This window comes from Uloborus diversus, chromosome 8 (genome assembly GCF_026930045.1).
Source record: "Uloborus diversus isolate 005 chromosome 8, Udiv.v.3.1, whole genome shotgun sequence".
In the NCBI taxonomy this organism is placed as follows: domain Eukaryota; kingdom Metazoa; phylum Arthropoda; class Arachnida; order Araneae; family Uloboridae; genus Uloborus; species Uloborus diversus.
In genome coordinates this window covers 41,372,168-41,444,256 of record NC_072738.1, presented here as the reverse complement: position 1 = coordinate 41,444,256, position 72,089 = coordinate 41,372,168, and the positions used below count along the sequence as shown (strand labels likewise).

The 72,089-nt window shown below is 34.3% G+C and overlaps 1 protein-coding gene across 2 annotated transcripts; it reads left to right on the top strand.

Annotated features, from left to right (window-relative positions):
• Positions 1 to 16,112: 16,112 nt before the first annotated feature.
• On the top strand, positions 16,113 to 67,421 carry LOC129227560 (fatty-acid amide hydrolase 2-like). 2 transcript variants are annotated; one of them, XM_054862138.1, is made up of 9 exons: positions 16,113 to 16,185; positions 18,027 to 18,215; positions 47,765 to 47,970; positions 53,118 to 53,337; positions 55,550 to 55,759; positions 57,953 to 58,072; positions 63,079 to 63,236; positions 66,351 to 66,449; positions 66,569 to 67,421. In XM_054862138.1, the coding sequence occupies exons 3-9, from the start codon at positions 47,791 to 47,793 to the stop codon at positions 67,148 to 67,150; spliced, it is 1,569 nt and encodes a 522-aa protein (XP_054718113.1). In that variant the 5' UTR covers positions 16,113 to 16,185; positions 18,027 to 18,215; positions 47,765 to 47,790; the 3' UTR covers positions 67,151 to 67,421. The 2 variants fall into 2 exon arrangements, with proteins under 2 accessions (XP_054718113.1, XP_054718114.1); XM_054862139.1 differs by lacking the exons at positions 16,113 to 16,185; positions 18,027 to 18,215 and adding an exon at positions 32,402 to 32,467.
• The last annotated feature ends 4,668 nt before the right edge of the window (positions 67,422 to 72,089 follow it).

Genomic DNA, 72,089 nt, shown 5'->3' with positions numbered 1-72,089 from the left:
GTGTGTATGTGTGTGCGTGTGTGTGTATGTGTGTCACGTCTGTGTGTGACCAGTTTTTTGTGGCCGCTCCACAGCAAAAACTACCTCATGAAATCGAACGAAACTTGGTACACATATGTGCCCCTATGTGAACTTGTGCCCATTGGTTTTTGGCGCGAATTCCTCCAAGGGGGGTGGAGCAATGGGACATTTTTTGAGTTACGCGTGATTGCTATTCCTCAGGAAGTAACTGGCGGAATCAAACAAAATTTGGTCCATATGTTGCCATTAACAGGAACAGGTGCTGATTCAATTTTGGTGTCAATAACTCAAACGTGGGTTGAGCTATAGAACGTTTTTTGTCGTCAATTGTGACTGCTGTATCTCAAGAAATAATGAACGGAATCAAACAAAAATGTTTTGACAAGTAGCCCTTAGTGGGTATAAGAGCTGGTTTTATTTTGGTGTCAACAGCTAAAAAGGGGGTAGCGCAATCGCTCGTTCTTTTTTTCCATTGTGAGTGCCCTATCTCAAGAAGTAATGCTATGTTCTGGTTGAAATTTAGAATATATGTGAATCCATACGTAAACAGGCTTTGGTTCAATTTTGACTCCAATCGCTCCAAGAGGTGTTGATTTTTTTTTTTTTTTTTTTGCGAATAAAAATAGTTTTATTAATGCAACAATAAGAAAGATAAATCGTAATAGATTGTCGTCTGCGTATTTCTCGTGATTTTAATTGTATGGAAATAATCGGAAATATTATCTCAATGGTTTAAAATTTTTAACTGTTGCCATGTTATGTTTGTTAACAAATAAAATATTTGTAATTAATTAAAGCAAGGCTTTTAAAATAACTTTCAATTTTTGCTCTTTGCTTTGCTTTTGCAATAATTCAGACATTGGGATGGTGGTCAAGTTTTTGCATGTGTAATTTCGTTTTTGTTGAGAATATTGCTTCCTCGTCAAGCATGGGGAGGGATCAGAAAAAAAAAGAAAAATATAGAAGAAAGTTTCGTGATGGCCACAACATACTAGTTTTTATTTTTGTTGCGGCATCAACACATTTTTTTTTTACTTTGATAAGACATTGGAATTTTTTTGAATTTCATACTAAAAATACTAGAACTTTGAATTAAAAGACCAACAGATACTACATGGGTGGAGCCCCTTTTGCTGTTATAGTCCTGTTGCTGTTATATTGCTATTACTTCCCGGAAAAACTTAGTAGTATGTTTTTTCAGGAAAAAACATAACTATTTAGATGAATTTACATAACAGATTGTCATCTTTCTATAAAATTTTCTGATAACTAATTCCGATCATTTAAGCTTGAAAACAAAAATAAAAATACATAACTCTATACATTGTAAGTAATTTTTATGATAAGTGTACTGGTGGATATGTGGGCTTAAAATCCTTTTTATCTTTATCACCGCATCCTAATCACCATGTCTTATAAATTTGTGGATATGCTTCGTATTACCTATCATAGAAAATCATCAGTCATAAAAATCACGACGGTGCAAATTTCTAGGCCATTTCCATTCCATTTCATTCGTAGAAACAAGAAGCCCAGCGAGTGGGGTCCTATCGCAATTCGGGATTGCGAAAAACATAATTTGAATTCTTGACGTCAAAAGATTTAAACACATGCTGAACGTTACAATCCGGCCTTCGCTTCAAGTAAGGCCAGTATATAAGGGGAGCTGACTTATTTGACATTTTGGTTCCAAAACGACCTGGCTACAAAATTAGTCTTTGTACAAAAGCCTCGCTGCAGAAAACTGGTTTCCAAGTTTTGTATGTGTTGCCCAATTAATGTTTGATTACTTTATTCTGTAAATTAAAATATTTTATTAATATAAATTTAAAACAAATAAGGTGTAAAAGATTCACCTTAAGTGACACTTTACTCAACTTATCAATTGTTTTACGACATAGCAACCAGCGAATATTATATCGAATTTATAAATACTGAAAATAAGGTTATATCAAAAGTCGACTTGGAACCAAAATGTCAGATAAGTTGGCCTGTCCCTTTCAAGGAGTTCTAGCTTCAAGTGGCGCGACAATGCTAAATAATCCGTGAGATTGTGTGGTCTACACTCTATATTCACCCTATCCTGTCCTGAAATAAACAGACTGATTTCAAATATTTAAACAAATTCTTGCAGAAAATTCATGTTGTGGGGCGTAATTTTTTTTTCCCCAGAGTTAAAAAAATTTTGTTCATATTTTCTTTAAATATGTACGCTGTAGTTAGTGAGCCCTTAAGTCAGAAAAAGAGGGATTGAAATTAATTGATTTTTCGGCCGACATGTGATTGCAGCCGGTGTAGACGTTTTGAAAGTATTGTTGTTTAATTTTGTTTATTAAAAACATTTCTCGAAAAATTATGATGGTATTTTCTGTCATTCTTCGAGTGTTTGAGTTCATTCTTTCTATCATTCTTGAGTTCATGATCGGCAGCGCCATCTATTGGAGAATTCGTGAACTAAAAATTTTAATTCTAGGAGACAAAACTTACGGCACACCATATGAATTTTCTTCAAGAATTATTTTTTTTTTATCAAAAAATGCTTTCCTGTTATAAATTTTTGAAAACAGTCTGTTTATTTCAGGCCTCCCTGGATGCGCTAAAAATAAGCTAAGCGACTTTTATTAGAGAGTGGAATTACTGCCATTTTTGCGGAGCGTTTGATGGGCTGGTTATCGCAACAGTCCATCTCCTGCAGCATTTCAAAGAGCATATATTTAATCAGCGCAGAACGGCGCGTATTGAATATCAGTGTTACAAAACTAGCACTTTCTGCGTTGTTTTTGCTACTTGTAGATGAGTAAGACGTCAAAATTCAAATAAATGCTGAATGCTATAACTGTTTATGACTTCTTGTCACTTAGTTTGCCCTTCGATCCAAAGTGGTGCCCGTGCAACGGCATCGCAATATATGAGAGATTGTGTGGTCTACAACTACACTCTGAACTACACGCTAAGAAATGTTTTTTTTATAAGGGAGCGAATTGGTGTCTGTTTTCCGCCGACTACAGAGCGTTGATGAGCTGGACGGTTATCGCCAGTGGTGGCGACTGAGAGGAGAGGGGGGGGGGTGTCTCACTTTTTATTGTTTATTTCTTTCTCTCTCTTTTTTTTCATTGTAGGTACCAAAAGAGGAGAAAAAAAAAAAACAGAAATATCAAAATTTTCAGAACATAATTATTTGTTTTACTTTGCATATCTGTTTATGAAACATTATTTAGCACAAGCAGTCATAACTTTTAGTTTATGTTTTCATTGTTTAGATATTAGTAAATCAATTTACTTAAACAAGCCACACTTATTCAATGAAATTATTACCAAGTGTTTATGACATCCGAAAATACTTTGAGGTAATTAATAAAAGTCTAATTCATGTCTTTGAGTTTCTTCGGGGAATGTTATTGTGTACAAAATTCATCAAAATCTTAATAAAAATGTGAGTTAAGTTGCTATATTTACATCAATTACCACTCATCTGCTCTCAAATCCAGCCCTAGCAAAATTTTGTACTTCCCTCCCCCCTCTTGTTTTTTGCTACCGCTGAAAGTCCTATGGCATTTTAATTGTCGTTTTTTTGCCCCCCCCCCCCACTTTTCAGTTCATTCGCCTCTTCTGGTTATTACAATAGTTGGTTGGTGGCTGTGGTGTTTCAGCAACATTTCGCTGAGTCTACGTTTGAACACCAGAATTACGGGATTAGTTCGACCCTCTGAGAACAAATCTGCATAGTTCCCTTAAAATGTGTCCTGAAATAGGCTGACTGTTTTCAAAAATTTGTAAAAGGAAAACGGTTTTTGATTTAAAAAAAAAAAAAAAAAATCCTTTCAGAAAATTCATGTGATGGATCGTAAATCCCCCCCCCCCCCCATTCAGTTCCAAATTTTAGTTCAAAATGTTTTCGACAGATAGCGTTTCAGAGCGTAAGCCATAAGTCAGAAACGAAGAATTGAAACTCACCTATTTTTTCTCCGATTGCGAGATGTAATTGTTGCCAAAGATAGACATTTTGAAAATATTGTTATGTAGTTTTGTTCATTAGAAACATTTTTCAAAAAAGTATATTGTAATTTTCTATCTTTCTCTGATTTAGGCTACTATCTGCAGCGCCATCTTTCGGAATATTTTTGAACTTAAACTTGCAATTTTAGGATGAAAAAATTTACAAACCACCATATATGAATTTTCTGCCGCAATTACATTTTTTGTAAATCATTAACCGTTTTCCTGTAATAAAATTTTAAAAACAGTCAGTCTATTTCAGGATACCGTGTACATATTTCTAAAATTAGTTGAAAATAAGCATATTTATAATAAATGCAGTTTATTTAACGGAGATAGAGATCTAAATTAAAAACAATGAGGTATTTCTAAAACGTTTAAAGTCACAAACTAACCAGTGCTATTTCAGTTCCATTCCAGAAATTAGCTGCTAATGCTTCCTCCCTTTTATGTACAAAAACATTATGAATGCCTCATATTCATAATGTTTTTGTTCATTCATTATTGCGAAACATGTTTCAAGAGTCATTTTTTTTTAGCTTGAGGGTCAAAATGACACCTGCCCACCCTTCTAGGTGTCACAGGTGTTTTCTTTGGTTCAAGTTTGAAAACAAAAATCTTTTTTCTTGAAAACGTTATATTGTAGCACCAGCAAAGTAACTTAGAAAAAGTCAAAGAAGGATTATAGTCCAGTCAATAGATACATTTTACCTTGCAAAAAATGGGGTCAAAGATTTTTTTTAAAAAATTTGTACATATTGGTGCCGACATGGAAAAAGCAAGTTATCCAACACGAAAGACCCCGGGAGAACTTTTGGAAGTCGAAAAACCACAAAAATTTATGACTTTTTTTATTTTTTCAAAAATATCTCCGAAATGGTTCAACTTAGAAAAAAGTATTAAATGTAAAGTTTAAAGAACATAAAATTTCCTATAACTTTTGTATTTACAAGTTTTTTCTAGCACAAATAGCAAGCTCGCTATAGCTCTTTGAAAATAAGCAGTTTTCCTCCACTCCGAAAAAAAAAAAGCGTTCACACTGAAAGCAAAGCGTCATAATTATTAAAACGAGAAAAGAAACTTTAGTTTCAGAGAGTTTATCGACAGTTAGAGTAGTTTGAGTTTCTTTCTCCCTCCCCCCCCCCTCCCGCTGGACACAGAGTAGCAATTCTGGCTGACAGATTAGTTCCAACTAGACTCCAAAAGCAGACGATGTATTTTGAAACTGTAATACATACATATTCATTTAAAGCACATACGACGATGCAATAATAATAAAAAACTTTCCCCACTGCTCACAAACTACACTGGTGTGCAAAAATTAAGGACGAGACGGTTTTTTTCAATATAACGTTGTACAAAAGCTTTCTAAATCAACACATTTAATACCGTAAGATCCCCAATACGTAAGGACATGTGTAATGTTGGCAACACTTACTAAAAGAGAAATCAGAGGGATAAAAAGAAGCTTTATTGAAAAAGTAGCATGGAGCGCAATGCGACTGAAGGCCGAAACATTCCTATGATGGATGTCCAGCAAGAAACATCCGGTCTTTAGTAGGGGATATGATCTCCCCCGACTGCTAGGCAGGTTTCACAGCGTCTGCCCATGCTGAGAATGAGGGTGTCAATGAGTTGTTGAGGCGTTGCTGCCCATTCGTCTTGCAGCGCCAATCGAAGCTCCCAAATCGTTACTGGTGGTAAGGTACGAGCTGCCAAGCGTCTGCCTAGAAAATCCCATACATGCTCGATGGGATTGAGATCCGGAGATTGTGCCGGCCGATCCATACGTTCAATATCCTCACTCTCTAAGAGCTGTTCGGCAGCTACTGTGCGATGACATGGTGCATTGTCGTCCATGAAAAGGAACTGCGGACCCATAGCTCCTCTAAAAAGACGCACATATGGAAGAAGAATCTCGTTACAATAACGGGTCCCGTTGACTGAACCTACGTCGAAGATGTGAAGGTCTGTACGACTTCTAAGCATGATGCCTCCCCAAACGAGAACACCGCGACCTCCATACCTGACCCTTTCAATGATGTTCGAGGGATGATTGCGGCTTCCCCGCTCTCTCCAGATGAGTATGCGATGAGAATCGCTACTCAGACTGAATCTGCTCTCATCTGTAAAGAGTACTCGTCCCCATTCATGGTCTCTCCAATTCCGGTGTTCCCGGCACCACAGAGAATGCCTTCTCCGATGGGCAGGCGTTAGAGGTACACTGTAAAAAATTTCAGAAACGTTACTGGTTATTTCCGTGGAACGTCTCTCGATTTCACACGTTTTCACCTATTTCCCCGTAAAAACAAGTATCTTCACAAAAAAGTTTCCTGGATCGCTACAAGTTGCACTCGTGCCGACTTTTCACTGTTGTGGAAAAGATTTTTAGCAACCAGTTTAAAGATTGAATGAGCGTGTTTATTAAGTGAATTGGGCTTAGGTTGCTTACGGCCTGTTCGGACTGACTAAGCTCTCAGTGAGAGCGAAAGAGTCAATGGATAGTTGCAGCTTCGCAAGGCAGGAATTGCAGGCAAGAGATATGCTTGGTTCCCTCTTCTGTATCTGTGGTCGTTCTGATTTTTACGGAGCCTTCTTGGGAAATCAAGAAGATTCTAATCAATTACACTAAATCTATTTAATTTTTCTAGAAGGTTCTGGTGACATGACTGGCTTTAACAGGGGAGATTTCGCACTTCTTCAGAAATTTCAAGGTTAATTTCAGAAAGGTTACTGACTTTTAGCGGAAAACGTTCCTGATTTTTCCAAGATATGTTACTGGAAGAAATTGGGCACATCAACTGCCTATTATTTTCCAGGAACGTTTCTGAATCGTTTTTATAGTGTACACACCGTATAGGGCGTCGTGCAAACAGACCACCACCGTGCAGTCTTCTGGCCATGGTAAAACGCGATATCGGTCGTCCAGTCGCCTGTGTCGTGTGTCTAGCGATTTCACCCGCTGTCTGTCGCCTGTTTCTCCTGGCCTGTAAGACAATATACCGGTCATCTGCGGGTGTGATTCCTCGTGGACGACCACTACTGAACCCCCGGATAGCTGTTCCTGTAGTTTGAAATTGTCTCCAAAGTCGTGAAACGATGCTGTGAGCAATTCCGAACTCTGCAGCCACACTTGTCACACTGCGGCCTTCCTCCAACTTCCCAATAATTCGACCTCGGGTAAAAGCATCCAGATGTCGTCTAACAGATTGATTATTCGCCATTTCTCGCTGAGGCAGCAACTCGGTGTGATTTTAACTGCTATACGGCGTGCAATCTCTTTGCCAGAAATACTGATCTTACACCGACAACATGCTTTATACTACTCAGACACTTCCTCATTACGTCTGCTTGCATATCTGCGCATGTGCTACCGTACATCACCTTATTTAATCTCCTGATTGGTCTGCTCTGCCTCTTCGTTCAGCTGATATGCTAATTTTTCGACTTCGTCCTTAATTTCTGCACACCAGTGTAACAATTCTGCTCTGACAGAGGTAGTCTTCATCAGACTCCAATAACAAGATGATATATTGCAGTTTGTAAATGGATTACACAATAGATACATTCATTTGAGGCATATAATTCGTACATTCTAGTCTAATTATTGCAAACAAAGATGCGATTTTTAAATATTAATATGAAGGAATGAATATTAGGCAGCTAATAAGCAAACAATCAACACAATTATGCATCCTATCCTCTGATACAATAATAATAATAAACTCTCCCCAACCGCTCACGAACTAATATTTCTGGTCTAACAGAGTAGGTTGTCTTCATCAGACTCCAATAACATATTATTTATATTGCAATTTGTAATTGAATTACATAATCGTCTTATTTATTTAAAGCACATTAATTCGTACCATCTATTCTATTGCAAGCGAAAATGCGATATTTGAATATAAATGTGAATGAATAAAAATTAGGGTGATAATATGCAAACAATAGACATAATAATGCATAAATGAAGGTACAATAGTAAATACGTAATGGACACTTTGAAAAAAATATGCAGAAACTGACTTTTTGAGGCATGAAAAACCCAAAAGAATTACCTTTCAAAATGAAAATCCAACTGTAGAAGCTTAATATATACATCTAAATTACAGGGAGATTCATTCGACCTTAAAGCAAATAGAGAAATGACAACAATATACGCTGTTTATCTTCTTCGAAGCCGATTTGAAGGCCCAGGTTCTCCCGGTTCAGAATCTGTAGGAGGTAGAAAGAAGCTGTGGTCCTTTAATTGTTCATCTCCTTGTTGCGGTAATTCCAAAAGCTCCTGGAACAAATCATTATGGACATGCTTTCTTCAGCAGTATCATCCAAAGATGAAATATCTGCAACATTTTCACAATTTGTGCCACTGCAGTGTTTGCACGTGCTGGAGCATTTTAAACCTGCCTTGCGACAAGAACAGGCTCCAGTACAATTTTTCTTGCATGTAAGGTACAATCTTCAAAATATTCTGAGTAACTGAATCTCTTTTCGTGTCAACAGGCATTAGACCTTGTGTTCTACGTTCCCTACTCCGTTTCTCTGGATCAATTATGTTTCCCAACCAACTTTGAATTTGGTGGTAGCACCGATATGAGTGATAACGTCCAGCATCCCATCCCCACGCACGTTGGAGATAGCCCTGCGAGATTTATTTTAGCCCTGTATACTAGTTTTATAAAAAGATTAAATCGCAAAGTATCCAAAAATATGTTCAAATACTTTACGTCACCTGTGTATAATATTTTCAAAATGTTTTCTCCAGCTGCAGCTACGGCATCATGATGACTGATTGGGTCCATAAATACTTCAATAGCTTCCTTAATTTTAGGAGTTTTTTTTTTTTGACTATTTTATACAACTTAATTTTGCCTTGGTCAAAGATTGCCGAAGTCGTATCACACCCACTGAACTCATAGATGAAAAGAATATTGCTGGGGTCTAACTTAAAATATTTAATAGGTGAAAAAAAAAAAAAAAAAAACAAAACAAAACAAATCAGAAGCATTCCCTCTTCCAGGTTTAAAAAAAAAACAAGTTGCTGAAAGGCTGTCCTAAAGCTGTCAAAAGCTGTCATCAGCACCAACAGATGTATATCCTCTTACCCACTATAACAACCTTTTCACTTTCCTTCGCCTTTGAAAGAGCAGTAAGTCGGCATCTTCTTGAGTCTGCCTAACTTCACTGCCACACTCTTCGAAATATGTCTCAAGAAGTTGAATAAGACGATTCTTGTTGTTATAATTTGTCAGAAATCTTTCTTGAGGAATTTAGTTAACATGTTATTTTCAACCATTACTTCAAGGGAAGAGATTGTTTGCTCATTGATAGCATTTGTGACAGGCAGTATGAATTGTCACTTCTTTTATGTCCTTCAAAAAACGCTGATGTTCTTCATTTTGACGTTTTGCGCTGCATCTTTGAAGATTTTCTATTCTCTTCCCCTTCACAATCTTTATTTCGCATTCATTCAAACTGTCTTCGCAAATAATAATAATAATAACAATAATAATAAACACCTTGGTCATGCGTAATCATTTCTAGAAAAAAAAATTGTAATACAGAACACACATTGATAAAATATACTCTCGTTCGAACTCGGAAGTGACCAACACGAGTAGCTATTGAGTCGATTCATCTTTGGAGAGAAAAAAAAGGGGGGGGGGGGGTCAAGGGGGGTGTTTTGTTTAAGTTGAAGGGAACGGAGGCATTTACCCTCAGCTGCGAAAAACAAATCATTTCCAAGGTCAGACTGCCGGCGTTTCTCTTTTTTTCCTCCGTTATCCGATGCGCTTTCACGCACTTTGCTGAGGGGTTCAGAAAAAGTGGGACTTTTAAGAAGTTGTAACTCGCTTGCTTTTCATGCTACAAAAATGTTGCACTGACAAAAGTTGAAGGAAATTTAATCCTCTTTAACATTTACCCTGGAAGTTTTTTTTGTAATTTTAACCATTTTTGAGATATTTTGAAAATACTACAAAAAGTCACAAATTTTTGGGGGGGTTTCGGCCCCCAAAACTTCTCTCGAGGTCTTTCGTGTTGGATAACTTGGTTTTTTCATATTGACACTAGTCTACACAAATTTAAAAAATAAAATCTTTGATCACATTTTTTGTAAGGCAAGCCCGTTTTTTTCTACCTATTGACTGGACTATTAAGCTTGTTTGAAAGAAAATAAAGCGGAGCAGTAAACGATAAGTGTGCTTCAGTTTGAAACACCTTCCATTACTTTGATGTTAATCAGCGTCAAATGACGCTTCAACTCGAATTTTGTACGAAAAAAATTTCACTAAATATTAATCGAGAAATTTGCGTTAGAAAACTTGTACTTTCTCCGTTGTTTTCGCTACTGGTAGTCAAGTTAAATGTTCTAAGTTAATGTAGACGTTAGCAAGGAGTGGTATATTTTGACCAGTAAACTGCCGTGAAAAGGTAAAAGGCAATATCTGCTTTGTTTTAGTCTTTTTTTTTTTTTAATTTTCTTTTGTATTTTTGCAAGTCATCATACTTTAGCTTAATTGTATATACTTGATAAAGCACGAAAGTAAAACGTCAAATTCCATCACTATCGTGGGCAGGTAAAGTACAGCAACTGCATATTTTTCATTTTACATTTTTTTGCATTTTTGTCATCTATTGTAGGTTATCTTTATTGTACAAGCTTGCTTATACGGTTTGCGCTGAAAAACAAAAGGCGAAAAAAAAAACCGTGTAATTCCAACATTTTCCTATTGTTAGTATTGAATCCACCACACATTTAGTCAAATGTCTCGAAAACTCATTTCTGCAGATATACTGATATTTACCTACAGGGTGTCCAGCAAAGGACTCCCTGGTTTAAAAATTAAATATCTCGGAAACAAAGAACGATATTGAAGTAAAATAGACGGTGTGTTTATTGTGAAACTCATAAAAATCATATACAGGAACTCGGAAATTAGTTTAAAAACTGCCAACAGGTGGCGCTGCACAATGTAATTGCAATCGAAGTGTATATAAATAGTGCTGCGAAGAAGTTAGTTGTTTCAGCAGTATTTTAGCCCCTCAGATATGCTTACAAATGCGCTAGAAACTATCGTCCAACCTCTTCGCAGCACTTTTTATGGAGACTTCTATTTCAGTAACAGCGTGCAGCGCCACCTATTGGCACTTTCATAAACTAGTTTCCAATTTTCCCGTATATGATTTTTATGGGTTTCACAAAAAGTATACCGCTTGTTTTATTTCAATATCGTCATTTGTTTTCGAGATATTTAATTTATAAACCAGGCAGTCCTTTGCTGGACACCCTGTACGCACGGCAGATAACTGCCCTGTAGTTAGTGCAATAATATATCTTCAAATATCCCAAAAATTCATTTCTGCACTGGAGACACCACGGGTACCTACCACGGTACCCCCATTAGCTTAAAAAAAAGATAGGAAAAAAAAGCGGGGGGGAGGAAAGAATGAACACAAAGAGGTTAATTAAAATAGTGGTTGTCCTAGGCCAAACACTTTTGCAGGCCTTTTTGTATTCAAACCTTTGGAATCACAATTTTTTGCAGAAAACAGTTGTGACACAACTTTAAGGGTGCGGTGGTGCTCAACACACTTGCTCAAAGTATTTGTTCGGGTGTAGGGCAACCAACACTTTAAATCAACAGAAGAAAAAAAGGGAATTAAACAACGGAGAAAATCTCCGCAGCACCGTTACACTTTAAGCTGGCTACTAAAATGAGACTGAAGTGGCTGTGGCTGATTTAAAAGGCAGCCTCTCCTTTCTTTGCTTCTTCATCACACACACGAAAATCTTGCATTCATTCTTCTCATATGCGACTTTTATTTAAGTTTAGGTATTTAAATAATTGTCTACTTCATTCTCATGAAACGGTGTGGTAGTAGCAGTGTTTTTTTTTTTTTTTTTTTTCAGGCATCTCTCTGGTCGTGTCTTACCCACCCGGAATATGCCAACTACTTTGTTCCTGCAGAAAATGCAATTTTCACTACCATGCACAGAAGAAAAAAAAACTAATTTCAAAAATTGATGGAGGAACCAACAAAAACAATTATTATGGCAATGTTTTTCTCAACACCTTATTAAAAGGCATGTTTCTTTCTTTTTTTTTGCTTAATGTACGTTATTGTTGATATTCATGGTTTGTGAGTACATTCACAAAGAATAGGGAAATGTAAGACTTAAATTTCGAAAACTTTCCGAGGGAAAGTTCCAAGTTCCATCCCTTCACTCACGTCATCGAAATTTACTTACAGTCGCAATTTTAAGCCTTCAATTTCGGAAATCTTCTGGGGAGATGCACTGAATACCATATTTTTCTGTATACCGAATACTCGGTCAAAATTCAAACAGAATATTCGGCCGCATACCGATTATTATTATTTTTTTTACTGTAATATTTCAGTTTCAGAGCGTTTAGAATGGAAAATGTTAATCTACTTTAAGAAATGTAAAAGCATTTTCATTTAACATCGTAAATTTATCTACAGAAAATATAATTGTTAATTTTAATAAATAAAATTAAAAAAATAGTTTGAATTTTTAGATTATGAATCCAAATTATGTTTTTTGCATTTACGAATTGAGATATGATCCTACCGTTACGTCGCAACACGTCGTTAACGTGTATTGCGACGGTTACGACCCTACTCTTTGAGTTTCTTGTTTCTACTCTACTAATGATTTTTATCGAAACAATGATTTGAGAATTCAAGCCGTATAAATTCAAATGAATGCCAGAGGCTGCATGTTATGTGCTGGATAATGTATTCGCGTCAAAATATTTGTTTAAAGTCGAGAAGGTCGTTTATAAATAACTCGATTCCGAGTCACAAAGACGCCACCACGCAGGGGAAGAGATATGCTCGCGGAGTCCCGTGAACCAGAGGACATGGACGCCACCACCGAGGAGGAGGGACAAGCTCGTGGAGGCCTGTGCACCAGAGGAGTTTGCATTAAAATCATAGCAAAATAAAATCAAAGGGCATCATTACTACTTCAAAGTGAAAACAATAAGCAATCGTAGTTGCTCAAAAATAAAATACGATCATTTCAAAAGAAAAAAAATAATAAAATAGATGGCTAATTTTGTTCATACTTGTCTGCAATTCTGCATAAATTTAGAATTAATTTCTTTTTATGGTGCATGGTAACGACGCGGTGTGACGGCAACGGTAGGGTCATATCGCAATTTTTGATTGCAAAAAACATGATTTGGATTCAAGATCGTAAAATTCAACTTTTTTTTTTTTAACTTCATTTATTTTAAATTAATAATCATACTTTATGAAGATAAATTTACTATGTTAAATGGAAATGCATTTACATTTCACAAAGTAGATTAACATTTTCTACTTTACATTTATGAAACTCAAATATTACAGCTAAAAAAAAATTTAACCAAATATTCGGAATGAGGCAGAATATTCAGTTCGAATTTTGACCGAATATTCGGTATTGGGCAAAATATGATATTAAGTGCATCTCTAATTTTACTATGATTTGATAAAATGATAATCAGGGTAACTTATTTTGTCATAAATAAGGAATCTTGCGTACACGCAAATACAACTCCAAACTGCTTAAAATATACTGACAAATTAATCCTGCGTTGCAACAAAACAACAAAATATCCATTTCAATGAAAGACGTTTTCAGTCCCGATTTTATTTACATGACACTGCTTGAGTTCCATTACAATGAAACTCTCGTTACTACGAACAAAACTTACGATCCCTTAAAGTTCGTTACAACGGGATTTCACTGCAGTATGACAATCTATTCCGTATCTCATTTTTCCCTCGAACTTCTGTTCACCCGACAAGAAAATAAACAAAACGCCAGTGGCTCCCCGATGGGAAGTCACTGTGATCCTCTCCCAAAATTTGGCAAATTTTGTCTGACGATTCGGCAAAAACTTGGATTTATATTCGGCAAAATTATCTACATTGGACGAAAGTGGTACCTTTCGGCGAAATTATCATAAGTAGGCATAATTTTGAGTTCCATTCGGCAAAATTATCATCACTCGGCGAAAATTAGAGTTCTATTTGGCAAAATTATTATAACTCGGCAAAATTTGGAGTTCCATTCGGCAAAATTTACAGTTCCATTCCGCAAAATTTGGAGTTTTATTCGGAAAAATTATCATCACGCGGAGAAATTTGGAGTTCCATTCGGCAAAATTATCACAAGTCGGCAAAATTTGGAGTTCCATCGGCAAAATTATTATTACTTGGCGAAATTTGGAGTTCCGTTTGGCAAATTGAGAATTTCCGTCTTCCCAAAAATTTAAGTTCGGGGCACCCCTGCATAAAACCGGGTCCGAGAAGTATCAATCATTCAGTATATATGGTGCAGAGATTCTCAAACATTTTCTACTCGCGGCCCCTTTGAAGATTTCGAATTTTTTCACGGCACACTTCACACCCTATTATGTAAGCAACTAATATGTCGTTATTTTTAGGTTTTTCCCTCCACGCCCGTGCACAGTTCGTGCACATATGTGCAACATATGCAAAACAGGTTCACATTCTCCTCCCAAATACTCCGGTGTTATTTGCTATATTATAAGGACACCGGAGTGTTAATAAAGGGAACCATGGTCTTATCGTACTACAATCTACTTTTCTAGGTTAACAAATCTCGAGAAAAATGACGGAAAACAACGACACTTTTCTTTTTGAATTCATGTACTTTCTACTACATAATTTAGGTTTCAAGAACAGTATGCAACTTTTTTTAAATTCTAAGTTAAACTTGAGGGAGCTATACAGAAACAAAATCTACCGTAAAATACGTAAGATCAGTTGGCTTTGACATTTCTCATCTGCAACAAATTTTGCTACACTGTTACAATGCTGCCTGGTAATTAAAAACGATGAAATAGGATCTTGTGAATTTTTGCTATACTGTATCAAAAAATGGGAGATTTAATTACTAGTCAACGGGGCATTATTTGGCGACCTCACCTTACACAATTATTGATACCACGGAAACTTTGCGGCACCCCTCACCTCTTCCTACGGCACCCCAGGATGCCGAGGCACCCAGTTTGAGAACCCCTGCAGTAGTGCAAAAAATAAATAAATAAACTAGCTGCGTCGCCCAGCTTTGCACGGTGCATTTCATAAGTTACGTAAGTTAGTAGTAAATTCAACACTAAAGAGCGCCGAAGGCACTGTCCGCAGTGTTATTTAATCGGTTTAATTTGGAGTACAAACACAAATATGTATTAAACAATATAATATATACAAATTAATTTTACACAAGTAATAAATATTTCACACGATATCTCGAAAATAATCGTTATGTATAGTGACGCGTGTTCAAATATCAGGTTTGAAAAAAAAAAAAAAAATGGTAAAATTTTGCGGCAGATTGCGGGAAAATAACCAAAAAGTAAACATTTTAAATCCCCCGATTGCAGGAAAAGCCTCAAAACAAAAACCAAAATTTTATTTGTTTATATTCGAGAAAGTAATGACAACAGATCTTTAATTTAACGATTTTCCTGGATTTGCTTCACGCTACAACTAGTAATTTTAATAAAAGCATTGTTGCGGAAAGTTGAGATGAAGCACTGAATAATGATTTGAATGGAGGAAAGCCTTCGAAAAATGGGGATTTTATTTTGAAACTTAGGAGTCATAATTAATTGTTTTTAATTGATATCTTCGCTAATTATCACCGGAGGATTATGTTAAATAGCCAAACATGAATACGGGAAGATTACGAATCCATCGATACCTGGCTCGATGGTCAGTTCATTGGCGTTCGGGAGAAGTTACTTGGACATACATACATAGATACATACGCTCAGTTTTTAATTCTATAAGATAAATAAAAACTACGCGCTAAAAGCACAGTCTCGATTACATTGTTCGAAGTTGCGCTGAACCAGGAAAGTCGCGTGGAATTAATTAACCATCCGTTGTCTTCGACCTTCGCTTGGAGGTAAACATAAACAAACGTCACTGCATTCATCTGGGTAAGTGCTCTCAGTGGAAAGTTCTTTTTTGTCGCGGTTTCCGTTTCAGAAAAACCAGTTTCAGCGAGGCTGAAAGGGAAATAACTTGATACATGGCAGCGGTCACACAGTCGTGTTTTACAATAGAGGACGAATTGAATTGCCGAATGGAACGAAACAATTTCGTTTTCGCCGCACGGTGAGTGTTTTCCAATTTGGACATAGTGTTTCCTAGTATATTTCACTACTTTAAATGTATATTTTAGAAGAAATGTATTTTATGTTTGCTATATTTTCTTATTCTTTTTTTTTCAACTCGGTAATATTGAGCAGTGGTACCTAACCTTTTTCAACCCGCGGTTGATTAAGGTTAGGAAAACCTTACCGCGAGATTCATAACAAAATGAATCTCGCGGGACAGAACACATATAAAATTAAGGTACGGACCTCGTTCATCTTTTGAAGGGAGGGGGGGGGGATCCATCTGCTATTTCATTTTTTAGCAAGATAAAAACGATGCTAATACCTTAAAGGTCACTAGGGTTATAACTAACGGTTGTGTATGTGCATACAGGGTGAGTCTGAAAAATTAGCCAAGTTTAGAGGTAATAGAGTATAAGGGTGAGCAATATTTTTCTACCCCGAGCCGCACCTCATATTGAAAGAATGGTGGGCCAGAACACATATAAAATTTCAAAATATTTAATTTTTCCAAATAGCATAAAAAAATATGGAACAGGAAAAAAATAAATAAAAACCAAGAATTGTTGTTACCAATTACTGTATACCAATTTATTTTATCATGTCAAACAGTTGTTTTGCAATATTTTTTTTTAATCAGGTCAAAACTTTATGCTTATCCTATATAATAATGGTTCATTTTCAGTGGTGGGAAAAACGCCTACAGATTTTCAAAAATATATAAAAAAAGTTACGTAGAAATATTTGAGCATGTAAGATATTGATAGTTTAGATGCTCCAACGTACCTCTAATGCTAAAGGTATGTTCATCTGCCAAATTACGTGGTGGTGGTGGTGTGGGGGGGGGGAGGGGGAGCCATCCGGAAGGGAAGGGGGGGGGAATCGTCCGTGTCGGTTATTAATAGGGGGTGTTAAGTAAACCCTAAAAACGCATCCATTCAAAACACTGACGTTTCGGAAGTAACGCAAGCTCGTATACAATTTTCGAAAATGCAAAAAAAAAAAAAAAAAAAATTGTCTTATTGAAATACTGGAGAGTGTAAGATTTTTATACAGAAGGTACAATTTGATATTCCAGTCATCGTAGCCTAAAATCTGATGATTATTTAGAGAAGTATTATTAATGAGACTGCTAGGGGGAAAAAAAACATCTCGCCGATCATACCTATGACCAGGCAATTTTTTTTCGCTGTCCAAGTTAAATATTGCAACTAAAAATAGCTTTGGGAGAATTTTGAAATTTTCACCAGAATGAGTGACATACTCGGAAATATTTTGCGTCTAGACCAGTGTAATTTTTTTTTTTTTTTTAGTGATTGCTTCATGCACTGTCGTATAAACTTTAAAAAAAAAAAAAAACTAAAAATTATGAGTTATTTTCGTGTGTCATATTTAATATGAATAAAATATTTGAAAAGTTGGCTGAATGCAAAATCCCAACTTTTTTGAAACACTAAGTAATTAATTAAAAATAAATTAAGTATATTGTGTAATAAATGAGTCATTATTATTTCTAAATATATGACAAACCAAATGGTTTACCAAATATTTTGAAATTATGGTGTCAATAAATAATACAATATACTGATTCCGGAAAAAGTTGAAAATGAATGATAAAAGAAAGTCCTTATTATTGTTAGTTCGTCACATATTTAGAAGTTACAATACTAAAGCATAGTATAATGTGCTCCATTTAAAAAAAAATCAATGCGATCAAATACACTAACAAGTAAAACAGTTTTAAATTATCTAATAGTGCATCAAATTACGTGCGTTTTCCTATTTCTTTATGCACAAAGGTAAGCTTATTTATTCATACATTCAATTTATTCATTTCAGAATTCATTGTTATCTGCGAAATCAGTTTTTATCGTTCACTGAATTTTCCTGCGGTCGCGAGATATGAAGTGACCTTTGGAAAGTCAAACATATTTTATCTAACACCCTGAATGATGCTACACCCAAGAAGATCTTGTCAAATCTGAGCCTCAGGAGCAGATTTTGTTGACTTCGAACTAGTACGGACAGGTAAGTTATGGTTTTAGATAGATGTATTTGTGTAGTTCGGAGTTAAGGTCACACACAACCTAATGGGGTCGTTTCAAAAATTTAAAAGTGTTTTTTTTCTGAAAGAGCATGCTTAAAAACATAGGATCTGACCATTTTTTGATAAATTTGTTTACGTTTAATATTTTAAAAAAATTACTTAAATCGGAGCGTTTTCTTTGTTTACGGCTTCTGCCGATGACATCACAAATAATGAAATGCCATTCAGTGTTGCCATTCACATGCTAAAGAAATGTAAGCATCAGCAGCGATGATATCGCTACGAAGCACTGGATCAAGTTTGGTCCAAAATGGCGGATGCGCCGGCTATAGGGGCCTTTAAGTATAAGCTAGTTTGGAACATGAGGAAGGTGTGCTCTTTATAGCATGTTTTATTTTATTTATCGTTATTTTTTTCATAACTTGGTTCTACGTATTACCACCAAGTCCTTTGTGTCTTCTTTGTAGGAGCGGGATTTTAATAGTTTCAATTACAACGAGCTATTTACTTAAATTCTATCGTCCACGCGACGGAGAGGGAGATTTTGATTCTGTTCTAATCGTCACTCGTTGTCTTTTGTAATTTGATTCTTCCTGGTAGACTGTTTAAATTTTCGCAAACCAAATAAGATTACTAAGCAATTTTCGAGGGTTGGTGAGAGCCAACGAGTAGGAGCTGGAGCCTCCTAGCTGTTTATAACACTGCATTTGTACAAATATTTTCATGAGTTTGGCCCTATCTCTGATTGAAAACCTAGGACCGGTCGTCCGGTGCAAGCAGAGGATAGCTCCACTTTTTGAAAACTTTCACGAATCACATTCAGAAAAAAGTTCTAATAACGTTTTACTAAAATGTAATATTTATCAGTAATTAGTAATTGTTACGTATTAGAGCAGTCCTGTTCTTGATAAAGGCACTTTATAAATAAGGTTCAGATTTTCGGCTATAATTTAAATTAATCTTCGGCTCCAACAAGAAAGCAATGCGCGTCTTTTTTTTTTTTTTTTTTTGTGACTAAAAAAAAAAAAAAATTCATATTCAGTACGTGATACAACAAAAACAGTCTCTTGAATAAAAAAATTCATCCTAGCATGTATTTCAATGCAAAACACAAAACCGTCAAGAGATGGAGCTGTCTGTCCCTTTCTTGCACCGAGGTCTTCAGTTGCTCGTTGGTTAGGATAAACATGCAAAAATAAATAAATAAATAAATCTATACTAATATTATAAAGAGAGAGGGCGGATTTTTGTATGTTTATATGTTCGAGGTAATCTCCGGAACCGCTGCACCTATTTGAAAAATTCCTTCACTATATGAAAGGTACTTTCTCACGGAGTAGCATAGGCTATAATTAGAAAAAATCCGATAAATAGTTCTTTTTTTATTCTAATTTAGGCCCAAATTTCACATAAATTACGGGTATGGGAGTGAAAAATTACTTGCACATATTAATATTATATATCGTTGAAAAGGGTAGAATTTTCTGCGTTCTAAACAATTTGTTTCAATTCTCTAACTTAATTATGGCGGGAGTAATTTGTGTTTTTAGTTCGAACTTTTTTAGGCTTAGCTGAAATTCAGGCGCTACTTTCTTCATTAAATCTATCAATTAAAAGTGAAGGAATTGTCCCCGAGTTTCCTTTTTGACACCATTGGAAAAGCGACATTTTATACTCCAGATCTCTCTCGACGTAGGGTTGAAAAACTTAGCTTCTATCTTCAAAAGAAAAAAAGTTACAAGCGTTTTTTAATCAAATTCAAAAATTGTCATTTTGATTCAGGTTGTCAACATTTTATTTTCGTGTTTCCATGGTTACGCTTTTAAAATCAATCTTTCGCATTTTAATTTCTTAAAAGTATTTTAATATCTGTCGTCATTGTTTGGAAGGATAATTTTGCACGGTGTTTTTTTCTCCAAACAATGGAGCTGCGGAACTATTTTTGCATTTGAAAGATATTATTTGATGTCTTTTTTTGTTTATTTGGCGAATTATTTTTAATTGCAGTAAAAACCGCTTCACTCGCTAAATAGAGTTTTAAAGCAACTGTAAATCTAATTCAATGATTTGACGAAACGTTTTAAATTTCAAAGAAAATTTAGTAGTTTTTTTTTTTTTTTGAAATGGTGTGTACGCATTTTATACAAAGAAAAATGATCATTTCGCATCAGAGGAAGAGGGGGCGTCCATTTTTTTTTTATTCAACGGACTTCCATTATTAATTCCCACTTTACTGACCTTTTGAGGTTTAAACATGAAATTTTTTTCGCAGTCGACATCTCTTGACGAAAAAGTATGACTTTTTACTGTATTTAAAATCGGAGACTAATTTTTGTGTTTTTACTCAAAATTTTGCCAGCATACTTTCACAGAAGGTGATTCAAAAAACATTTTATATATAAAGAAGCTCATGAATATTGGCCACTTTGGGCATGTCTCAAAAAAAAAGGCTCCGAAAAAAGTGAAACCGCAGAGGGCTCCATTTCGCTTCGAAAAAAAAAACAAAAAAAAGGCAAAACGAGGCACTCCTACAGTGCAGTTTAATTATTAATCAGTTGTTCATTTACATCGCAACAGATGGCGCTCAAAAACAGAAACTTTCTCAGACTTTCTCAACTTCAGTTTGTGTCATCTATGAATCTAATAACTGACTAACTACTTTATCGTAGGCTGCATTAATTATGTTATTATAATATTTTTTGTTATAAAATTACTGTTATCATTGAAAATAATTTATTGTGGTCAAATAATAAATGTTAATTACAAAAACTTTATGGCCAAAGATAAAACCTGTTCATATTAATATTATTCATTTTCATTACTTTCATCTTTTTGCTCACCAGTTATATTTATAGTAAATGGTAAATATAGTTGAGCATTTGCTTCAATTTATGCGGCTTCTGAATAGTGTCATTGAAAGTTTTCGGGAAATATCGTCATCGCTAGACGGGGAGTGAACCCAAGTTAGGAATATCGGCTAGGAGGGCTCCTAGCCAGACTTTAATCCTTTGACAGGCACGGGTCAACAAAATTCGACATTTTAGTGCCAAAACGATCGGGAGACAAAAATTAGTCTTGTACAAAAGCCTCGTTGCAGAAAACTGGTGATCTAGTTTTGCATGTTCTGCCCTATTTATGTTTCATTAATTTATTCCGTAAATAAAGAAGATTTAATTAACACAAATTTAAAACAAATAAAGTGTGAAAGATTTACTTTAAGTGACATTTTACTCAACTTAATATTGTTTTACGACATATCAACCAGCGCATATCGTATTTATAAATACTTGAAACAAAGTTGAATCTAGAGTCCTCCGGGAACCAAAATGTCGGATGACTCAGCTCCTCTTTTATAGTGGCCGTAGGCGAGTCTGGCTATGAACGATAGAGTTGCGAGATTACTTAACAGTTTAAAGCGACTGTTTAAGTCATCTAATTTATAGTTTTTGTTTGATTGCCGAAGTATTTTTTAATTGGCACCAAGTATCTAAAAAAGTTTTCTTTTTACATATTTTTTAAAGAAATAACTGTTGGTAAAATAAAAGTTTTTTCCGGTTCTAGGATCCCTTTTTTTTTTTTTTTTTTTTTTGCACATTCAATCAATTTTAGTGATTAAAAGTAGTGCTTATAATGGGGAAACAACCACATTATAGATTATGATCCTAGCCGCTGCTTTTACTTCCATCAACTCAATTAGCTATGTTTACTACTCCATTGCAAGTATTAAACGATCTTTCGAGATTAAAAAAATTTTTTTGCTAGCCATTTTGAGACACGCTGTGTGCTTTTGCTTATAAGGGCTTTTTAACCTCTTAACATCCATGTAAAAGGTATAAGTACAGGTATAGGACAAAATAATAGGAACACCTGTGAAAAAATGAAAATATTTTATTGATAAGGGCAAGGGTTCCCCCTTTGCCCGAATGACAGCTTCTATTCGACTTGGGACTGACAAATAAAGATCTTGAATATAGTTCATTGCAATTCATACCCATTCCTCGTGTAAGACCGTCTCGAGTTTAGATAGAGAGCGTAGAGCAGCAAACCGCATGCAGACTTAGTTCTCTAAAAAAACACACAAAGACTCAATGATGTTCAGATTAGGGGACTTGAGGCACCACGTTAGATGTTCCTTGTTCATCGTCATGCTCATGTAGCCACGTTTGAACACAGTGGTGCGTGTGAAGAGGGGCGTTGTCATCTTGGAACAGCGGACGTTCTCCCGGAAAAGAGTCTGAAGCACAGGGTGACGATGATCGGCTAGAATGCATCGATAATGTTCACTCGTGATTCTCCCCCTGAGGACAACAAGTGGCCCCAATCCACTCGAAGATATTGTTCCTCCCCACACTGTCACAGAACCCCCTCCATACTTAGCGGTATGTACCAAGCAGTCAATATGATATTAGAGATTCTATATGCGGATAAATTGGACAACGACGCGCCGCTCTCCGCCATATTTAGTCCAAGTGTTGTCAACTCGAAATTCTGCACTGTGTGAATTTCTAGTTTTCCCACGGAGTATAGGACATGAAATCTTTAAAGAACTGACTGATTTTTTTTCTCTTCGTATTTCCATTAAACGGAGTGAGTGCAAAGTCTAGCAATCCGGTGCTAATCGTTCTGTATCGTCATAGCACTTACAAAGAAAATGAGCCGGTGTTTACCCGACGAACACACATCCGGTGATCTGGAATAAAGTAAATGATGACTCGTCAGACCATATGGATTCCCATTGCAGTTATGTCCAGTTTAGGTGGTTTCTGCACCACTGTAGCCTTTTCATAGCATTTTGCGCCAAAACTAACGGTTTTGGAGTAGTTAGTCTGCCATGAATGAACGCAGCATGCAACTCCCGTCAAATAGTTTTCACTGATACGGGGCTCTGAAGTTGGGAATTCCTTCCGGTCGTGTTCTCTGGCCGTGTATTCTTGCGTTTTCGGGACATAATCCTCTTCAACACTCGTCTATCACGATCCTTCAACTTCGATTTTCGTCCACTCTTGTGCTTCGCAAAAGACAGCGCACCCAGATTTGTATGTGCTGTCATAAATCTTGATACAAAGGTCCTTGAAACACCCACACGACTAGCTGTTCTGGACAATGACACTCCAGCGAGACGGGTTTCAATTATCATGCCTCTTTCCACGTCGGAGAGATCGGACATAATCACTGTTTGCTAAATACTGATTTTTTCCATGCAACCCTCACTCTACCAAATGCTTGGATGATACCTTCTCTACCACCACCACTAGGGGGTAAACTGTTGCAACACGTGGCAGTCGTTTATTGGACGGTCGAAAAAAGACTCAATTTCAACTGAGTGTTCCTATTTTTTTATCCTATACCTGTATATTGTTTATGTTTTTGAAAATCAATTAACATAAATATCTATAAGTAAGATATCTCTCCCTCATTAGGAGCTACGGCCACGTTGAACAGGTTTTTTATTTCTTAGCGATTTTATTTCGTTAACAAGAGCTATGTTTGAATCACATTTGCCCAGAGTATACTTTTTGTTTGTTTAATCTGTTATCGCAGTTATTCATAGGCATAAATAGAAAAATGGAATCATAATTGTATCGTTTATACAGGGTTTAATAAAAGGAGATCCTGGTTTTGCATTTTCTTTATTTGCAAAAGAGTGAAACTTATGAAAAGTCTATTTTTTCCTGATATTTTATGGTTTGAATTACGCTTCATAAGAACCTTAAAACGCAGAATTTTTTTACTTTTTTTCAAAAATTTTCCGGATAGAGAAATTCCCGGACCCTCTTAAACTAAAGATATCATTCTATATCACATTTAAGGTGGTCCTTGAATCACTATCCTGATACTCCCTTCCTTCCAAGGTCAATGCTAAAATGTATGCATGTTTTGGACATACATATAGAGAAATAGTTTGTTTAGTAAATTTTAATTAGGTATAGTTAGGGTTAAGTTATATTAATACATTCGTTTTTTTTATAAATTAACAGAGGTGCGCACCAGGTGGAAGGCATGGCTAAAACTGAGTCATTGAAATCTTGAAGAGGATGCTAGGGATTTTTTCTCAATTTTTTGACGTGGCTTGTTCGTGGTGGAGGGGAGAGGGTGGGTGACAATAGTATTGCGATGGACATCCCTATGATTAATGCAAACATTACTGGGGGCCCCGCCAAATATCTTTGCCCAGGGCCCCGCAAAACCTAAGGCCGCCACTGGATGTTTCTCCAAACCGTGGTGGTTCGGAGTCTGACGTCGCCAAACATCTATCACGCGTAGAACATGATGTATGGTGCCAAATCTGAATTGACACTGTCGGATTTACAAAGAGCTTGTCAATACTTTTTGAGAAATCAAAATGCAATCAAAATGGGAGATGCACAAATAGACCCCATAAAAATCCATCAGCGGTTGTCCAAAATAATAGAAAAACTTTGATGAAACCCATGACTTCTATGTGTGCTGGCACAAGACTGAATTAAACATGTAGCTACCAGTATGTTTGTACGTAATTGTTGGTTATAGTCTCAACTATGTTCTTAAGTCACGAGCTTGCTCATTCATCCAGCGTAAAAAAAAAACTTCGTCTGTCCTGTCCTGATCCATAATAGTGTTATATGTTGTGGATTGCGCTATTTTGCTCCAGATGAAGTCTGAATCAGTGACTTGACAGAGTTCCAAAGAGGGTAGGATCCCGCCTGGATTTGTGGGAAGGTCACAAAAGCATACAATGTACAACGTCTGCGAGATAAAACTGTAGAAGGAAAACAAAACTCACTGAGAATGACAGGCGGACATTAAGGAGGATCTTAACGAAAAGAAATAAGACTATTGCGGTGAAAGCGACTACTAACTGAGCTGAATGAACATCTGCAGAACCCGGTATTAACCAATACTATGCAAAGGGAATATTTTAAACACAATATAAAGGCGCAAAACACTTCTTTTTGCTGGGGTTTTCCGTTATTTTGGACAACATCTGTACATTCGAAGTTTTAGCCTTTTACGGAGTGCTCTTTAGTTATCCGGGATACATAGATGCATACAGGCTTCTCAAGATAATTAATTCGGAGATAGTCAACATGGTTCGAAGGTACACCTGGGGTTGTGCAGGAAAACTAGAATTCTAGTCGTGTTCACGTGAGTTTTACGGCGTAATCAATATAGCCAATGTATAGAGTAGACCGTCGTTTTATGCGGGGGTTACGTTTCACAGAAATTCCGCGTAAATCGAAATCGCGTAAATTGAGACTTAATAATAGTGTTAAAATGGCGGTTTGGTTCCATAGAAGAAAAAAATACTTCATTCTAGTGATGACTAATTGTATAATAAGTTTAATGTGTACTTATACCGACTTTTATGCACAACACGCAGAAAGAAAACATAAATTAATTTCGTGTTCTGTATATAAAGAGGAGCTGGCTATGATAGCCTTTTGGCAGTCATTAAGAATTTTTCTCTGTAATTCTTTGCAGAGTATTAACGCATTCATTATCACTTGCGTCATTTCCATGATAGAATCTTCTTTCACTAACGAATCAGAAAGGTCATTTCTATTGTCTAGGAATGGCTCAAAATTTTCAATGTGAACATTTTTGGTTGTGCGTCACCGACGTCGGTATCCTCGTTCGTTTGGCCTCCTTTATCACTCCTAAAAGTCCTTCTTCCAGTGAGTTCTGAATTATGTGAGTTTAATAACTTTACTTCTGGAAAGAGCTCTGGAACCAATCGCATCAAATGTCTCCAGTGGCCTAAGCTTGATTATTAACATGCCAAAATGCAGTTGATTATGCGTAATCTGCTATCTTTAGGAGTTTGGATTTTGAAAGAGGGGAAAATTTTGCATTGTCGCATCCGCGTAAAACCGAAATTCATCCGCGTAAAATATATTAAAGGTGTCAAATCTTAAACCGCGTATAATCGAAACCGCGTAAAATAAATCCGCGTAAAACGAGTGTCCACTGTACTTAATACTATGAACAGAGAGGGCGGATTTTTGTGTGTTTATATGTTCGAGGTAATATCCGGAAAGACTGCACCTATTTGAAAAATTCCTTCACTGTATGAAAGGTGCTTTTTTACTGAGTGACATAGGCTATTATTCGAAAAAATTCGATAAATAGTTCTTTTTTTATTCCAATTTAAGCTCAAATTGCACATAAATTTTCAAATATGGGAGTGAAAAATTACTTGCACATACTAATATTTTTTATCGTTGAAAAGTGTAGAATTTTCCGCGTTCTAAACAATTTATTTCAATGATCTAACTTAATTACGGCGGGAGTGATTTGTGTTTGTAGCTCGAACTTTTTTTATGCTTAGCTGAAATTTAGGCACTACTTTCTTCATTAAATCTATCAATAAAAAGGGAAAGAATTGTCCCAGACTTTTCTTTTTGACACCATTGGAAAAGCGACATTTTATACTCCAGATCTCTCTCGACCCATGGTCGAAAAACTTAGCTTCTATCTTCAAAGGAAAAAAAAGTTACAAGCGTTTTTTAATCAAATTCAAAAAATGTCATTTTGATTCAGGTTGTCAACCATTTTATTTTCGCGTTTCCACGGTTACGCTTTTTGAATCCATTGTTTCTTTCCTTATTTTGCATTTAATTTCTTAAACTTATTTTATTTCGTGTTTTTAATTTCTTAAAAGTATTTTAATATCTTTCGTCATTGTTTGGAAGGATAATTTTGCATGGTGTTTTTTTTTCTTTTATTTAAGCCTGATTATTGAATATATGTCACTTGACACAATTTTTATTCTCAAGGTAAACCGTGCAAAGCCGAGCAACGCAACTCTTAATATATAAAGATTTGAAAGCTACTTTTCATGTGATTTTATACTTTTTTGTTTGTTTGGCAAAACATTTATTATTGCTAAAGAATAACCATCCACTTCACTCACAAAAGGGTTGGGTTCCGGTAGCGTGGTTGATTGGCGCTTTATACGCTGAGCAGTTCAGTCTAGGATTATTGTTTTAAAGCAATCGTAAATGTCATTCATTGTTTTAGCAATTTGTTTTGAAAGAAAAGAAACTTTTGATTTGTTTTTATCCGAGTGAAATGTACGACATTTTCTTCTTTTTTTCTGACGATGATTTTTAAGTGTTCCACTGGATGTTTTTTTTTTTCTTTCGTTAGACGAATGGATTATGATAGCGTGGTTGCTGGGCGAGACATTTGAAAGATATTATTTGATGTCTTTTTTTTTGTTTTGTTTATTTGGCGAAATATTTTAAATTGCAATAAAAACCACTTCACTCGCTAAATAGAGTTTTAAAGTAACTGTAAGTTTAATGATTTAACGAAAAGTTTTAAATTCCAAAGAAACTTTAACAGATTTTTTTTTTTTTTTTTTTTTTTGCAAAGGTGAGTATGCATTTTATACAAAGAAAAATGATCATTTCACATCAGAGGGGAAGGGGGCGTCCAATTCTTTTTAATTCAACGGACTTTCATTAAATTTTTAGCACGGTCATCGCTCTGAGGGTATTGCTAGTAAATTAATGAAATGAATTAAAAAAAAATAAAAAGTACATAAATAAAAAAATATATGTAAATAAATAAATACATAAATAAAAATGAACAATAAAATCAACGTAGCGAATGGTTCTGCTTATGATTAAGGGTGACTTCTGCTGTCAATTTAATTAACTTTTGTGTGCTAATCAGGAAATTTTCCTTTAAAATGCAGGATGATGTCCATAAATTCATCTTGTGATAAGGATTTGGTATAAAAAATATAAAATGGGGGGGGGGGTGCAGTGAAATATTTAACAGATCTCAAGAAAAAACTTTAATTACTGGTTAATATTAGGGGATTAAAAAATGATAAAAAATTACAAGTGCCAAAAAAAGGCAATTTTTTATTACTCACTGCAGCAAATTTTGCCATCATTATTCCAAAAGGGTTAGCTGAACTCATATATCCAGCACTAGACTTCATATGCTTTTAGTTCAAATGTCTAGCTCCAGAGATACCAACGCCTGCTTCATATTAAGTTCGATTTTTCTCTTATAGTGATCTCTAATAGTAAATTTCGGTCAAACTATTACTGCCATCTATCGAACGTATTAGAAATTAATAGCGGAGAATTTAACCATTAACAATTTAGTCACACAGGAAAAAATACACAGAGACAAAAGTAACACAAGAGACTACCATTATTTTTAAGCAGTTCTACATAAACTAACAGTTTGTTTAGTCCCTATTTATGAACACTATTTAATACTTTATGTAATAGTATAGTTGTATTTGTCTTTTTGTTAGGGTTTTTAATTAAAAATTTCCCAATAGCAACATATCTTCTTAACTTTACAACCTACTTTGGCCCAGCACAAAAACTGGAAAAAGTCCGTCAAATAGATTAGGAAAAGGAAAGAAAAGTTAAAAGTAAAACTCTAAACAGGAAAAATACATGAAAAAACTTGGAATCTCTACACCGGATAAAAGAGCGATTGCAGACTCAATTCCTCAAATCTCAGTTGCATGGCTTTTACTATGGAAGATAAAGAGGAACTAAAATTTAAGGTTTAGAAAAAGTTATCCCAGTTGCATCTACTTCTTAAAAATTTCGCTAAATTAGTTGAAAAGTTAAGGTAATTTATGTAGGATATGGAATGGGCTCAGGTTTCCAGGGATAGCTGTTTATGTGGGAGAAGAAGCTGATGTTAAGAGCATGGAGCGCACCAGCAAGTTTTGGTATTGGCCGACAATTTAGAATCCTTTGTTTTACAAATAATGTTCTGTTAATAAAATTATTCAGCCTCCAAAACTAATGAAAAGATGACTGTTCTCCCGCTCCGTTGGCATACATAAATAATTTTTTAATTTTCCTTTAATCAATTATATGGCAGTTTAAATTTCTTGTAAAATGTATTTCTCTTTCAGATAAATAGTTTCTCATATGAATACACGTCTTTCTACGACTCAAGTTAGGTCTATAATGATTTTAAATAGGGAAAACCACTTTGGGTCAAAGAGCCAAAGTGACCCAAACCATGGCTATCTGCAATCGGCCTGTCCTCGCGCTCAGGGCAGGAAGATCGCAGATAGCCATGCCCGAACGCAAGGGTTGGGGTTGGGTCCTTGTCCAAAGGCCCAAACAACATTGACCCAAAGAAAAGACAATTAAAAATGTTAATACTACTCAAAAACAAAGCAATCACCGTTCAAAAATTAAATCAAGAGAGTTTTAGATGCCTAAATTAAGTTTCCAGAGCTTAGAAACATAAATAGTTACGAAATTACTGAGAAAAGAATGAGAAAAAATCCAAAATTTGGGTCAAAGTAGCGCACGTTTCGTACTTTCTTTTCATCGTTGATGCGAAACGAAAAATGTTATTTTTGTTCCAAGAAAAATGTAAAGGAAATAATTTCTTCCTATGTATAAAGTTTCAAAATTATCTATTAATTTATAATGTCTCAAAGCTTTGATTTTGAAGTTGTTTTCGTGCATTAAGCTTCTACAATAAAATGCTAAAAATAAACAAGCATTGTCCGAACTGCTAAATACATTTGGCAATACGTTTAGAAGATAAATTTTAGTCCTGAAAATTCATTTTTTTTTTTAAAACAACACTAGGGATCTCCGTCCCCTATTCGTTTGACGCTTATCGGCCCCCGAACATTGCTTCGTAATCTCATTTGGTTCGCTAAGATTTATATCGTCTTTTAAGTGGATCAGTTTAAAGCACATGTTACGATTACAACAAAATGAAAATCCCCTGCTCCCCCCTTCCGCTAAAAATAGAATTTAAGTAACGAGCTCATTCATTAGAGCAATATACAAATTCCGCTCCCAAGCGAAGAAAAAGGAACTTGATGAAAATACGAAAACAAAATTGTTAATGAGCTATTTAAAAAGCAACTTAAAACTCAAATTCTAATGTATTGCACCACACAAATCTTGTCGCATTTATGATTTTGTTGATTTAATTGTAAAAAAGAAATTGATAAATTTCAGCGGAAGTGAATTTGTACTCTTTTCCTTGAAGAAGTACAAAAGTTAATAATCTCACAGTTTTTATTCAAACACACTGTGCCCCTGAAAGTATTCTTTTCCCCTCACAAACAACATGTCTCATTTCCAGCATACGCGTTGCTCGTTTAAAAGATTTTGCAAGACCAACGAATGAAAAGTCTCGGAGGGTCCTACGGTGGGATACCGGTGCATATCCTCTTTTCTTTCATTTAACGGCAAGACTTTGACAAGTTTACCAGGTTTTGCTAATATTAGCCATTTTGCTCTTTTTCATCACACTTGACTGGAAGAAAAATCAAGTCAAACTGATTGGCAATTTTTTCGCCAACTGTTGATTTGACTGAATTTTTCAATATTTACATTTTTTTTCAAATAGCTTTGCATAGTTTTTGAATCTTTAATCCACATTTTCCTTTTTTATTCAAATCGTACATGGAAAGAACACGCAGTATTAGTATAGTATTCGCAACTCCAACAAACTATAAGGGGCACTGCAGCCACCGTCTAATGGCGGATTAAAAAGGTAAAACAAACGCACGCCGTAGCGTAGAAAATGCTAATAAGCCTAGTAATTTTGTATGCATGACTTTTTTGTTTTATTCTTTTTAAATCAATTTTCAAAGTCTTGTGGATATTCTGGCTCATGTAAAAATAAATGTTCAAGAAGCATTACTAATCATTAGAAATTACTACAAATTTCGTAGTTCGTAGTTGTAAACAGCCATTTCCACGATGTTGAATTCGAAATTTATCAATTCTTAATGAAACTATTTTTATTGTAGCCATATGAACACTATAAATATTTTATGTAAATAAACCTTTGTTTATCAGTGTTATCAAAAGAGGAAGATGAAAGTTCTTTGTTTTCTTTGGCTAGCGCTAATTGCTTTACATTCGGTTTCGTATGTTTCTAATTCCTGAATTATGATTTAATTCTGTCATGCATCATCAATAAAATTCTCACGGATACATGGTGGTAGTTTTCTTTTTAATTAATCTTCCATTATTTCTTTAAACTTATCGAATTCTGTTATCTTTCTACCATTTTAATCCACACATGGTAAAAAATAAAAATGGTTTACAAACTGACATGCAAAATCTCGTCAAGTGTTCTTCGCTTGCACAATACTAAAACTATAACCCTAAACTATAATCGCACTATTTTGGCAATGAAAATTCTCAGCGTTAAACATTTTTCATTCCGTTCTACGATAATATATTCAGGAAAATATTTTGCATACTATCCTTCTTTTGAGCTGAAGATTAAAAAAAAAAAAAAAAAAAAATTAACTCTAATTTGAATTCCGAAACTTTGAATTCAAATTATGTTTTTCGCAATCACGAGTTGCGACAAGACTCTACTGGTTAGAGTTATTGTTTCTAGAAATAGCTCCCCCGCCCAAGCAAGTCCCTCCTCCTGGGTGCTAATGTGTATATAGTTGTGTGCGTGTGTGTGTAGGCTTACGTGTGTGCACGTAGGCGTGTGTATGTGTGTAAAGGCGTGCGCGCGTAGGCGACTGTGTTATGAGCATGCTTGTGTAGGACATGGACGCCACCGCCCAGCAAAAGTGGATTCCGGGGAACAGTGCTCAGGACCAGCCGCGCCGCCGCCGGTGGAGCTGCAGCCCTGGTCCAAGCTGAAAAAGGAACCGGAACATCAAGGACTGTCAAGTGAGAACAATAAGCAATCGTGATTGCTCCAAAAAAAAAAAAAAAAAAACATATTGTTACAAATTTACACAAAACAATAAAAAAATTCACCTGGTATAAAGTTATTCTCTCCCCCCCCCCAAAAAAAAATGCTTCGAATAGACTTGCAAATGCAAAGTTTGTTAATCCAGAGTTTTCTTGTGTTTAGGATTTTACGCTATTTACGACAGTCAACTCACTTTTTAGGGGGAAATAATAAAGACTAACATTATTTTGAGGAGCTCGAGAATACCATTAAGGGACAAAACACTTTCTATTGCTGAAAGCAATCCAAGACACATCGAATGCGTTAATAAATACTCATAACAAACTGCCTATGTTTACGTCAACAGACACACGTGGAACGCAATGTTTTAGTTTTTTCGGCAGTTATGTAAATCACCGCAAGGGCGTATTCGAGCGCTGGAGTTGCAAATCAGTATTGCTGCTTTTCCTAAATTTTCACCTAGCAACCCTGGTATTAACTGTAACTGCAACTTAAAACAGAAATTTCGTCCGCTATTATGAAACAGAAAATGTAATAATGAAATAATATAATTCTTGTTATAAGGGTGTGTATTAACTTCATGAATATGTTAAAAAATATTCCCGTTTTATGTTTTCACGTCTTTTATTCATAATATGTTTCGTCGTTTTTGATTTCCTTTGCTTTTTATTTTCAAACTTAACGCCGGCTCTTTGACAAATGTTTCTGTAACTTTTTCTGTTGCTTTATTTTGGGATAATTTTGAACTTTCAATTTGTTTTATTCACTCATTCAGCGTTATTTCCTGTAATCAATGAACGAAATGCAGTGTTTCGTTAAATTATTGCAACTGTCACCTAAATTTTAAATGCTACCGCATTATATTCAGTTTTCCTTTTCTCTGGATGGCGTTTCACCGAAACATTATATGTTTTTCAATGACGAAATTGTGAAGTATAAGGTTCTTCTGCCTTTATTAAGGACTGAGTTTGGTAAGACCTCATTTGGAGTACATTGTTCAGTTTTAATCTCCTCAGGACAGATATTTCTGTATTGGAAAGGATTCAAAGAAAGGCTGCTAGACTAGTAAAGTGGCTTACAGATTCAGTTTATATCACCAACAATCGTCTAGGGTCTGTGCAATAGCATGCGTGCTGGTTGTGATGGGAGTGCTTTGTGCTTGTCTTCCCTTTTACTAAATGGGCAACCATGTAAAGAAGTCCAATTGACTTAATTGGTTTAAAAGTCTCTTCTTTTTTTTGTTGGATTTTTTTCTCTCCTATTTACTCACTTTTTTGGTCTTCAATAAATATATAATAAAAAATAGATATTTGGATAAATAGGAAGGGGTGGGTGCCCCCCTCCAAAAAAAGAAAAAGAATTCGCTTAGAAAACACCCTAAAAAATATGATGGCGCAGTCTGCGTACTTGACATCTCCCCCCCCCCAATAGAGAGCTTATATGGAGCATTGAGCATTGGTCCCGTCACTCTTAAAAATTGAATGCCAGCACATGTCTTTCTTTTAATCGAACATTTAAAATTCAAAATCAAAACCGATTGAACTGAGTTTTAAGTGTAATTTTTCAAACGTAGGCAAAATGCGTCCCCCGAAAACAGAGGAGTAGAAAATGATTTCTTAGTAATGCAGTTGATAATTTCAGGGGCGTGCTTAGACTTTTAACGGCCTTGTGCGAAATTTGTTTTAATAGTCGATAAATAATCATTTTTGTTATTTATTTATTCTCTCCTAAAACATGACCTGCTGTAGTGTGTCACCTAGCTGTATAAGTAAGTTCAAGATTTTTATATGTAATTACAAAATTAATTTGAAAAAATATGACACAAAATATGGTTTCAAAGAAAATTTTTGGAATCCGAAGGAGATTTAATTGATCAAATAAAGACTGGTATCGCAATTGCGTTGTTTTCAGTCATAGGAGGAAGGGGGGGGGGAGGGGGGGTATGAAACACGAAATGGAAATCTAACTTCAGAACAACGTTTGGAAAAAGAATGAAAATTTTTGACCTTTTTCTGCCTTTTCACTTACTTTTACTACTAGCAAATGTAGAAGAGTCATTCCATGTCAAGTGACCTGGGGTCCCCACTCGACCATCTCCGATATGGATGAAATTTTATAGAGGCTTAGAGATGCCTTTGCAACTAACCTATGCAAATTTTCAGCTTCATAGATCCAAATCCTGAGGATCTAGGATCTCCGAAAAATGTGATCCAAAATGTCAAGTTTAAACTAAGTTTACAGAAAATTTTATCACACTGTAAACCTGAAATTTTAGGCACTTAAACTACTACTGGCTGTTAATACATTCAAGTATTTTTGGAAAGTTGAGCTCATTAAATTTTTTATAGCGCACGTGTAAACTTGTGAAAAAGTGCGGCAGAGAAATTTTTTCCTGGACTTTAGGTTGTCATAAAATTTGAACAAAAATAATTAAAAGGCTCGTACTTCGTGATTATATATTAAAAATACTTGTTTTTAATCGGTTACAGTTTTAGAGCTTAAATATTTATTTTCTAAAAGATATTGTCATCCAAAGTGGCTATCAAAACTGTTCAAGTGAAAAATAGCTTATTTTCAAAGCCCAGTAGCTCAAGTTTGTCACCTCGCATCTTCTTTTTTTTAATACCATTAGAAAGAACAGATTTTTTCTTTCAAAATAAGTTATTTCTTCGATGGTGTTCTTTGGAATAAGGATAGAAAAATGAGTTTGAAATTCTGCCTGTCGTTAAGAAATGCCACGTTTAAGCTCAGATTACAGGAAATTTTATCACACTGAAAGCCTGAAATTTTAGGAGCTCAAAGTACTTTTGGTTGCCAATACGTTCTAGTATTGTTTTTGAATGAGTTCATTAACTTTTGTGTAGCACACAGGGCCGCAGATCCAAGGCGGGCCCCTTGTCAGTTATGTTGCCTGGCCCGTTCCCCCTCCTAAAATAAGAAAAAAGAACGAAATGAAAAGTGGGAAAAGAAGAAAAAAAGGGGGGAGAAAAAAATTGTTTACTGGAAAATAAGTATTCTGTTTTAAGTGCTACAGAGTAAATTTTTCTAAATCTTTACGTTTTCTCTTATTCAAAGTTTTTTTTCTTTCTTTTCCATTCTTTCTTTTTTCTTTCTTTCTTTTTTTGCGTCAATGTCGCCGGGCCACCCTCCCAAAGCCCAGGCCCCTAGTTTCCAGCTAGCCTGACATGGCCTCTCGTCGGGCCTGTTAGCATGCATGCAAAGTCACAAGAAAAACGCAGTGGAGAAACTTTTTCTTGGATTTTAGAATGTCACAAATTTTGAACAAAAATGATTCAAAAGCTCTTACTTTTAAATTCTATTGTCAATTTTCATGCTTTTAATGGGTTATAGTTGCAGAGCGTAAATATTGATTTACTAAAAGATATTGGCATACAAAGTGGCTGGTAAAATCGTTCATATGAAAAATAGCCTATTTTTAATGTGCTGTAGCTCAAGTTTGTCCCATTGCATCTTCTTTTGGTTGGTACCATTAGAAAGAAGTTACTTTTTCACACAGAAATATTTTATTCTCTTGTAATATTTTAGCGGCCCCTTAACTCACACAGTTTGCCACCCCCTAAGTACAGCCCTGAATAATTTTAATGTTTTACATTGTATTTGAATAAATAGTTAAAAGTTTACTGGGTGAAACTCGTAATTTCAATTTAGCGTAGTATTTTTTCATTTATACAAAAGGTCGAACACTGGTATGAGAAAAATATACATTTGAGCATACAATGAAAAAGTTTGTCTGCACAAAAAGAATTCCCTTGAGAACTGAATTTTTTAAATTTAATACTTATTTTATGCTTACATTATGCTTAGTGGTCTAAACAGAGTCAAAGCTTAAAAAAAAAATTTTTGAAAAAAAAAAAAAAAAAAAAATAGAACCGACTTCAAAATTGCTCTAAAAAGTGAAAAATAATTTTATTCTTTAAACACCATCGATAATGCTTTTAAACATTATTTTTGAAGTTGGCGCAAAAACAAAAGGTAAAATCCAGTGTAACCATGCTTCGTTCATATTTTTTTCAGAAAAGCATCCAAAGTTAAGAACGAAACATTTATATTGTTATTCAAATATGTTGTCATCAATGCATACTTTATGTGATAATGAAGAAACTTTGCCTTGTTAAATTTGTAGTTGTAGTTGAATTATGACTGTGAATGATTTTATCTATCGTTTTTGCGCCCAACTTCAAAAATTATGTTTAAAAGCATTATCGATGGTGTTTAAAGAATAAAATTATTTTTCACTTTTTAGAGCAATTTTGAAGTCGGTTCTGTTTTTTTTTCAAAATTTTTTTATTTCATTCTTTTTAGTGTAAATGTAGATGTTTAAGTAAAAGTAAGAAGTTACCTAGTAAGAAGTTCGGCTCTGTATCACTGTATTGCTTTAGAAAAGCCTTTATTCAAAATTATCATTACAATTACTATTAATGTTATATGGCACCAAACTTTTATAACAATGAGTTTCATATTGTCGCGTAGATGAAGATAGCGAAGACAATGTGAAAGCCAAATGAAGCGAATACTCGTTAGTCTCAACTCGAGATTTTTATTCAGAACCACGAATGAACGTTACATCTCCTTATATACAACTTGAGAAAGTGCTGGAACTTTCCAGACTTGGAAAGATACAGAAATTAATAGAACATTCGAGAAAATACGGGAAACAGTAGAAACGAAATTTTAGTAAAATTCACTTTGTCCTAGTCGGGATTTGAACCCAGGTCGCTCGTGTGGGAGGCGAGAATTCCACCACGGAGGAAAAGTGCGAACTTCGATACAATATCATTTTAATCATTTAATAGGGAAATTGCATAAAATGTACTGTTTTTTGCCCATAACTTTTTTTCTAAAGAACAAATATGGTGAAACAAAGTAATGGGACCTAAGTTGAGCCATCCCCTAAGCATTAAAAAAAGAATCATCAAAATCGGTTCACTACGTGAGACGCTATAAGTGGACAAACAAAAAAAAAACATATGAACTGATAACCGCCTCCTTTTTGAAGTCGGTTAAAAAATGAAAGAACACCCTTCGATTAATAGTCATCTTATTTGAATAATACCTGTAGCTTGCATAAAGGAGTCGAAACGCCAAGTAGCTTTCTTGTCGTATTTATTTTATTGCCTTAACCTGTTTTATCTGTTGTATGTTATGCGTACATGTAATGCGTAATATTAATCTAAATCAGCTATAATGTCGGACAGCACGAGCTTGCTTGAAGTTCAGATAGTTTATAGCCGAACGCTCTACAGAAAAAACCGAACAACTAAGTCCAGTGCTTTTCAGCGTTATTTAAAAAAAATGTAGATTTTTTTTTCGCCGAAAGTGACTGCAAAAATTGGAAAATTGTACTAATATTTTGCTTAAAAAAAAAAAAAAAAAACTAACAGGCGTTTCTAAAAAATTGATTTTTAAATTATAAGTATTTTTCATTATTAGCCAGCTCGATAAGCCTTAAAACAAGGGGTGGGGGGGATTTCTGCTAGAAAATAAGAAAGATCTTGCATACCAACAGAAAAATAATCCATTGAAATAATACATAAGATATTGAAGAGAAATGCTTTTATTTTCGAAAATTTATACAATTTGTTTTTGCAAGCTGCTTGAACCTTTGTGGCTTAGATGGCAGCACGTGTTCATCATTTAACCGAACAGTTAAAATACAAAATCAGTTGAACTAAGTTCGTTTTTTTAGGGTAGCTTCTCCAATGTGGTAAAAATGTGACTATTTGTTTTTTGCCGAAAGAAGAAAGTAATTTTAATGTTTTACTTCGTATTCTAGTAAATTTTCATAGTTTACCTGATACTTATATTTTCGCTTACATTATGCTTTAGATTTCTAACCAGAGCTACAGTTTTAAAAACAAAATAAAAAAAAATTACAAATACGAATCAATATAGCTACATGTTGCATCAAGTTTTCGTAACAGCAAGGAGCATCCATATCGTTTATTTTACTACCTCACTTGTATCATTTCTTGTTTTCATGTGTTCATGTAATGCATGATATTTGTCTAATTTTGTGATGAAGATCGTCCGGGACGGGCCCAAACACTAGTTCTTCTGGTTACCATTCGAACGCTCTGTCGGTCACAGCCAGTGGCATAGCTAGGGAGGAGCGGAGGGGGCCGTCCGCCCCGGGCGGCACGTTTTGAGGGGCGGCAATTTCACACTTTTGATGTGAAAAAATTTAACGCATTTCTCCAATTAGTAATTCATGTTTTTGATCTTTTTTTTCTTTTAAGTTCTAAGTTTGTGGTACGACTTTGATCATAAAATTACTCAAATACACAAAACACGTGTTGGTCTTGTGGACATCTCAGGATTATATTGTTTGTTTTTTCTCTTCCTGTGTCTGAAGCTACAGACTGAGGGCGGTGTCACATTTTTCTGGAAGAGCAAACGGAAGAGCCTTCCTATCCCTTAACGTCACCAAACAGCCCAAAAGTGCAATTTTAGGCCTTGAGTCTCGAAACATTTCCAAAGGATAACTCTCACCCCATCCCTGTACATCTAATCTTTTAGCCTAGCATTGAGTTTTTAAAATTTCAATACCAACAAATTCCTGAGGGCAGTCAAGCCCTGACCCTTCCTTTAACGTGGTTAAAGATAGTTTAATATTTGTATTAACCCTTCAAGCGGCCGTGACGTAAAATTCCTTCACCCAGCGATGTATTGAAGAGCGGCCGTGTCGAAAAATTTGGCCTTGAATATTCTGCTTCAAGAACGGCTGCGGTGTAAAATTCTATGGAAGAATATTCATGGCGAAATTTTTCGACACGGCCGCTCTTCAATACATCGCTGGGTGAAGGAATTTTACGTCACGGCCGCTTGAAGGGTTAAAGACATCAACTTCGAATTTTAAAATCCCCATTGCATCCAATGTCCCCAAAAATAGCTTAGCATTGGGTTTTTGAAACTGAAATTTCAGAAAAATTCTAAGGTAGGGACCCCAAATGTGCACGATCCTAACGTCGCCACAGTTGGCTCCAAATTTCATTTTTAGAAATTTCTAAGGGAAGACTGCAAAGCCTTCTTTTCTCAGGGATGAAGAGCTTAAAATGAGCAACAGTTTCAAAAAAGATTTCTGGTGGGAAACACCCCTCCTAACTCTCTCTCTCTCATGACATTGTCCGTCAAACAATGGCTAAAGTTGCGTTTTTAGGACGTCATTTTCAAAGCATTTCGTAGGGAGACAGGAAAACTATCTGACTTCCCAACATTTTTGGAAAAAGTCAGAAATTTATGCGTCAACGATAGCATACAATTCCGTTTTTGAAACTTCGGCATCGGAAAATTTCTCGATAGCTTGCGTACGTTCCTTATTCTCTTTAACGTCATCAAAGATAAACTAAATTGATTTCAAATTTGAATATATTTGGGAGAAGAATCCAATCTTTGTTGGAGTTAGGGGAGACCCTTACACCACTAGATACAGCCTACATTTATGTGCTTTTCAGTTTAGTTGAAAAGCTTTCCGAACAGTGCTGCTGAACCTTCCCCAATGTCTTCACATATCCAAAGATAGCCTAAAATTGCTTTTTTGAGACTTCAATTTTGGAAAATTTCCTTGCAAACTCCCAATTCCCCTAACGTCACCAAAGAAAGCATAAAACTGATTTTAAAAAAAAAAAAAAATCTGGAGGGAGCTAGCTCAAAGCCTCTTTTTTATAAACCGTTACCAAGAACTGCTTAAATTAACAATTTTGACTTCACTTTTGGAGTTTTTCGGTGGAGCTCTGAATTCCTTTTTTTTTCTTATGCAAGAAAAATAAGAAGTTAAAAAAATATTATTTTTTTCTTTTTTAAAATCTTTTAAAAACACTTTTGACTCTTTAATGTATGAACTATTTCCCATCGAAAGGGCAGCAAATTGAGGAACCGCCACGGGCGGCAGAAAGCGTAGCTATGCCACTAGTCACAGCGCAAGTTAAACATATAAATTCAACCTAAAACCCCAGTTTGGTGCTTTAAAACATTTTTTTTTGTTGACAGAAAACACAATTGTTAGACCGTGAGTCTATTTTTTGTCATTAACCTGGACAATAAGCTTTAAAATGAGATGTAAATCAAAGAAATCGATCAAGAATTGAGGAAGGTCTGGCATAGGAACAAAAAACAGGCTACAAAAATAATATATAAGGATTAAAAATTTGAATTAAAAACTTTTTTTTTATGTCATTTCATAAAAAATGGAACTTTGAATTGAAAAGGGGTCTCGAGATGTACATCTCTCCCAAATTAGCTGGCACACTTCCCCCCCCCCCCATCCACCCCACCCCAAACAACTTGATATCTCCCAAGAAGAATGAGAGCCCCTAAAAAGCAAAAGAACACTCCTGAAAACAAACCCTTAAAGATTTCAATGGTACAGTCTGCACCATGCCCCCTCCCCCAATGGGCACCTCGAGAGTGTCTACGGTTACCATGCGTCCCAAATTTTTGAGGTCATTTAATCAGTACTTTTAAAATACAATAATATAGCCCTTATGCAGGGCCGGATTTAAGCATGGGCCGCATGGGCCCGGGCCCAGGGTGGCAAATTCTGGAGGGCGGCAAATTCTAGAGAGTGGCAATGTGTTTAAATTAAAAATTTTATCAAAAAAAAAAGAGAACCGTTTGCAATTCCCATCTTTGAAAAGTATATACGATATTTTTCATGGAAATAAAGGGCGGCGCTTGCTAGGAGACTAGAAATAGAAAAGAACCAACCAAACAATGCAAAAGCACTATTTTCCCCTTTTTTCCTTATCAGGACCGACCGGGCGACAAGAAAAACATCCCCCCGCGGCTAAAGGGGTTGACTGTCTCCCTCACTCCATGTTCAGGTCCTGGGAAAATGAATACACCATTGTAACATCATTCACTAGCGGGAACTTGAGGGCGGTTGATAAGGAGAGGAAACGGACGAACGGCGGCTGCGTTTTTGCTGATTTTTTTTTACTGGTCGTAACGGTCACGCCGGACCGAGAAGGTTCGCTTCAAGAAGGTTCCTCAAAATGCGGGCCTAAATATTTGCCGTTTTTTGGGGGGGTGAGGAATTTGTATGTGCATACATTTCGCACAGGAAACTGAGAGGTCTGGTGTCCAGATGTCGGTCCGTTTCCGAAGGCAAATTTATACCTGAGGCTAAACGATGGAATGTGACGTATGGGCTTCAGGTAGTGCTATGGTGCTACTACAGTGCACAAGTTTCGTTTATTCCGTAAGCTCGTATTATTTTGCTCTCCCTCACAACAGTATTGTTTTAAATTGCAGTGAATGTTTATGCTGAAAATTATTACTTTTGTTTTCGTGTGATACCAAAAGCTGTGACACTTGGATATTTAAATCAGTGCAAATATTTCAATAAAAATACCTTGGTGCATTTAGTGGCCGAATTCAGATACTATATCGGCTATTTGTGCTTAAATCTGAAAAGATGGACGGACGCAAAAGGCTCAGTGGCGCAGGATATAAGAAAAAAGCAGACGAAAAGAGGAAAAAGCTAAGTGAAGTTGTAAATAAAACCATAAAAATAGATAATTTTTTTAAAACTAATCCACGTTCAGAGGAACCTTCTTCCGAATTGAACTCGAATTCAACTATAGAACACGGAGAAAACGTAGAGGTAGAAGAAGAAAGACATAAAGTAATTACTGAAAAGTAAGAAGCTGCATATGATGTTGAGGGGAAGGATAATGATCGTTTTCAACCTGATCCCACGAAGTCTAGTACCTCCAGTGGAAAGGACAAGCCCAGTAATGATCCAATATTCTGGACCGTCAATGATGATACCAGAGACTTCTTCGTGAAAAATGGGTTTGATCAAAATAAGGATGGAAATTTTGAACAATCAAAAAGATCGTACCCTGAAAAAAATAGGTTTTTGAAAAAATCACTCTTTAATCGAGAACTTGCGAACGGAGAAATAGTAAATAGAGATTACTTGATCTATTCGCCCAGCCAAGGATCTATATTTTGTGGCCCGTGTAAACTATTTTGCACCACTTCAACTCAATTTACTGACGGTGGTTTTAATGACTGGAAGCATGCTTTTCAAAGGCTTAAAGAGCATTAGAACTCTCATACACATCTTGACAGTGTCCTAACCTTTAAGCAAAGAACTGCTGAAATAGGTTCCATTGACAGGCAGTTAAAAACGCAAATTGAAGAGGAAGTGAAGTATTGGAGGGAAGTACTTCATAGAGTTGTCGTCGTTATTAAAAAACTGGCATCGCGAGGACTAGCTTTCAGAGGAGACGATGAAGTGTTTGGTTCCACCAGTAATGGCAACTTTATGATGTGCCTTGAATTGATTGCAGAGTTTGACCCATTCTTAAAATCACACATTCAAAAGTACGGTAACCCTGGTCAAGGAAACACATCTTACCTTTCATCAACAGTATATGATGAATTAATTGATTTAATGGGTAAGAAAGTTCTAGAAACTATCTTAAAAGAAGTGAAAGAATCGAAATATTTCTCAATTATAGTTGATTCAACATCCGATGTGACACATAATGACCAGTTGTCTTTTGTTTTAAGATATGTCAATGAAATGGGATATCCTGAAGAGAGATTTGTTGGTTTTTTGAAAAACCAAGGTCATAAAAGTGTAGAACTTGCAGAAGCAGTTTTCGAATTTTTGAAGACACATAATTTAGACATTCAAAACTGTCGTGGACAATCGTTTGATAACGCATACAACATGTCTGGAATATATAATGGCTTACAAGCCAAGCTAAGAGAAATAAATCCTTTGATATCTTACGTTCCTTGCTCTGGCCATTCTCTCAATTTAGTAGGATCCCATGCTGCAGAATGTTATACTCTTGCGAAAAACTTTTTCGACTTACTGCAATCACTCTACAATTTTTTCTCTTCATCTACCCATCGATGGAGCCTCCTTGAGTCGTTTTATAAACCCGGTGAGAAGAACCTAACAATTAAAACTCTAAGCACAACCAGATGGTCAGCAAGAGAAGATGCTTGCAAAAGCTTAAATAGAAGTTTTCAGCCTATTGCAAAATGCCTAAAGAGTATGACCGATAGCCAAGAAGAGAACGGAATTACGAAGAGCAAAGCTAAAGGCCTTTTAAAAGAACTCATTTCTCTTGAAACAATATTCATGGCATCATTTTGGGGAAATGTATTAAACGAATTCAACTCTGTAAGCGAAAAAATACAGTCCCATCGAATTAATCTGTACACTGTTGTTAACTTATACAATTCCCTTGAAAAATTTCTGAACGAGCTGAGAAATGCTTCATATTTTTTTATTACTGATGCGCTGAAGAAATTACAGGAGATTAGATATATTCTTGGCATAGACAGTGATTGTCTTGAAAGCAATAAGAGACAGAGAAAGAGGAGGAAATTCTATGATGAATCAGATTCATCTGAACTTGAAGAAGGTGAGGGAACAGAAGAAAACCAGATCCGTTGCCTGCAAGAAAATTACGCAACAATAACTGATAAGCTTTCGACCGAGTTGAAGAAGAGAATTGGTGTATATAAATAGTTTTCAAATAGATTTGCATTTTTGTCAAATCTACGTAACTTAGATGTGGAAGAAATAACAGCAGCAGCAGCCTCACTGCAAAAGTTTTATACAGCTGACATTGAATATTCTTCATTGGTGATCGAGTGTATTCATCTAAAGGGACTCCTGCCCCAAGAAAAACCGGATAGTACGGAAGAAATGTCCCTGTCAGAACTGTATCGATTTATAAAATCAAAAGATCTCCAAGACTTATATCCTAACATAAGCATTTGCCTTAAAGTGTTTTTATGCACACCAGCAACTAACTGTGCTGCTGAAAGATCTTTCTCCACACTTTCCCGGATCAAAAATTATTTGAGATCTTCAGTAGGCCAACAAAAATTAGTTCATTTATCGATTTTGGCTATTGAAAATGACTTAACTGTTAAATTAGACTTTAATGAGGTTATTAATACATTTGCCAATAGTAAAGCAAGACGTAAAAGGTTTTAATGAAACAGCTCTTATTATTAGTATTCTAAATATGTTAATAATCAAGTGCAAACACCTTTTTTAAAATTTCAACTGTAAGTTTATATATCTATAATGTTATTTATTATGTTAATTTCTTACTGCTATTCACCCACCAGTAGTGAATTTCCTTTGAATTTAAGTATTTGAAGTGTTTTTGTCTTAAGGAACTTGCTGATTTTTTTGTATATATAAATCAAATCATAGTTTTATTGGAACGTACTCATTTCTTAGGTTTTTTTCTATCCTGAATGTTTTTTTATCATTAATCAAGCCATTTAATATACGTTCAAACTAATGTGCCCAAAACTTGATAATATGATATAAGTACTTGAGTTGTGCTCATGTGACGAGTTAAAGATGAAAAAAATCATCGCATCAAAAAACTCATTGTCTGCGTCGGTGCTTCAGGCCGTTCTTACTCAAAATTCTTGTTGAGTGTTGATGATTAAATAGCTAAATTTGATAAATGATAAATAAAAAAATTCAGCAATAAAATAGTTTTATTTATTTTAATTATTTTTGTTGTAATTTACTTGCAAATTCAAAAGCACAGTTTCTGAGTTTCTCTATCATCCTTTTAGTTTTAATGTTGTTCGAATTGGAAGTTCAAGGTATTTTAAATTTGAGAAAAATTAGTGTTTCAATATTGTTGATTTTTTTTGTTTAATTCCTCTAAATATTAATTGAATTCAACTAGCATGAGCATTGTTAGTTTTTAAAACGACCATAATGAATCGAGTGGGACTGAATCTGTTCAAAGTAGTGTAATAGCGTAACAATTTATTTCGAAATATATAAAAATATAAATCATATTGGAAAATTAATGAAGATATCATAGCTATATAAAAGTAATTTTTGAGTTCTACCACCATAAGAATTAGTTTTTTTTTTCATGAACTAGACCCATTTGTATCCACGGCAAAATGTAAGAGAAAAAAAAAAACTCTTAAGCATACCCGCAACTTGTCATTTATTTCAATTCCTTATTTTATCCCAATCTTGTCATTCCTTTCTGTAACAAAGTACGTAATATTTTCAGCAATAAAATCTTCTTTTCATGAGAAATAGTTTACTTGGCATTGCCTCTCAGTATGTTATTCAATTGTTTATATATATCTTGTTTAAATCATGCAGCTCAATTTTCACCCACTTCCTGTCATTAGATTTCTTTCTGGGTTGGAACGCGACCTCAGATGCGATGACAATGCAATATTCTATAATCAAAGTAATTAATTAACTAATCATTGTAAACTTTTTAATGAAACTAATTTCATGCTATATTTAGGTGAGCCTTCAATGGTAAATTCATTAATATTCATTTTTATTGTTGAATGCATCATTTCACTGTGCAAGTTCAAAATGTTTCATGAAATAAAACAAATCAAAGCAAACTACATGTTAAATACTGCCGGAACAAAGTTGTTGAAGTATAAACTTAAATGGTTGATTTTTAAACGAGACGGGGCTTAAAACAATACCTAAAGCTCCATTAAAATGAAAAATGATCCATCAAAAAGTTAAACTATTTAACGCTTAAATGGTGCTTAATAGAGCACGTGCATTATTTTTCTACGTTGACCTAAGTAGGAATTGCCTTAAAAAAGCTTTTTTATATATTACTTGTTTTTACTATAGTGTTATGCTCATTTCTCTAAGAAAATGGGTTTCCATACTCACAACATCTGTTTCCTGGGTGAAAGAAAGTAATTCCTTTTCTAACAATTTACAAAAGTTTAACTATTCAAAAAAAAAATGTGACAAGAAGTCAAATGTTCTGTCAACTACTAGCGGAGTTCAATAACTACATATTAATGACTGCAACTTTGACCTTTGATAAAGTGAACATTTAGTATTATAAAATAGGGGTCTCCGTGGTTGTTTATATTCTATTATATTCACTATGCAACGAACAGAAGAAAAAATTATAAAAATCGAAACATTTTACCCTTGAATAAAATTACCGTTTTTTTTTTAATGAAGTAACAAGTGAGGGGGGGCGGCAAAAATGTTCGGGCCCATGGGAGTAAGATCTGTAAATCCGGCCCTGCCCTTATGTTTTTAAAAATAACTTCAGGGGCGTCCACCCCAACCTCCCATATTTTCATTTAACCTCCCTACCTTACACTGTTTTTGCTCCCCTTTCTTGAAACCACCTCTGATACATACCTAGGATAAAATTTTCAACCTTGAAAGAAATGATTCAAATGTGCCGGCATTTTTTTATCCCTGAAACTTATGCACCCAATGGGCTTTTTTTTGCCCTTGATTCTGAACGCCTTCGTTTTCTTTTTTTGCAACCTCAAGCCTGTGCAAGTTTTTTTTTTTTTCTGATCTCTCAAACCTGAGCACCATCTATTTTTTTGTGTCCTTGAATCTGTGCACTTTTTTTTTTTGCACCCTTGAAAATTTTCATTTTTATTGTGCACGAAGCATGCACATACCTTTTCAAATGATGGCCTGGTGCAAACAGATTTTTGACTGGGAGGACATTCAGCAATCTTTATATATTTACATTATCATACTAGGTTTGGCACGGAGGCCACTCTATGATCGTTAGTTAGGTTGATAAAACTATTGCCAACTGTAGGGAATATTTTGCTCATTTGTGATGAAATGTTACCTAAAATGTACTTAGTATGAAAACCAAGATTCTTTTTTTTTGTCAAAGCAATTTGAATTTCCAATGTATTAACACCAGGGTTGGCGAAAACCCGGGTTTTTTTAAAAAAGCCCATGGACCCAGGGTTTTTTGGGTTTTTTTAAATAAAACCCAAAAAAAACCCAACTAAAGCTGGGTTTTTTAAAAGAAATGCGGGTTTTTTGTCTTTTCTTAGGGAAAATGTGGGGTACTTGTAACATATTGTTGCGTAAGTATATGGACAAAGCAAAAAAATTGTCTTGAGGTAAAAAAGGCTGGAAAATTCAGCGTTTTCTGAAGAAAAGTAAAAAAGACGACGAAACCCAAGAATGGTGAAGTTTCAGATTTCTTTGTTTCCATGCTTGCCAACAGTTAAGGCAAAGTTACTTCTCAAGCGATAAAATCTATTATTTGTAATTACTAAATTTTTTTTTTTTTTTTTGCATTTTACTTTATTGTATTTCATTTTGTTATGCAAAACTACTGTAGAACCTCAAGTAGTTTAAATCCCTTTTTACTGAATTCCAGCTTAATCAAGACATTTCTTTGAATTTTATGTTGCCCGTTTTTCTATTTCTGTGTACAGAGTAAGGAATATTAAACTTTTTTGTAAGATAATGAAAATACTGCACATCTTATTCTGTTTTCCATTCGACCGTTCGTAAAACCTGTTAATTTCTAAAAAATATACCTTGTTTATTCGAGATTTGTGACGTGTTGATTTCCAGAAAATATTTTACACGAAAGCCTTTCGGCTAGAGTAGTTTCTTCTGTACAATCTACAAATACTGACAAAATCAGACGTGACAGGACTTAGTCAAGATAATTTGAGTTATTTATTGACCAGTTTAAGAAAAAAGTTAAATGCATTTATTTAAAATATTAGAAGTATTTTTTTAATGCTGTTAAGAGTGAAGAAATACTATTAAAGTTCAAAATTCATTTTTTATGTCCATTGGCTGTGGTGAAGAACAAATAAAAAAAGAAGTTTAAATTGTGAAAGTATTTAAATTACTTAGTTTTTTAAAAAACTTCTTGGAAAATTTTAAAAAACCCAAACGTGGGCTAAATAATGGGTTTTTTTAAATGGGTTTTTTCAAAAAAACCCATTGGGTCCAACCCAATTGGGTCCAATCCGGCCAACCCTGATTAACACTTTTCTTTCCTTATAGTGTACTTTTATTTTACATTACAATGATATTTTGTTATTTTAGGTATTTTCAGTCCACATCATTTGGAAATGGGAACTAAAAAATTGTTTTGGAAATTCTTCAGCATCATACATAGACTCTTTGACATTGTCTTGCATTACATGTTTAAAATTGCAAATTTCGGAAAACCTGATCCTTTGCCGCCTATAAAAAATCTGCTGCTACTATCACCAGCGGTTAGCCTTGCCGCAAAAATTAGGAAGAAAAAAGTAAGTTTAATCTTAAATTTTCTTAATAATTATATCTGTTTTTAACAATAAGTGTCTGTTAATAATAATGTCTGTTGCTGCACACATAAAAATGATCAAATTGTGGTCCTTTTCATGTATTTAAATATTTTGTTATTCTTCGTTAAGTGTTGAGTCTTGTTTTGATCCCCTCTTATAGATCCATTGCAAGATGTTAGTTGCAGTCAGGGGCAGATCTAGAAGCAAGCCATGTAAGCGATGGCACCTCCCAAAACCTTGTGAATGTAGGAATTTTTTTAAAGAAAAAAAAGAAAATATTATAACAAAACAAAATTTAACACATGTGTTTTACTGTAAATGAAATTTAGGTTTTAATTGGGGGAAAATTTATATCCCTCTCCTCATAACAGAATTATTTCCAAAATTTTGCTCCATTGTTTACAAGTTTACATCATTTCTTGATTTGAACTTTAGACACTTGGACAATCTCTAAATGAGCCATTCCATTTCAGATCAGGCAGGGTCTGTCACATGACCATCACCGATTTTTTTGAAAAAATTACAGTAGTTACAACTAAGGGACATATGAAATATCCCAAAAGGATTTTGCAAGAAAATTTTTTTTTCTTCAGTTATAGCCTATTAAAATTCTGCACAAAATCCGCCATTTTGGAAAAAACCGGCAAAACACTCCATTTCAAATGGACATTATTTCAAAAGTATTTAACCTATTTGAATAATTCTTTTTTCTAAAAATAAATAAGGACCCATATATCCTCCAGACATCGTTTTTGAAAGTTTAGTTAGGTTTTTTGATAAAGAAAAAAAATCATTTTTGTCGCGAAAAAACTGCATTTTTACCGATTTTATGATTTTTTTTCTCCATGAAAAAAAAGTTTTTACTAAACGGAGATGGCAGTCTAAAGCCCTTATATGATAGTTTCATAACATATTTTATTATAATCCTTGGATGCATACAGCCTCGGAAATAAAATTTAAAATTTTAAAAATTTTCAAAAATTAGCAATTTTTGAAGTGATTTTACTCAAAAAACCCATTTTTTAAAAATCTAAAAATTGGCTCATTTGAACCCCATATATTGCTTAACAAGTGGGTAGATACCGCATCCCGTATTTTTTCCCATAAAATGTTTTATGATTTTTTGAAAGTGACCTTATCGCCCATGGCATGCATGTAAAATAAAACTTTCTAATAATTTCAGTCACTGAAAATCTGATGAAATTAATGCCTAATAGCTACAATAATGGTGCACTTTATCAGCAACAAATAAAATTTTACTGACTTTTAATAATATAGCAGAATCAAACCGCTTCTGATGACCCAGTCAATTCGTCTTTTTGTACTTCGTTATATGAATATATTTTTCTGCTGATCAGCACCTAATTGTTATGGGAGCTGAGATCCCATACTTCCTTATTTGTTTCATTCAAATTTTTGTATTTTTGACCGCATTCAGGCCACTTAAGCATTAAAATAAGTTCTGAAGACTATAGGGATCCTGACCTTCTTTTGTTAGAAATTGGATCCCTGGCTATAATAGCTACCTTTGGTGATCTGTTTGGTTACCTCAACTTACAACCATGTTCAATCAATTATTTATCTCATAAAACAGTGGGCTTTTTAAATTCTTAAACTACAAGTGAGTTTTGCGGTGTGAATTTAGTATACATATTCTTGCGTATAAAAGTAATCATACTAGGTAGGATCCAAAAATTATGTGACAACATTCGCCAATGTCAAACCAAAGCACGAAATTAAAATTAATCGTTTTAAATGCATTGTATTGTTCTTCCCTTTGATGGTTTCCCCTGTCGCGTAATTGAGTTGAAGAGAAAGAGAATTGAAAGAGAAAAAATATGATTCGTTGCTGCATATGAAAGTAACGGTGAATGCATAGCTTTGGAGACAAAATAAAGTAATATTTATAAATAAATATATATATATATATATATATATATATATATATATATATAGATTTTTACTGTTACTGATAAAGTACATCATTATCGTAGCTATTAGTCATTAATATAATCACCAAAGGCTCTTCTATCTAAAGACTACACACAGAGTCTTACAAAAAGACGAATTGACTAGGTCATCAACAGCGGTTTGTTACTGATATATTATTAAAAGTTAGTAAGATTTTAGTTGTTAATGATAAAGGGCACCTTTATTGTAGTTATTAGGCATTAATATAACCAGAATTTTAGTTACTGAAATTATTAGACATTTTTATTTTACATGCATGCCATGGGCGATAAGGTCACTTTCAAAAAATCATAAAACATTTTATGGGGAAAAATACGGGATGTGGTGTCTACCCACTTGTTAAGCATTATATGGGGTTCAAGTGAGCCAATTTTTAGATTTTTAAAAAATGGGTTTTTTGAGTAAAATCACTTCAAAAATTGCTAATTTTTGAAAATTTTCAAAATTTCAAATTTTATTTCCGAGGCTGTATGCATCCAAGGATTATAATAAAATATGTTATGAAACTATCTTATAAGGGCTTTAGACTGCCATCTCCGTTTAGTAAAAAAAAATTTTTTTTCATGGAGAAAAAAAATCATAAAATCGGTAAAAATTTAGTTTTTTCGCGACAAAAATGATTTTTTTTTAATCAAAAAACCTAACTAAACTTTCAAAAACGATGTCTATAGGATATATGGGTCCTTATTTATTTTTAGAAAAAAGAATTATTCAAATAGGTTAAATACTTTTGAAATAATGTCCATTTGAAATGGAGTGTTTTGCCGGTTTTTTCCAAAATGGCGGATTTTGTGCAGAATTTTAATAGGCTGTAACTAAAGAAAAAATTTTTTTCTTGCAAAATCCTTTTGGGATATTTCATATGTCCCTTAGTTGTAACTACTGTATTTTTTTCAAAAAAATCGGTGATTTTCATATGACACTTTTCATACCTGCCTGCCTGATTTGAAATGGAATGACTCAAATGATACTTTCCTCAGAGTACACCTGTTGCTCATGAGACCAAAGGGAGTCTTAATTTGCGTTTTTATGGCTTTAATTTCGAAACATTTGAGGAGAGAAGATCCTTTTCCCATGCTCCTCCACAAACGTCACGAAAGGTAACCAAAAATTGCATTTTAGGACTTCTAATGTTAAAAAAATTTCAGCAGAATTTAGATTACGCATCCCTTATCCCTTAACTTGCCTAAAAGCAACTTATATAGCCTTTTTTTGGAGCTTCAATTACAAACGATTCCCACCCCCTCCTGGTTAATATCATGATGATAGCTTTAAAAGGAAGTTTTTGGAGGAAGAGTTCCACTGATCTCAATAAACAATGATCTCCCGAATCTTCCATCCCTTTCTCTAACACGTCCAAAAAAAGCTTAAAATTGGATTTTTATATCCTCAAGGGTAAATTATTTCCAGGAAGGGGGGGGGGATTCTGAGCATTCTCACTCACCCTTTAATGGCAGCAAACATTGCCTGAAGGTGCATTTTTAGGCTTGACTGCAGAAGAGCTAGAAGACCACCCACCTCCTCTCTTATAAGGGCATAATGACTTGGTTTTTTAACACTAGAAAGGCCGGAGAGGTCATTTTGACTGCGAACGATTTTCAAATGCTCATATTTGCTGTGTTTAATTTTCAAACTATTTTTCCTACACTGACTTTTCCTAACTATTTATTAAAATCTTGCAACAGTAAGTTTTATTTCTTTAGGCTTATTATAGTCGCTATAAATGCTTGTACCTAGAAAGACTGATTACACGGTCATTTTGATCACTGAATGAACTTTTCTTTATGTATCCGTTTTCTTCTTTTTTCTCTTATCAGATGTGTGTATTATGAACTATTTTTAGTTTTCAGGGTTTCTTTTGGGCTTGAGTAGCTCTTGCTGGTCAGGTTTAATTCTTTGAACTCCAAGGAAAATGTAAAACACCTGCTGGTCGCATGGCTTCATTTTTCTGCTATCTGCACAGAGGGAAATGTTGATATAGGTATATTTGAAAAGCATAGGGCTGGACACATGAAATTATTTTGGGTCTGAAAAGAAGTAAACATAAACAGGTGGATTCCAAAAAAATGTGCTGATTTTTTTTTTTTTTTGTGCACCAAAACATGTGATTTGCTTGAAACATTGACCTTTATTTTCCACGGTGATATTGAAGTGCTCAGTCACTTAATATTCACACAAACATTTTTTAGCAGTAGCACTTGAATATAGGATTCATTGACAAGCTTATCGGTAAATGAATTCCTAAAACTGTTGCAGATTTATCTAAAACATATTATGGTTCGGATGAACAGTCTGATTTACCTGAAGAGGAATATATTAATAGCAATGAAAATAACTTGCTTTCATCAGATTGTTACCAACATTTTTCGGAACCTAGATTTGCAGAAAAAAGATTTCAGAGAAAGAAAAGTTCTTCAGTCAGAATCATAAGAAATCTCGCTAATAAAAATTGATACACAAGATATAGAAAGCAGTAAAAAAAAATGGGAAAAGGATTTCCTGATTTTTCATAGTTTAAATAGATTATATTTTTATACATGGCTGACCTTTGAACCCTTTTATATCATTGTTTAATTCTTAAATGATCTTACATAAATCGTGTTCCTTACAGTATAATGGTTCAGTTGTACAGACTGGTCCTCAAGTGAGCATACTCCTTGTTTCGACAGTGAAGGATATTCTATTGAAAATGGTATTGAAGATTTGGTCTTACAACAAGAGAGCACTTCGCGATTCACATGCAGAATTACCCGAGACTTTTTCCGGGCCAGTGGTTTGGAAGAGGATCTGCATCTTTTGGAGTACTTTCGGATTTGCTCAAAACATCTGGACAAATATGACACAGCATTCAGCTGTGTTAAGACATAGATGGTGTTAATACCAATTTTTGTGACTCTTGAGACTTTAAGGTATTTCTGTAAAGCACATAAGCACATATTCAACTATAACTAAGACTATGTTGAAAATAAAAGGGGGTATATCTACTTCTAGCCCATTCTGTATCTGCATGAACAGTTAGTTCCATGAGATTTTGTTTCTGTATTGGCTTGATTTGATAAAATTTGTCTCATTCACGTGAAAAAATATCTGCGGTTTAGTTGTTTACTTTATTTGTTTTTAAATAACTTTTATTCAAATGTTTCTCTTTATTATTTTAGTTAAAGAGTGTTGATCTAGTCAAAGCATTCATTTCAAGAGTCTTAGAGGTAAATCCATTCATAAATGCTGTGGTAGCTTATCGATTTGATAAAGCTCTTGAAGAGGCTGAAAAAATTGATGAATTGATTGCATCCAATTACAAAACAGAAGAGGAGTTGGAGAGAGAAACTCCATTTCTTGGTGTTCCAATGTCAGTTAAGGAGCTTATTGCTGTTGAAGGTTAGTATATCCTATTGTATATGTCTGTGCAACTTTGTGACTAACTTTATCTTGAAATAACAAAAACTGAAATGGTAGCTAGATTTAGATGCAATTGTTTTGAATGACAGAGGCTGGATCTGGAAGTAATCACTCTCTGCTCACAACCAGGTGACTAAATTTTTTGCTTTGCAGACTAAATAAATTACTCAATAGGACACTTTTCAACCCAACCAGCCACAGATACTTCTTCACTGTGGATTCTCGATTTAACTGGATATCCGCTGTAACCGGTCGTTCATTTCAACATTAATTGCAGTATGAAAATTGAAAAACAAGTTGTAAAATAATCAAAAAGTTTGTAATTATGAGTTATAATTTCAAAATAAAATATTTAAAAAAGGGAAATACCAGTACAACATAGTGCATTATAGATTGGTTATATAATATCTTCTTAAAAAAATTACAATCTAGCTGTTGGTGGCAGCTAGTAAATGTATAAATAATTAAAAGAGTTGGTGACCCTAGCATCAATGACATTGTGGCCCCACCATTTGAACTAATAAAGAAGAAGATGCATTAAAAATGGTATTATGCTATGTGGAACTTTATACATCGACTGCCTCCATTTATGTGATGCTTTCCCAAAAAATGCCGAAGTTATGCGTCAAGTCCTGGAACTTCTGCAGAAAAACATGTGTGAAATTTTTAAAACATTCCTCCTTATAGGTATGTCATCTGCTTTTTAAATAAATTATTTCACTATGCTGATTTAACACATTGTATTTAATTCTTTAACCCCTTGCCAGTGTCGCCAGAGTTCAGCTTGGGCAACTACTTAGTGCATTTTTTGTGATGCCCAAACTGAGTTTGGGCAGGAGAAAAATTCGCTTTTCTTTTTTGTGAATCCCCAGCGGATTTATTTTTGGCTTGAGAATACTTAGTTCACTATTTTCTTAATAGATGGCATTAGTTGTACTAGTTTTTTACCGATCATGAGAGCTCGGGAGGTGGGAAGGAAGGAGCGAAAGGCGGGAGTGTCGGCTGCTCAGACAATCAAAAACATGCTTGGACAGTTTCTCTTTCTTGTTTAGTTTCTGTTTGTTTTTCCTTGGCTTTTCTCGTTTAGTTTTTTCGTTTTTAGTGAGTTTATTTGCTAATAATTTTCTTTTTTCGCAATGTCCGATAAGGAACTGGTGAGGAGTACAGTTTAGGCTCCTTGGGATCGGGTACTGATATTTCTAGTGTTCATTTTGTATAGTTCCGCAGAAGGTGCGAAAAATAATATGAACTACAGAATAACAATTGTTGAACAAATTGTCGAACAAAATAAGTTGAAAGTTCAGCTTCCAGGACCAGGGCCTCCTAGTCGGAACTTGCTATGCCTCACAGATCAACACTTCCTAGAACACATTCCACCATTGGGAAACAAATCTGCTCAAACCAGACAGTGTTTTATATGCTGTCGTAAAACCAACAAGAAAGGAAAAAAGATAAGACGTGAGACACAAGTTTATTACAAAAATTGCGACATAGGCTTGTGCGCAGTACCGTATTTTGGGACTTACAATACTGTAAAAGATTTGTAAAAATTATGCATTAACATCTTATTATTGTTTGTATATTATGTTGCACTAGAGTATATTTTATATTGAGCATCAAAATGTTGTTTAATTTGCTCTATTTGAGTAATATGTGTGTGTAATCCATTTTTTTTTAACGTGTATGTACTAATTATAACAGCAGTACTTATTGCATTTATTTTTTTTAATTTGTAATGAAAAACCATTTTCTAACTTTTATAATGACATAAGGAGCAAAATTAAACAGTCAAAAAAATACCCCTGTTTTTGACCATTTTCCTGAAATTCTTGTCACTGTTAAGGGGTTAATGCTATTTTTAAAAGTGATTGTTTTCAAGATCATTTATCACAATCACACATAAACTATTTTATTCTCTTTTACCGGATTGGACTCATTCCTACTTCAGCCGATGATTTCAGAGTGTACAGGTTTTGGGGGTAACCTTCCCCCCCCCCTGCACAGAACATTTGCTTTCAACAAATATTGGACTTGGCAATTTTTAATACTATGCAATGCATGTTTATTACTTGAAAATTGTTGTATTTAACGTTAATCATATTTTTCATGCTCGTTGACTTCATTTTTTCTGAATTGAGAACCAAGTATTTGATACAGCTTTTCTAAAATTGCATTTATATTTTTATATTAGGGATGCCTTTGAGTGCTGGTCTCGTGACTAGGAAGAACACAAAGTCTCCTTTCAATGCTCAGACTGTTCAGCTAATGAAGGCAGCAGGAGCCATTCCATTTGTTACAACTAATGTTAGTGAGCTTGGTATGTGGTATGAATCCTACAACCGGGTTTATGGCAGAACAAGCAATCCCTATGATATCAACCGCATTCCTGGTGGAAGCAGTGGTAAATTTTTTAAAATGAATACATTTGCAATATGAACTCTTTTATCTAACTCCACTAGTTTGTGCATGAAAATGTCTGAAAAAAATCCTTAATAGCTTATGAAATTTTGTCATAATTCAGTGAAACCCCGATTTTATGTTTCTCACGGGGTTTAAAAACATAAAATATTGGAAATATGTAGCTGCAAAACTGATGATGGGCCCCGATTCAAAAATGTTCTGGCTAAAAATCTCAGGCTAACATGGATATTAGGAAAAATTGTTATTTTAGCAGGGTAGTGGAACCTTTTAACAGCTTACCGGAAGAGGTGGTAATGAGCAAGGGAGTAGATAGTTTTAAGAGGGCCATTGATCTTCACTGGGGATTGTAAATTGACTAGGGCCATTCTAGCTGGGCCCAGAGCCTGTTGCTGGTCGTCTGTTTTGTATTTGATGCAGGAAAAATGAATTTGGGGAACGTAAAATTGGGCTTTCACAGTATTTTATTCATGAGTAATCACGAAAAATCATACTCAATTCATTTGTATATTTTATTTTATTTTTTAAAATTTAAACTGTTGCATGAGTTATGAAATCAATTCCACCTGTTTTCCTTTCTTATCCCTGTTTGAAATAATTTATCACTATTTGTAAATCACTGCTATTAATGTGTAATCAATAGTTTGAAGGGATATATTGTTATTGTAATGTGATTTGATTTTTTTTTAATGAAATTTTTGCTGCAAAACATTTTGCAGCTTCAACAGCTGAAGTCTCTTGTTGCTAAATTTATTAAATTTACTTTACACTCGTAGTTAGTTTTATAGAATATATTTACACAATGTGAAGAATACTTTTTTTATATGTTTTACTAATGAATTAAGAAAATGGCTTTTTTCATCATATCCTAGTTTAAAAAAATATTTAATAGCAACTCCTATCTGAATATTTCAAAACTGAAATATACCAGACAGCCCGGTTAACCCATCCAGAGACTGCAGTTTCGTTCTAGAGTGGGCGCTTGCTGGTGAGATAAATTCACTTTATCTACCAGTTTGTTGGCGCTCTCAGCTTCAATGAGATGACATCTGCCTCCACTAATCCAGACTGATGCGCTCTAATGAGAATGAAACTGCAGTCTTTGGATGTTATAACCATTCTGTCTGGTATAGTGCATGTAGTTCTATCTTAGCCCTGGCTTAGGGGCGGTAACTTACTGTTAAATTCGCACTTGTTTGAAATGCAGAAATTCTTTGATCTATTGATTTTGTCCCTGAAGTAAAATAAAGTTTTGAACTTATATACATTATGAAACTGTCAGGTCTTTTTTAGTGAGCAATTTAAGACTTCATGACCTAGGATAATAAGTTGTATGTGTTATCTATGAGACAAGTGATACAGAATACTTTTCATTAAATATTACTCTGGTTTTACACTTCTTTCTGTGAGACAGACATAACTGTTCTCTAAAGGATCTATTATTTGAGAAATTAATCATCCAAATAGCCCCTCTCATCCCATTCAATAGCTGCTGCTCTAACTTGCATGGTAAAACATTTTGAGCTCCAAATTTATTAATTAGAGTAACTGCTTTGTTATTTCTCTCAGGTGCTCTCTCAATTCTCGAGTGAGTAGGGGGTGTGGCAACCCCGAGGTACCTTAGCTACCCAGTGTCCAGGGGTTTAACTGGACACCCCTGTCTCCAGGGGGTTTGTAAAAATAGAGGCCTGGTCCTCTAGGTTGTGGGATTGGACGTAAGGCCAACAACCTCACCCCAGAAAACAAATTTAGTTCAGAAATCTTGAGTAGCTAAATCCGGACGGAATCTACGGAAACGACACGGAATAAATACCCTACATAGGGGTGGAGCATTGAAGAAATTATGATAAGTTTTTATTTCCTAGTGGCAGTACAGGAGATAAGATGGTATTTTGAAAAGAAAAATGACAGCTGTCAATGTTTCAGAACACCAGTTTGGCTCGGGTTATGTTGTGTCCAAAAAAATAAAATAGAGAGATAGAATGGTGGATTTTGTGCTCGTGAATAAACGAGTGTGTAAGTTAAGGTTGAAGGAAAAAATACGTAATATTAGCAATATTTACCATAGCAATTTTGTAAAACCGAGACTCTTTTTTTTTTTTTTTGTAATTCAAGATTGAAAATTAAAAGTTAATGTAAAATTTTTAAATGATAATATGCTTTTGATATGTTGAAGGTGGAGAAGGATCCATTGTTGCAGCAGCAGGCTCTGTTATTGGCATTGGATCAGATATAGGAGGAAGTATTCGCATTCCTGCTTTTTTCAATGGAGTATTTGGCCATAAACCAACATCAGGTATGTAATAATCTTAAATTTTATTTCTTACCTGATTGATTTATAATAGAAATGAAGGATTTCATTAAGAGAACTAATTTATAAATCTATTTAGTGCAACAAAATCACTAAAAGCCAAATGCATGTGAGAAGTGAAAGTTAAATCTAATCTGTTTTAAATTTGTATAATGCTCTATCCATTTGCACGGCTACGACATTTTTATGTACACATTTGTGTTTTATTACCTGAATTTAAAACTTTGACTGTTAAGTTTTATGTATTCGAAAATAAGGAACTTGAGAGGCACTGAATATTTGGTTAGTATTCGGTATACTACATATTCGGCAGACAAACCGAATATTCGTTTAGGCCGAATACTTTGATATTCGGCAGCTGAATAGTAAACAAATTGAAATATTCAAGAATATTGTTAAACAAACACATTTTTTTATACAATGAGAATTTTACCATAGTACAAAATTAATTGAAATAATTACTTATTAAAAGGATCACATTCAAAGTAATCTTTACTAATAATAAAGCTGAAAGTCTGTCCGGAGGATGTCTGTAACGCGCATAGCGCCTTGACCGTTCGGCCGATTTTCAAGAAATTTGGCACAAAGTTAGTTTGTAGCATGGGTGTGTGCACCTCGAAGCGATTTTTCCAAAATTCGATGTGGTTCTTTTTTTATTCCATTTTTAAGAACAAAATTATCATAAGATGGACAAGTAAATTACGAAATTATCATAACGTGGAACCGTAACATGGGCACAAGCCAATTGGCAAGATACGAAACTATCATAACGTGGAACCGTAACATGGGTACAAGCCAATTGGCGAGAAAATTCACCATACATTAATTGTAAATATGCAGAGGAACCAAAAGACCCTTTAATTTTTCTATTACGGGCAAAGCCGTGCGGGTACCACTAGTGTTAAATATAAAAGAAAAAAGGTAAATGTTGGCCATAATTTTGTTGTTTTTCATTTTTTAAAAATATTATGACATGATTCATTTTTGTGCTATTACTAACTCATTTAAATTAGAAATAATAAAAAGAAAAAAAGAAAACCCCTGGAATATTAAGTGTTCAGCCTATTTTGCGTGTAACTGTCTATGAAAAGTAAATACAAGATGTCTTTATTTATAATGTTATCAAATCATACAATCAGGAAATAAATTAATTATCATTCTGTGCAGAATTCAGATGAATGTAAACCAAATTAGCCACATGCTATATTAATTTGCTTTTGCCCTCCTTGAAATGATTTATTTCATCACATATTTATTTTAAATTAATAATTATACTGAAAGTAATCAAATTTAGAATGCTAAAGGCATTTAAGTTTCACAAAAGTCACAAATTAAATAAAATATTCTCTATTTTAAATTACTATCATGCAACTATCACAGATAAAATTTTTTAACCAAATATTCAGTATTCAGCCGAATATTTGGTTAGAATTTAAACCGAATATTTGGTATTCTTTTAAATTTGGCATTAGGTGCATCTCTATAAAAAAACCCAATTTGTACCATAATACAAAAAAAAAAAAAAAAAAAACTTTCTAAAAAAATTCATTGTATTTTGCAAATAACAATTTTTACTATGTTGCGAGTGTGATTACACAGCTGGGGTAGGGGCTGTCCTAATTTTCCTAATATTTTAAAAACTGCTCTGAAATTCTTAACATTTTGAATTTTGTCTTAAATATCTTACAATTTTCATTATTTTAACTCACTTTTTTGACAGAAAAAAAGAAAATCCCACTAAAATTGATTCAAACTTTTTCTATTAGTCTTATTTACTTACATTGTTTATAGGTCGCAAACTAATGTATGAAATAGCAAATACTGGACTTGAAGATTTAAATTTTTAGCAAGTGCCCAATTGACTTTTTAAGCCTAGAAGTAGCCATTTTATCAAGTACTTTTCAATGAAAACAATAAGGCAATCTTAAAATACTACAACAAAATGATACAGTATGGAGAGAGGTATCACTTATGAGACTTGTTCATATTTCATACATAGTGTATATGAAAAACCAAAGTTCAATTAATAATGTCACAAACATCAACTCTTCTTAAAAAAATTTAAATGTGTTCAAATAAGTAAAAAGAAAAAGAAAATATAGTTTTTAATTTGGTCATAAGTGAAGAAGTTGAAAGTTTACATGAAAATCGTAAAATGTATTCTGTTATGTTATATATAATGAGGGAGTACTTATGAATAGTGAAAAAAACACGTTTTGTTCCATTCTGAATTCTCACAAATGTTATTAGGAGTGACAGACACATTTCCCCATTTCATAACCACCTGCTTAAATAAACTTTAGTTTTGTGAATTTTTATTGAAATAACTTTTATTATTTGTTATTATAATTGTGATGTACAGTACAACCTCGTTTATCTGGACCTGGAACCAAAGGCTATTCGAATAATAAGGGTAATAAGCGAAACATAGTCTTAAAAAAGCAGACTTTTATTACAGAAAAAAACTGCTTTGTAACAAAACTACATACAGTGAAACCTGTGTAAGTTGACCACTTGCGGTGCACTATTTTAGTGGTCAACTTAAACAGGTGGTCAACTTATAGAGGTTGAATTATATGATATAGATCTAATTCTGTGCCTGGAAATAGAGGTCAACTTCGACAGGTGGTCAACTTACAAGGGTGGTCAACTTTACAGGTTTTACCGTAGCATCATTTCTGGCAAATGCTGTATCATTCATGATTCAGCTACAGTAGTGTTGAACTGAAGCTCCTAAAACACTGTGTTTGTTACTCTAGTACAGTGTTCTCCACACTTTTTTCCCCGAAGGGCCATTTTGGAAAATTTCTTGAGAGTTGTGGGCCAATATCCAAATAGAGACAGCTCATTATTACTTCAGAATTACAGGCAAATTTGTGTAGTAAAACATCAAAATGTAAAGAATAACTTTTCAAAATTTTTTAAATAATTTTTTTTTTATTAAATAAGCATTGTTGTGGCATCCCCAGAATGCAAAACATGTTTCAAATTTTTATCAAATTTTCAGTTTTTATCCTTCAGATGTCCAATTGATCAACACCGGAAGTAAAACAATTTCCTCTCGTTAAAACTAATATGCATTAATCACTGCATTAAAACATTAAATAATCAAAATTTCTTTAAAATGTATTGCAAAAAGGCTTTTTTCAGTAGCTGTTAACCGCATTTAAATTTTCTTAATTAATCGTCATTTGATATTATTCATGAGTAAATTCGATTCATCATTTGATTTAACATTTTGTGTATCTTTATTAAGTCTGTCATTGACTTAGGAATTTTCTCCAATAACTTTTTCTAGTTTCTTTCAATGGGAGTCTTTCCATTTTTTCTAATGAAGCAAAACACACACAAAAAAAATGTAATGAATGTTAGATTAAGGCAGAATACTGTAGCAAGTCAACACCGGAGCAGAGTTACATAAATATTTTAATGAAAGGAAAGGCATTGGATTTATCCTAGGATGTGCATTGTGCAATCAGAAACTCCTGACATTTTAATACAAAAGAATGTCTCACAGTTGAGTTAAATTTGGTTAGTAACTATGATTCTATTGATTTATGCATCTGATATCCGCTCCGCTAACCCAGGCCAGATTTTAGAAGCTCAAGGCCCACTGTTGTCCCACAGGCCATAGTTTGGCGACCCCTGCTCTAGTGCTGTGCTTTATTTTACATTGTATGCTACAGTTGTGCCTTTAATCAAAAGAAAAAACCGAGTATTATCAATATTCAATAAATTACCGCCCATTAGCCAGGGCTAAAGCAGAAATACGTGAAATACATCTTCAATCTTCGAATTGAACCGAACCATTGCTTCGGTCACTCGTCTGGTCTGCTAATTCTATATTAGCTTCCAGTTTGTTTCGCACTCTTGGCTTCCTTAAGAGGTTTTCCAGCTCCAACTCAGTCATTTTCCTATGCCGGGCTGATGAGTGCTAATAAGCACGAAACTGCAGTCCTCGGCTGGAAATGACTGAGCTGGCGGTGTATCCTTTTTTTTGTTAACTCTACAAATTTTAATGGATAAACCAGAGATCTAGATAAATGAAGGTGGGATAAACAAAGTTCTACTGTATGTATGTTTTTAGATTTATTTTTATAAAGTTTTAAATCTAGGGTTTTTTTTTTTTTAAACGGGAAAGTGGACTAAGAAAATGGCGTAACTGTGTGATTTGAGCATATTTGTATTCCTTAAAATATACGAATATATGCTGTTGGGGGGGGCGGGGGAGAAGACCAGCACTATTGGAAACGAAAGGAAAAACTCTACAAATAAACGATTAAAGATAATCATTAGTGTCCACTTTTAAAAGGGTTTCATTTATGTTACTGTAATTACAATTATTTGAAAAATTTTGCATGCTTGTAAGACTGGAACCACCTTTGTTTTTGGAGAAGTTTGTTTTAAGAATGTAATTTTTTTAACAAGTCACTGAATTTACTTTGTTCTTAGCTGATTCTGATCGTATATATATGCAATCTAACATTAACAATCCTTCTCAGAACCTATTAGAAAGCTCTGCAAGATCTAGTTGTCTTTAAGTTCAAAAAAAGGAAATTTTCTGATAACATTTCTTTATTATGAGATTTTATATTTATTAGAATAAGTTAAAAGTTTTTCTGTTTTTAATTTGTAAGAGCAAAGTATCATGTGCAATTTTTGTTGCACGTGCAAGGAAAAAAAGATGCAGACCAAGATGAGTTAGTGGCTTGTTTTAAAAATGTTTTCATGAACTGATATTTTCGTGATCAGCCAGGATTCATCTGAGATATAACATCTTTTATTCCTTTGTATTGAAATATCCAGATTTTCTGTAAAAGCAAGAGAGAAAAACCTTATGTTGCTGCATTGTCTTTCTGCATTGACACGAGCTATTTAGAAAACTAAATATTGTTTTCATGACATTTTTCCCATCTCAATGCTGACGAAAATATCAATCTTTTTTTTAAGTAGGATCTCTAAAGCAAATTTTGTTTCCTAAATTTTTGCAGAAGTTGTTTCAAACTATGGAACATATCCTCCGTCTGGTGAGAGAGAACTTGTCCCTTACCTTTGTATGGGTCCTCTGTGTAGATATGCCACAGATTTGAATCCTATGATGAGAGTATTGGCTGGCAAAAATGCATCGCTATTGCGGTTAGAGTTCCCAGTAAGTATTGCTTTTGTTTTAAATTTGTTAAAAAGTAAAATTATTTTTTCATCTAAAGCAATTAAACTTAATGGAAAAAATATTGCACACACACTGGGGTTGTCTAGAAGTTACACGTTTTCAGAAGGTGCTACCAGTCTGTTGGCACTTCAGTGAGATGACATCTGCCTCCAGCTCAGTTATTGTCTATTCCAGGATGATGCCTCCATAACAAGGATGAAGCTGCAGTCTCTGATTGCCATAACCAGGCTGTTGGTATATTGTATGCAGACTACTTGTCTTGTCAGAAGGATTCCATAAGAATCAAAAAGTGGCAAACCCTGCCTTAAAATATTCACTTCATAGGCGGATTTACGGGGGTGCCAGGGGGTGCGCCGCACCCCCAACATTTTTGGTCGGATTTTCAACAACAAAAAAAAAATAATAATAAATAAAAATAAATGAAATATATTTTATCAGGAGAAAATTTGAATTTCTCCTCAGGAATTTCGTAAAACAACTTATATTTATCTACAGCTACAATGCAAGTAAATTTACTTGAAAGCAAACCCAAAAATACAATATTATGCAGTTTATTATGTAACCCGGTCACTACACACATCGCCAGTGCGAGAAAAATTGTGCTACGTATTAAGAAGAATTTTTATCTATTTAAAAAAAGAAAGACAATAAATAATTACATGCATCAAATTAACACATTTCTTAAATGATTTATTATTCAGTGCTGTATTACAGAATTACTGTATGTATATTCTGTAATTGGATATTTACTGGAAAATCATTACAATTTCTTTTTATTTGAAACCATAGCTAATAAAGTCAAAAAATGTGAATATTGTAATAATACACTTCCTCATAAACGATATAAACTGTTTAAAGTCAAGTCCTTACACATCACTCCAGTAAAGAGTGCTATAAAATCGCTCTGAAATCAACCAAAAACCAGCATTTTTACTGTAAATTTTCAAAGATTTCTGAAAGAATGCCCCCTTCCCCAGACCCCCTGTTTGTCCTGGGAATACCCCCCAAGGTTGCCACTGAGTTCCTCTACCAAAAATAGTTGATTTAGTAGCCGATGAAAAGTAGCTACCATATGCATAAAATAGTTTCTAAAATAGTCATTTACCTATTAAAAAATGTCATTTATATCATATTAATGCAATGAAACTTCAATAGACACCACTCACAGCAATGGGATAGACCTATACGTGGAGCAAATTTTTCCTAAACAACCCTTGAAAAAGAAAACTTTAAAAAACATATTCCAAACTTTAGTCCAACTCTTTTGAATAAACACTAGAGAAATCAGTATTGACACATTCTGGTATAATTTCTCTTTGTCTGACTGTTAATTAAATGCAACAGTAAAAGACTGACTGTATAAAAAGAGCTAGAAGCACTGCAATCGTGATATTTTCGATCGAAAGAAAATTAGCCATCGTTTTCAAAAAATGAATGCATAATACGGATACAAGCAATTAAAAACCGAAAAACACTAAAAAAGAAGCAGTAGTGGAAACAAACTTTTTACAGAAATCACGTTTGCAAAATCTAACCCTTTACAAAAATTGCACTCGGAAAAACGATACCTTTAAAAATATCGCGATCGGCAAACACGAAATTTTTTAAACAAAAATATAAACATGATATTTCTATGGTCGTGAATGTTTATTACATTTCATTTTACCTCATAATGAACGATTTTTTCAAAAATTAAACGCTGTAAAACTTTTCCTCCTCCCCCCCCCCAGGCGGTAAACTTATAAGCGAATTTTCATTTTTTTCAACTTATTTTTTCCTCCTAGGAGGAAAAGAAAGTAAAATTCACTAAAATAGTCACCGGTCTTTTTACAATTGATTGCAAAATAGTCGTTCATGCCCATGTTTTGACTAGAATAGTCGCCCTAATAACCATTGCCACCATTGGCAGCACTGTACGTACCCCCCCCCCCCCCGATATTATTGCACCCCCAGATTTCACAGTCTAAATCCGCCTATGATTCACTTTTTCTCAAAATTGCACATAACTTCTTAATTTTTAAGTACAAACAGTTGGACAGTAAGAAAATTTAACCAAAATTTGTTGATCATTGTCTGCCTATAAATTCCCAGTGAAAATCAAGTACCTTATAAACTCGCGTATAAGCCGAGAAATTTATTACAAAAAATGATGTTTAAAGTGAGGAGGCCAACTTATACGCAGGGCAGAATTTCTGAAAATTTTCAAAGAATAATTCTTAGAAATAACACTCCAAGACGTGAGTATTTCTCTGATTTAGGCCAAATCTTTTAAGCAGATGCTAAAGCAGTAAATACTTACACATTCTGCTATGATTTTATATGGTCTGACTGTGAAATAAATAATTACAGTAAACGCGAATAAATAATTAGACTGTGCGGAAGGTGCATGAATTACCGCATTTGTGAATTTCGGCTAATTAATGCTCAATTTTTTAAAATAATGCAATATGGCTGCAGCGTAAAATGTTATTGATATTAGATCAAAATGAAGGCAACAAGTAATGAAAATCATAACAGCAAAATGGGACCCTTTACAAAAAAAAAACGTGATCGCAGAAGTGAACCCTTTTTGTGCTAGACAAAAAAAGTGTACGTTTTTTTAACATTCACTTCATTTCATTTTATTTTTCTCTTTTTATAACGTTAAAATTAAAAATTAGAGGCAAAACGCTCCCCATGCTTTCAGAAAGTGAGAACTCATCTTATAAATCGGGTTTTCAATTTTTTTCCGATTTCCCCCCCTAAAAGTTGGGGGTTCGACTTATGCACGAGTATGTATGGTAAATTTATATATGGTATGTATGGTTTATTTACTGTGCATAGTCTTGTTAATTTCGTATTATTCTTAACGCATTAACAAAAGTTAATTAAAAAATTATTCGAGAAATGTATATTTTTAGCCCTATGAGAACTGTAAAATATGTGAGTGTAATAATTCTTTGGAATATATAATTTTAATATATTTATTAACAAAAACATAAGCATTATTCACTGAATATTTTAAAAACTGTAATATGTCAGGTATAGACAGACATTTTTAAATGATAATACATTTTTACAATCATAAAATTTATGATAATATTTTTGCTGTAGGTTGTGATGAAAGAGCTTAAAATTTATTATATTGAAGATGTGGGCAACCATGTCATGTTTAGCAAGGTGGAAGCTGACATGGTGAAAGCTATACACAAAGTAAGATTTTGTGCTTATTTTTATTTTCTTGAGATTAGTTAATGGGAATACTTTGAAGTTTTTGTTTTCCTGTTTTTGTTGTATTTGTTTTTATGCTTAAAAAGTACATTTTCTTTAAGGTTTTGCATCATTTTGAAAATGCATACAAGATAACACCACGAAAGTTAGAACTTCCAGCATTGAAATCCATGTATTTAATCTGGGCGTCTTCCATATCAAACTGCAAAGCACCGACTTTCTCTGATGAACTTGCAGAGCGCAAAGGCCATATTGGTTTTAAGACTGAGTTTTTGCAGTGGCTCATTGGACAGTCACGGTTTACATTCCCTGCCATCGCTCTAGGTCTTGTGGAGAGTTCTGCCCTGGAACAAAGTGACTATTTCCTCAACAAGGGTCAGGATCTCCGCAAAGAGTTGGAAGAAATTCTAGGAGATGATGGCATTTTGTTGTTCCCTTCTCATCCCACGTGCGCTCCCCACCACAATGAGCCTCTCTTCAAGCCCTTCAATTTCATGTACACCGGCATATTTAACATCATGAAGTTTCCTGTCACTCAGTGTCCACTGGGATTGGGCAGTGAGAATTTGCCGATTGGAGTGCAGGTTGTAGCCAATGCTTATAACGATCGCCTGACCATGGCAGTCGCTGTTGAGTTGGAGAAAGCTTTTGGAGGTTGGGTTCCTCCATGTGCTGTTGAATGAAACTTTAATAAATGACGGTGCAGCAAATATTCCTTTGATGTTGATGTAAATTATTGTAAATAACCTGTTCATTTTCAGATCATGAAAAAAGATTCATTAATAAATTCTTTATAAATATTAAAAACAATTTCAATGATCTGTGTGAAAATGTTTATTTCGTTATTTTTTTCATTTACATACTTTTTTTTGTGATATATTCTTTTTTTTGTGAGAAATTGAAATTGAACATGACTTCTAATCACTGTCTATATTTAACAAAGCATTTACCCTCAACTTTTTCGCTCTCCATTTAAAAGCAATTTAGAATCACCCTAATTGGAATGTACTGCAACTCAACGACGTTTAAATAAATTGTTTTATATATAGTTTTTATAATTTTTTTTATCTTGTTTAAAGCTTTATGGACCTCGACAATCTAGAATCAACAGGACTGCAGTGATTCCAGATTTTAAAGTTTTTTGGGTGCCGGTAATCGCTTAAAAACAAAGTTTTATAACCCTGTAATATATCATGCAAATGAAAACCTTTCCCTGAGAAAATAAAGGACTATCAAGTTGAGCGAATTAGGAATAAATTTGAAGAGAAAACACTAAAAAAATGAGGTTAGAAGTTAGGATAAGACTTTCCAGGAATCGAGTACTGACTCATTCAGCTATGATTTTATACTGTCTCGTGCTTAATTCGTGAATTTTTTGTTCAGTTGTGTGCTCATTTTAAAAAGTTTTTTTTTAAAGTAAGAAAGAAAAGAAAAAATTAATGGGAAAAGAAAAATTTTACTCATGTTAATTTGGAAACACAATAAATTCATGATTGTGAAAACAAACCAACCCTCTACAAAAGTCGCAATTGCAAAAATGAAACCTTTTCATAAAAGGCTGAAAGCTGTATTACATTTTGTTTTCCTTCTAAGCAACTCATGTGCAGGACCGTCATTTGGGCAAACAGTGGGTAGATTTTTAAAACATGACTTGCCTGCCTGTATGTATGCAGCCAACAGTCTTGGATGTAGCAATATTTGTATAACCAATTTTTCTGAGCTCTTTTAATGCATTTGGCATTAGTTTATGACATGGCATGTCATCTTGAAGTCCCCCGCACCTACAATTTTCACGGTTCATCTTTTTCAGATGTTGGGGAGATCCCCCGACAAATCGGACTTCAGTGACACATTAGTTTATGAGAAGGACTTCCATATTTGGCAGAAAGGAGTTGGACAATGGAATCCAGGTGCCCTGTCATGGTTAAAATTTATCAACGAGAATAAAATATTACCAAATTGAGAATTCTTTGCCACAAACATAGGGTTCAGGGACAAATCTTTGTGTTGAAAACTTGGGCAGTTTTCAACATCACTGGGTAGGGAAAATACTCTATGGTCACTTTAACCCCCGGGGGGGGGGGGTGTATATTTGTTTCTGCTTGCGACACCTAGTCATACTGGAAAAAAGGTACGACCTCACTCTACGCGAGTAGAACAATTTTTAAGGTTTGTTTCAATAATTAATATTAGAAACATTTATAAACCACTTTGAACTTTGGGAGATTAATCATTTATTCACCCTAATAACTACCTTACTGCCACACTAGCATAAGTTCAAAAATTACGAATTCTATTTTAATAGTGCATTGTATAGTGAAATCCTATTCCACATCGAGCAATGTACACATAATTCTAATAAAATGATATATAAGACTATAAAAGACTATATGATATAAAAGACTATAAAAACACGCTTTTGTAGCAATATGAACTAAAAAGTAAAAAATAATTTTTCGATGTAAAGTATGATGAAACAATTCACCAAGCAATTAACTTTAATGTTAAAAAAAAATGTGGGGCGTTGCCTATTTATATTTTTGCAAGGACAACAAATGGAAGAAATTTAAAACAATTGATATGAAGCCCTCCGCCCACGCTTTTCTTTACGTTAAAAGTTAATTTTTGGTCAATTATTTTATACTTTTTTAACACTCAAAGTTTATTTTTAGTTTATATTGCTACAAAAGCGTGTTTTTTTTTAGTGTTTTAAACTATTATTTTATTTTGTTTTTTTTAGTTTCACTTGTTTTGCAAAAAATATTAATTTTAGCATAGTTTAAGATTTTCTGTATGCATGAAATCCCCCCCCTAACCCCCGACTAAAGGGCTCGGGAAACATTCGAAACGGGGATCGCTCGAACTCCAAAAAGAATAATGATACTTCCTAAGATGTAATAGTCAAGCTCTAAAAACTTTCAACTGCTCCGATAAATTGCCTGTGTAATCCAGCTAATCCATACCATTCATTAATGTATGTGTGTGTGGAAATCATATTGATATTACTTTAAAAGTTTGAGATACATTTTAATAAAATCATTGTTCAACAATGACCCTGATCAACCATGAGTTTTCATTTGAAGGCTTACCTACATTTTAGCATGAAATTAGTTTACAACAATCAAAATTCACGTTCTAATTACCTTGGAACATTCGAACAAATTTTAATCTGATGCAGAAAAACTAGGGGCTTCTATCAATATTTAATTCTAATTTATGCGAGCATTTTTCGTCCTCGTATTAAAGGATTTATGCGAAAATTGATAAAAACTGGAATAAATTAATAACTAATGGTTAATTAATGAATTTCATTATAGAATATTTCATTGCCATCTGGTCTGAGGTCGCATGCTAAATTTCAAATGAATCCGATCGCAAGAAGTGGGCGAAATTTGAGCTGCAAGATTCTGTTACCAGATACATACATATATACATACATGCACAGGCACATAGCTAGAACTTTGTTAAGGGGGGGGTCCAAGGTTGCACGAACTTCAAAAGTGGAGGCATGCTAAAGCAGAATTAGTAGCTGATAATTACACAAGACTAAGATAAATCCAATTAAAACTGATCATTAAATTTAATTAACTAAAATTAATTAAATAATTGAAATTAATAGAGTCATTAGTTAAAATTAGTTAACAAAAAGTTTATGTTAAGTGGTAAATTAATTATTGTCTGTTTGTAAATTAACATTAAACTGAAAGTTATCACATACAAAGTTTCCAAATATGGGTGAACCTCTGTCCTCCTGAAAATAAGTGATATATTTTCTATTAATAAAAAGGGCACGATAAAAGAAAAACGGAAAACGAAAACTGTTCTAGAAATTACTTGGAAAATGCATGCGATAATTTAGTAAAATATTAAAGCTTTGTAATATATTTCAACAAAATATGTACATTTGTACCTATGCCATTTTATTTGAAAATTAGAAAATCACCCGTCAAGGCATGACGAGTGAAAATTGCTTCAACTCTTCTTCATTTGAACGAAGCAATTGCCTGTTTGGTGATATTTTGATAGTTGAAATTTTAACTCTATCACCAGTGGATTAACCCTAAACTCCAGTAGATAACGTTCATTGTTTTCGCTTCTTCATTCCTCTGATATGACACAGTCTTACCAGTAAAACTGTTCAAGTTACCGGATCGAGTTCAACCTTGTCACAATAGAGCCTTTCCTTGCATGTTAAGCATCACCAAGACATATTATCGAATTACATATCATGTCGTGGTGCGAATTCATTGTTGAAACACACGGGTTACTCAATCATCGGCATTATTTATATGAGGATAAATAAATCTATTTCTATGGAGTCGAATGTATAACTATATGAATGTTACATAACATAACCCTGTCCGATTTGAACAACATTTCAGGCAAAATCGCACAACTCTCTCAACGAAAATATTAACGAGGTTTCATTTAAAAAGCTTGAATTAGTTTTTATTTATTTACATTTTATAATATTCTTTTGATAACACGAAATAGAATGATATTTCCAATTTTATCCGTTTTCTAATTATCATTCCTAATCATCAATTAAAAGCTTGAACAAACTATTAACTCTTTGAGGGACGGAGGCTTCCTTTGTTGCAACCATTTTTATATATATTTTTTTTCTTTCTTCAGCCAACTGACACAGTGATTTCAGTTAGCTGAAAAAAAAAAGAGAAGCAAGAAATAAATGGTGTTCTCAAGTGAAGTCGCTATTCCTCAAAGGGTGAAAGCTGTTCGAAAAAATTTTAAATATCGGAAAAGGTGTATTGCCGCTTTTTATCATTATTTTTTTTTCTTTCACACGGGGCTGTGTTAGAGGCTTTAGCCTTTTTCGGAACAAGTGCGAACCAACGATATGGCATCCAGTCATTCATGTGCCACCATTAAGACGCGGATGTGAATTTCACAGGAAAATTTGATGCCCAGTTTCCACCAGATGGAGACACCTGAGTTCTCTTCGATGCGAAACTGCAAATGGAATTTAATTTTGTCAAGAGTATTCATAGTCAAACGACCTAAGGGATCTTTTACATGCCGATTAATGGAATGTATACCTAATGAATTAAATTAAGCATCTGTGTAATTTTATTTTAACACCATGTTGTTAATTTTAACAACAATACATATCATATTTTACGACGCAGGTAATGATTTTTTTCTTCAATACGATGTTAGCAAAACACTCTATTGCAAGAAATAGTAAATATCTTTAGCTTGAAGAAAATAAGTGTTTTAAAAAAAAAAAAAGGCAATATATAAAAGAAAAGCTCAAAAACATTTACCTTGTATTCACCTTTTTTGTTTCTTTGCTTGTAACGCAGTAAATAGCGGTAATTTTCACCTAGTAATCAGTGGCGGATTGGTTGAAAAGATCGGCCCTGGCATCAGGAGAAATAGCGGCCCCATAGCTCTTATAGATATTAAACTTTACCTAACGATTGGGATATCACTTAAATATGAGGAAATTATTCTTAACAAGAAGTTCCGTCTAGAACTAGACGAGCCTACTTTCCCGTATACCCATACTACTTTCTAGTACCTGATCAATATTCTCAAAAATAGCTAAAATCGCAAATTTTTTCAAACATATTTTTTTAAATATTTTAAGCTGATTTCTAG

What these genes read in the sequence shown, in the direction of transcription:
- LOC129227560 (XM_054862138.1), top strand. Translation starts at nt 47,791, where the DNA reads ATGGGAACTAAAAAATTGTTTTGGAAATTCTTCAGCATCATACATAGA. An exon ending in CATTCCTGGTGGAAGCAGTG is followed by an intron (nt 55,760 to 57,952) that starts GTAAATTTTTTA and finishes GATATGTTGAAG; the next exon opens with GTGGAGAAGGATCCATTGTT. An exon ending in TATTGCGGTTAGAGTTCCCA is followed by an intron (nt 63,237 to 66,350) that starts GTAAGTATTGCT and finishes TTTTTGCTGTAG; the next exon opens with GTTGTGATGAAAGAGCTTAA.